This window comes from Cololabis saira, chromosome 10 (assembly GCF_033807715.1).
Source record: "Cololabis saira isolate AMF1-May2022 chromosome 10, fColSai1.1, whole genome shotgun sequence".
Classification (NCBI taxonomy): domain Eukaryota; kingdom Metazoa; phylum Chordata; class Actinopteri; order Beloniformes; family Belonidae; genus Cololabis; species Cololabis saira.
Window position 1 is genome coordinate 45,586,179 of NC_084596.1, and position 57,770 is coordinate 45,643,948.

Below are 57,770 nucleotides of genomic sequence, written 5' to 3' on the forward strand. Positions count from 1 at the left end.
AAACCCTCCGGTTTAGGATCCAAAAACATGTCATATTTTTGCTCATGTTTCTCAAATTTAGCTAATAATCTCTCCTCATATTCTGATATGAGGGCTTTCACCCTCCGTTGCTTAGATGCAGGCTTCGTCCATCTTGGAATTTGAGATTTTTTCTGCACAGACACAGCACAGTCATCAGTTTTAGTCTCCAAAAGCATGTAATATCTGTGCTCATCATGCTCAACTCCACAAGAACTGGAGTCTTTGGAAATAGCACATGCTTCCGACAGTTTCAATTCATCCAGCTCTGCGCTCAAATGGCTATTCTCATCTCGAAGAGATTTGCTATTGGAATTTACCACCGACACTGTATTTTCCAGATTATTAAGTGATTCCTCTAGTTGGTTTTTTACTTCATTCCCATCTAAATGTGCTTGCATGAAATCTCGATTTAGTTGATTGTAGGTGTTTTTGCTTTTTGCTCTCAAATCTAGATATCGTTTTTTGTACTTTTCGCTTTTTGCTCTTTCTTTCGCCAACTCCCTCTTAAGATCTTTGTTTTGTTCCATCTCTGAGTAGCAGAAGTGTTTTTTTTTTTTCCTGTGTTGATTTGGTCCGTTAAGAATCCGTCCTTTCTATGAAATGATTACATCGGGACAGTTAAATATTTATATAGCTGTGCCCTGCTATGACGTCATACGGTTTAAGCACGTCATAAAAAATGGAACGCGGCGCGCGCGCCTGTGTGAGGCTACAGTAGCGTGCCTGTGCTGTTGCCTAGCAACGGGGTGGAACGGTTATTACCGGCTCACATTGTAAATGTTGATGAGTGACTGAGAGATAATTGTGTGCTAGTGAGTAAACCTGGTACATTTGGATTATGGTTCAGTGTCGAACCACCTTACCAAGCGGATAGTTATTTCTGTAGTTTATTTATAGTGTAACGTCTCGTACAATCTCGCCGAGACGTTCCCCGCTTAGGGGCTATTTATTAAATAAATACACAGGTTACTGTGGGCCGTAACCAGTACTCGAGTTGTAGAAAAAATCAGGGGGGATGGTGGATTTGATCATATGGGGACAGATAATTTGTGCTGATTACAAATAATATTATATATTACAAATAATAGCAGTGACCAAAACAGCTGCAGAAATACTGCAGGAATGACATAGCAGCAGTTAAATGCAGCCTTCTGTAAGCTTTAAATATCCACTGGGCTTACATCAAATACATCAAAACACAACAATAAAAAACACTTTTCTGAACTTATCAATATGACTCTGTCCTTCACAGGATAAGTAAAATGGATCACTGCAAAAACTCAAAATCCTAACAAGAATATTTGTCTTATTTCTAGTTAAAATGTCTCATTTTAGTAAAAAAAATCTCATTACACTTAAAACAAGACTCATCCCTGGAAAAAACAACAATTTTCACCTGTTTCAAGTAGATTTTCACTTAAAATAAGTAGAAAATCTGCCAGTGGAACAAGATTTTTTTGCTTGTAATAAGAAGATAAATCTTGTTCCACTGGCAGATTTTCCTACTTATTTCAAGTGAAAATTTACTTGAAACAGGTGAAAATTGTCAAATAAGTTATTTTTCTGGTGTTATTTTTCTGATGATGACTCTAAATGTTGAAATAGCAGTAAAACCACATTCATTGATGAAATGACATAAGAGATGGAAAGGAGGGATGGCAGTTTTACAGGGGGGGATGATTTGGACCGTTTTTATGTCAGGGGGGGATGATTTGGACCGTTTTTATGTCAGGGGGGGATGATTTGGACCGTTTTTATGTCAGGGGGGGATGCCATCCCCCCTCATCCCCCCTCAACTCCAGTACTGGCCGTAAACAACGGCAAACAAAAAAAGAAAACCGTTCACTCCTCACTCCAGTTGCTCCTCCGTCCCTCACAGCCAGAGCCGGATTAAATAAATGGACTACACTAGGCAGACTGTGTTTTTTGGTCCCCCCTCCATCGATGTTAATGAATTGAAGTCTCAAACTTATCAAAGTTACTAATAAAAGTTAATTTACATTTTACATAGCATAGTCCTAGTCAAGTTGGTTCTTTGTATTCCAAAATAAGTCTTGTGTTGTATAATAAACAGTCAATCAGACTATTTTTTTTATTTTTATTATTTATACGTTATTACACCGCTCTATTAAATGCTATTAAATTATCCTCATCATCGATTGCAAGTGTCATTGTTAAGGCAGTAGTACCAGTAAATCACCAATAGGTGTCAGCATTGCTATGTAAACAGAGCAAATAAAATAAACGTGATTTTGTTTTGCTGTTATAAATCTTTTCTTTTACTGAGGAAATATTCTAATATTTTGAGATAGGATATTTGAGTTTTCTTAAGCTGTAAGCCATAATCAGCAATATCAAAATAATAAAAGGCTTGTAATATTTCAGTTGATTGTAATGAATCCAGAATGTATGACATTTTTGTTTTTTTAATTGCATTACAGAAAATAAAGAACTTTATCACAATATTCAAATTTTCTGAGACAGTCCTTTATTACTTGCATTGTCGTAGCTCTGCCCACGACAGTCCATCAAATCAATGTCCAGTTCTTTTAACTCAGATGTGAGTGTTTCCTCCATGTGTTCTGCAGTGTGACCATGTAGTGGTATGAACTCCAAAAATCTCTCCACAGGCTCCCCACTTTTCTTCAGGACATAGCGAATTATCAGAGCGAGCTGATCAACATGTGTGACGTCAGGCGTTGAGTCCACAATGATGGAGAAATACTTGCCATCTTTAACTTCTTTTACAATGGCACGCAGAACCTTCTCAGCCATCAACTGAATAAACTCATCACAAACTGTAGAGGACAAGTAACTGGTATTTCCCCTGCCCTTGTTTCCGTATCTGGTTAGATGTTCTGACAGTAGTGGATCAAAGCGACTAATTAGTTCCAAGCAGCCCAAAAAGTTCCCATTGTGGGGTGATCCTACTAATTCATCGTCCCCATGGAAGGACAGTCCTCGCGAAGAAAGAAACTGAATAGTTTCCACTATACGTTTCAAAATGTTGAGCCAGTATGCTCTCTCAGACTCCTGTTGCTGTACTATGTTTGAATCTATGCGTGCATTTTTATTTCCAAGGGATGATAGACTCAGCACAGCAGTGCGATGATCCATACTATTCTCATGTTCATGCAAGCGTTTAGCAGTATTTCCAGTCATTAAATCCAGTGACAAATTGATTGTCTCTTATACTGAACAACTTGCGGCAGTAACAGAATACAGTGCCAGTAGACGGCACTTTATATATGTATATATGTATACGATTTAAATATGAGATTTTCTTCTACAATCAATGGGCATCTCACAAAAAGTAAACAAACGGGCGGACTGTTTATTTAATCATACCCTCGATCTCGTCCTCACCTACCTACCACCTAGGTTCGCCTCTCTCTGTGTGGAGTTTGCATGTTCTCCCCGTGCTTGCGTGGGTTCCCTCCGGGTACTCCGGCTTCCTCCCACAGTCCAAAAACATGCATGCTAGGTTAATTGGTGATTCTAACTTGCCCGTAGGTGTGAGTGTGAGTGCGTCTGGTTGTTTGTATATGTGGCCCTGTGATGGACTGGTGACCTGTCCAGGGTGAACCCCTGCCCCTCGCTTGTAATGAGCTGGGATAGGCTCCAGCAGACCCCCGTGACCCTGCAGTGGATAAAGCGGTTATAGATAATGGATGGATGGACGATCCAAAATGCAGCAGCGCAAGTGCTGACAGGAATCAGTAGGAGAGACCATGTCTCTCCATTGGCTACCCGTAAAATTCAGAATCCAATTTAAAATTTTACTACTTGCGTATAAAGCCCAAAACAGCTTAGCTCCACGATATTTACAAGACCTGATAGTGCCTTATGTTCCTGTCAGAGCTCTCCGTTCCGAGTGCAGGTTTACTCGTAGTTCCTAGAGTATCTAAATGTAGATTTGGAGGGCGGGCGTTCTGCTACCAGGCACCATTACTATGGAACCAACTTCCAATCTGGGTTAAGGAGGCTGACACCACCTCCACCTTTAAAACTAAACTTAAAACCTTTCTGTTTAGTAAAGCCTATAGTTAGTGTTTAGTAAACCTCTAGTTAGTGTAAGTAAACCTCTAGTTAGTGTTAGTAAACCTCTAGTTAGTGTTTAGTAAACCTCTAGTTAGTGTAAGTAAACCTCTAGTTAGTGTTTAGTAAACCTCTAGTTAGTGTAAGTAAACCTCTAGTTAGTGTTAGTAACCCTCTAGTTAGTGTTAGTAAACCTCTAGTTAGTGTTAGTAAACCTCTAGTTAGTGTTAGTAACCCTCTAGTTAGTGTTTAGTAACCCTCTAGTTAGTGTTAGTAAACCTGTAGTTAGTGTTAGTAAACCTCTAGTTAGTGTTAGTAAACCTCTAGTTAAACCTGTAGTTAGTGTTAGTAAACCTGTAGTTAGTGTTTAGTAAACCTGTAGTTAGTGTTAGTAAACCTCTAGTTAGTGTTTAGTAAACCTGTAGTTAGTGTTTAGTAAACCTGTAGTTAGTGTTTAGTAAACCTGTAGTTAATGTTAGTAAACCTCTAGTTAGTGTTAGTAAACCTCTAGTTAGTGTTAGTAAACCTCTAGTTAGTGTTAGTAACCCTCTAGTTAGTGTTAGTAACCCTCTAGTTAGTGTTTAGTAACCCTCTAGTTAGTGTTAGTAAACCTGTAGTTAGTGTTAGTAAACCTCTAGTTAGTGTTAGTAAACCTCTAGTTAAACCTGTAGTTAGTGTTAGTAAACCTGTAGTTAGTGTTTAGTAAACCTGTAGTTAGTGTTAGTAAACCTGTAGTTAGTGTTAGTAAACCTCTAGTTAGTGTTTAGTAAACCTGTAGTTAGTGTTTAGTAAACCTGTAGTTAGTGTTTAGTAAACCTGTAGTTAATGTTAGTAAACCTCTAGTTAGTGTAAAGGCCAGAGCTTCAGGAGCTGCATCATGACCTGCAGTCCCCCCTCTGATCATCCCACTGCTGCTTCCACCTGTCTGTGTTGATGTCTGCTATATGCTATATGAGTTTTTCCTTGCCACTGTTTGGTTTGGTTTTTCTCCCACTAAGGGAGTTTTTACCTGCAATTTGATGTAATAATTGCTCAGGGGTTTATGTTCTGGGTCTCTGGAAAGATTCTAGAGACAACTTCTGTTATAATAGACGCTATATAAATAAAATTGCATTGAAAAAATTAGATACAAACAACCTGAGAGGAATAACGACACACAACGCATTACAATATTTCATTATTTATTTAACCAAAATTGAGCCACAACACAGAAGCAGTGTATGAAAACCTAGCGTTACAGCGCAGCAGCCCGGTACAACTACTTAAGAGGACTTTACTAATCAAATATACGCCCGTGAGCACCTGTAAACGAGGGGAGGCGCTGGTGTGCTGACTCCTGCCTTACCAGGGACAGCAAAACATGGGATTTATGATACGCCAACTCAAAGGAGGCGTACACCTTAGAATCCCCCTCCCCCCCTGGAAAATCGGATAACAACCTGGTTCATGTCCTACCTGTGTACGAACATGCAGGCAGCCAGAACAGGGAGGACCTGGTCTGATGAGACCGAAGAGGCTCTAGACCAGGGGTCGGCAACCCAAAATGTTGAAAGAGCCAGATTGGACCAAAAACACAAAAAACAAATGTCTGGAGCCACAAAAAATGAAAAGTCTTGTATCAGAATGAAGGCAAATGGCGAAAGGCGAAATGTCGAGAAAAAAGTCGAAATGTTGAGAAAAAAGTCGAAATGTTGAGAAAAAAAGTTGAAATGTCGAGAAAAAAGTCAATATTTTGAGAAAAAAGTCGAAATATTGAGAAAAAAGTCAAAATGTGGAGGAAATAGTCAAACTTTTGTGAAAAAAGTCAAAATGTTGAGAAAAGTCAAAATGTCGAGAAAAAAGTCAAAATCTTGAGAAAAAAGTCGAAATGTTGAGAAAAAAGTTGAAATGTTGAGAAAAAAAGTTGAAATGTCGAGAAAAAAGTCAATATTTTGAGAAAAAAGTCGAAATATTGAGAAAAAAGTCAAAATGTGGAGGAAATAGTCAAACTTTTGTGAAAAAAGTCAAAATGTTGAGAAAAGTCAAAATGTCGAGAAAAAAGTCAAAATCTTGAGAAAAAAGTCGAAATGTTGAGAAAAAAGTTGAAATGTCGAGAAAAAAGTCAAGCTTTCGAAAAAAAAGTCGAAATGTCGAGATTAATGTTGAAGTACAATCTCGAGAGAAAAGCCGCAATGTCGAGATTAAAAAGCTATGGAAAAAGGAAGAAAAAAAGAAAAAAAGAAGAAAAAAAAGAGAAAGAAGGAGAAAAAAAGAAGAAAAAAAGGAAAAAAAGGGGTCAAACATTTTAGAAGACAGAAGTAGCAACCACGACTGCAGGCTGCTGGTGGGTAGGACATGCTCGGACACACGCTGGCAGAATGGAAGCGGAGCGTGGCGGAGCCTCAAAACCATCACTGGCCACAAGGAGCCCAACTCTCAGGCTCAGGGGGATCAGGGGGGTGAATGACTCAAATATATTCTTCAATACATGTGATCAGAGGTGGAGGTTGGATCATTCGGACTAGTTTTGACCTGGAGTCAGAGTCAGCAAAGACATGCTCGGGTCCAAGGTGGAGTCATCTGTCCACCAACATCAGGTCGTGCAGCAGGACGAAGATCTCAGATATACTCACACAATCTTGTAATTGGTCTTTCTTCTCCTCCGTCTTTAACTTTGCTTCCTGTTTGATTTTCATTATCATTTCGTCTAGTTTGGCTTCCTGTCTCTTCTTCCATTACCTCCGAGTATTCATGCTCCGATGTTCCCTGCATGAAGACCAAGATCCCCATCGCTGTTTAGTCGCTCAGACGTCCGTTTTTATTCGTTGCTACACTTGTTTCCTGCTTCTGCTCTTTTTGTTGTTGATTGTATCACAATGATGTGATTGTTCATCAGCTAGAGGAGACAGGAACACACGGCGGAAGCATGCGCTACATGTACTGCAAACACAAGGCACAATGTCGGAGGAGGGGTCTCAACATTAAGCTTTATTGGAACTTAATGTGTACAGATTTGGTTCCTTCATGGTTCTGACCACAGTACATGTGTGAGCCTGCAGGAGATGTCTGTGCTCGACAGGTGGAGGTGTGTCGTGTCCTCCCAGGAGGAGACGGCCTTCCATGTTTTTATGTCCTGAACAAGCTCGGAGAATTACAGCATCACAGGATGTAAAAGTCACTTTTCACTGCTGCTCAGACGGCTTTTTATCTATTTTAGCACCGTAATGTACGAATGACTGTGTGTGTGTGTGTGTGTGTGTGTGTGTGTTTGTCTGTGTGTGTGTGTGAGAGAGAAACAGAAAAAAGAGGAAGAAATTTGTTTCTGGAAACTGAAAACAATTATGAAAAAAATAAGAAAGACAAAACAAAGACAAATAAAAAACCTATATTTTGTTACGTACACATTCAGTATTCATAAAATCTCTCTATCTGAGTGTCTTTGATTAGAAGTGCTGACGATATGTTTGGAGTGTCTTTGTGTGCATGTGTGTGTGTGTGTGTGTGTGTGTGTGTGTGTGTCTGTGTGTGTTGGGGGGTGGGGAGTGTCCTGCATGGTTATTTTGTTTTTTGTAAACACATTCTCATCCACAACAACAGGAAATGCAGCATCTCAGTGCCTTCCATCCAGGAATGATAATGATCCCGGAGGTGTGTGTGGTGCCCCCGTGTGTGTGCGTGCATGTGTGTGTATGTGTACGTGGAAGTAGCTGGCCCTTCTGTCGTTCTACAGCTTCTAACTCTAGAGCGTTTTAGTTCCTCACTAGCATATCCAGCGGACGAAGCGCTCGAAGAAGGACGGCTTGTTGAGCATGGCGTAGTCCTCCCCCCTGAAGACGGCCGACGCGTCCCCCAGGGTCACCCTGTGCAGGACCTCGTCGTCCGTGTCGCCGCCGATGGCGATCACCGTGGGGATGCCGCCCACCCTCTTCATGGCGCTCACGCCCTCCTCCAGCTGCTCGCTGGACGTGATGCCGTCGGTGATGAACACGAAGGACACCTCGGCGTTACGGCGGGACAAGCGCTCGCCGCTCTGCACAGAGGAGAGGAGCATTTCAGCCTCAGGAAACATCAGGAGTGGAACAATATATCGTGCCACGAAATTTCGCGATACAAAAACGTCACGATACGTGTCGTGGAGGTGACAAACTGTATCTGATATTGGGTTACTAATATTAATCTATTGTGTTTACTAGTAAATAGGGGTGCAACGATACACTAATCTCACGATACGGTACAATACACGATACTGAGGTCACAATAACGATACGATATTATAGCAGTATTCTTTAAACAACCTTGAATGAGGAACATATGACTGGAAAAAATGGTCTTTTATTTGAAAGACACTAAATACAAAACAATACTGTGCGTTTGCTCTATTGTTCCAGTTTGTAATGCTTTATAACTGTTTAAGTTTTAAAGAGAAAGCCAGGCCAAACATTTTCCACAAACTGAACTAAAAGTAAATGTCAGGTTTGCATTATGATCTTCACTTTCATACAAGTACAAATATTTAGACACAAACTGAATAGTTTCTCTCATGTATGATTTAACTTTTTTCTTTTCCAGAAATTTAACAACTAAAATTAAATAAATAAATAAATAAATAAATAAATAAATAAAAGTAAATAAATACATACAATTTTACATCATAAAAAAGATTGATTCATGCTCACCTTATAAGTGTAAGAGGAGATTTATTTTTGTTAAGGTTATTTTGGTAATTCAGGGTTCATTATTTTATAAATCTATTCTTTATATTCTGATGTAAATCAGGGACTATAATGACACTAGTCAGTTTATCTGTAGTGATTAGTCTGTTTTAGATTGGGCGGAGTGATACGCCACAGTACGGCACTAGGTGCTGTGTTGATGTTCTAAAATCCTACACTGTTGAGGGACATTAAAGTACACTGGAACTCAGCAGAAGTTGTCCCCGTGTTTATCCTACTCACCACCCCAAAAAGGTTTAATTTAATAAGGTAAGGCTTAACTCTACACCAGCCTTACATCAGTAAAAGTTCAGAGCTCAAAACCCCCAAGAGTCCCGTGATCGGGACCAAAACGGTACTAGTTTCTTCTGAGCGGAGGAAGATTTTGGTCCGCGGGTCGAGTCTTTCAAATAAAAGACAATTTTTTCCAGTCATATGTTCCTCATTAAAGGTTGTTAAAAAAATACTGCTATAATATCGTATCGTTATCGTGACCTCAATATCGTGTATCGTTACACCCCTAGGAAACATGCACATGTAAACACTTAGCAGCACCAGGCCAACGGGGGACATCTTTACTTGGGTTTTGTGTTGATTGTATAATTAGATATGAAGTTATCAGACATCTTGTTCGAGCTTAGAAACTTCCGACATCACCTCTGGGCGCAGGCTGGTTATTTCCTGGGAAAGGACCTTATTTGCATGTTTGGTGAGAGCTGACCAGCAGAATGAGCTGCGGGACTCTAGTGTCCCAGGATCACACCACAAAAGCACTTTTCTTTAGGTACGCCTTGGGTTACAGTTTTCTCAGACCAATTATCTGACAAGCCCAGCAAAAACATGTGGAAGCACTGCATCACAGGATGTTTGTGCAGCTGTTTTATTTTAGATAAAAAAGGAAAAATTATGAATCAATGAACCAAAAAAATAAATAAAATCAGCTTGAGAATTCTTTTAAACTTGAAACCACTAATGAAGAACAATATGCTTCATGGAGCAGATTCCAGCGCACATACGGCGGTGGACAGATGTTTTCCAGGAGGGTTGGGAGCATACAATCATCATAAATAGAACTGAATTCTGTTTCCTGGACACGGCCCTGAGCGGATTTACCACTCTTGTGAAAGTGAAACGTTTCCAAAATGACAACTTACACCAAAGGAATAACTGCCGTCTACGCTGGTCGTTCAACTGGAACGCAATCCACTTTCACTCCACTAGGGGGGGTTTTTACCTGCCGTTGTTCATGTAATAATTGCTCGGGGGTTTATGTTCTGGGTCTCTGGAAAGATCCTAGAGACAACTTCTGTTGTACGACAGAGTATTAGGGCTAAATTAAGAAAAAAAAATGGAAATTACGAAAATAAAGTCATAATAATATGAGAATAAAGTCGTAAAATTACGAGAATAAAGTCATAATGTTAGGAGAATAAAGTCGTAATATTACGAGAATAAAGTCGTAATATTCTGAGAATAAAGTCGTAATATTACGGGGATAAAGTCGTTATATTAAATATATTATAAATATATAAATATAACTTCACAAGATGCTCAATATTCCTCATTTTAACACAGGGAGAAGATGCTCTTCCTGTTATCTCATAAATTACCACTTTATTCTCGTAATATTACGACTTTATTCTCATAACGTTACGACTTTATTCTCGTAACGTTACGACTTTATTCTCGTAACATTACGACTTTATTCTCGTAACATTACGACTTTATTCTCATAATATTACGCTTTTATTCTCATAACGTTACGACTTTATTCTCGTAACGTTACGACTTTATTCTCGTAACGTTACGACTTTATTCTCGTAACATTACGACTTTATTCTCATAATATTATGACTTTATTCTCATAATATTACGACTTTATTCTCATAATATTACGACTTTATTCTCGCAACATTATGACTTTATTCTTGTAATTTTATGTAGGAACCCTGCCACACTACTGGTAAAGCACTACCGCTTTTGTCCAAAGGAGCCGCCAAACTCAACAAAAGCTGAAAGTTACATTGTGCTGCTTTAAATAAATAAATAAAAGGGTTATTGACTGCATGTAAACGTAGTGACAGATGCTCTGCGGTGCTTCGCCGCAGCAGAATGAAAGGCTTGAGTTAGGACTGTGCATTACCGATGGTGTCCGGCCGATCACCACATTGTTGACAGCATAGATGATGGCGCTGCCCAAAGCAGAAGAGGAATCCATGTAGTTGACTTTTGCCATCATATCGGAGATGACAGAGAGCTCGTGCGTGAGCGGGAACTCCACCCGTTGCTCCGCGGGGCTACCGTACTGCACCACGGCCAAGCGGGCGTTCTTCTCGTCCGCCGGGCCGTTGGCCAGGACCAGGCGACGGGCCACGTTCTCCATGAACTCTTTGGCCCTGCGGTGGTTCTCCAGGCCCATCCTCTCAGAACCATCCAGCATGAAAACCACGTCCACCGGCCGCTGGACACAGCTAGCCACGGCAGGCTCTGGAACAGATACATATACATACAGAGCAGGGTGTTCATGAGCTGCAGCTGGACGGCAGATGTTCACAAGGTCCGAGCCAAGGCAATAAACCCCAAGCAAAACATTCTGTAAGAGGGCATAACTCCATACATGCTCGCAGTGGTCAAGCCCAGGAGAGGAAATCACACAGATTATCATTGGCCACATCAAAACAGAGCTGTTTGGGTTTGCTCTACCATTTTATTATCGTGAATAAAAACTTGAATATGTTCCATTTTATACAAATAAATGAGATTGTTCACATCAGATATTTCCAGTAACAGAGCTGATAACATGACAGCGGGTTAAACCCACAAAGTGGTCATTTTCTCACCAGTCACCCAACTTTACAAGCCAAGCCGCATGCAGAAAAACATGCACCAGCCAAGGGTAAACACACATTTCCATGATCGTAACTGCCAAGTGAGTCAGCCATAGATCCATCTGGCTCAAGTGCTGAATGCTGTGATCTGCGTTTAACTAGTTATTTTCCACATGTAATAGCCTCTAACCAACATGATTTGTTCACAAGGCAAAGAAGTAAAAGGTCGTAACCATGGCTATGTGCAAAACAGCAAAAAAAAATAATCCCAGAATTATTCAGCAATCTCATGACTCACAGTGGAAATGGGGCTTCATCACAGAGCTACTGTACGAGAGCAACATAAATGGCTCTATAGTTGAATCCGGCTCAAATAAGTGTCGTCCACTTTCCATTTCAACGGAAAGTCGTCTTCCACTGAGGTGGAAGAAGTGATATGTATTTGTCATTCACATGTTTCTAAGAGACAGGACTCTATGTTGACTCAAAACAATTCCACATAGCATGAATCAGCATTCTGGCTTTTTGTCCATCATAAATGCTCCACACTTACTGCTGCTCTCAAAGCTAATGACAGAACCAGCTTCGTGTCATGCAACTCTTTTGCATTAGCCCAAATGTGTATTGCACTTGCACAGTTAAAAAACAAATGAAAGTTAAATGCCCGCTATCATAACAAAATATATTCTATGTCCAGCAGAAAGCTTGTTTATTGGCATCCATAATGGCGAGGTAGCATGGTTAGCATAGTAGCACTAGCAAAGGCCGAGGGCCTTTTCTGGGTCTCCCAAAAGGTCTCCATAGACAAATCTGAAGGAGTCGATGAACAGCTGTGTCCACTGCTGCCTGTCCGTCCCCTGGGTGAGCTTGGCCCTCTGGGCCGTGTAGGCCATGGTGGCAATGCCAACCCCGTACTCCTGCTCGTTCAGGCCGCTCATCAGGTTGGCCACACCCTCCAAAGAGGTGGGGACCAATGAGGGGCCTTCCTCAGCCAGTGGCCTCCAGGAGGGCGGGGCTTCGCCCTCACTCATGCCCCCTCCTGCAACGAGTGGGTGGAATCAAATTGTGGGCAGGGTCCCACAGACTCATCAAAACAGCCAATCATGACGTTGGAGGCACGCCGCGTTGCTCTAAAACAGGGGTCGGCAACCCGCATGTGGCTCTTTGGCGCCGCCCTAGTGGCTCCTGGAGCTTTTTCAGAAATGTTTGACCTTTTTTTCCCTTTTTTCTTCTTTTTTTTCCTTTTTTTCTTCTTTTTCTTTTTTTCCTTTTTTCTTCGTTTTTTTCTTTTTTTCCTTTTCCTTTTTAATCTCGACATTTTGACTTTTTTCTCGAAATTTCGACTTTTTTCTCGACATTTCGACTTTTTTTTCGACATTTCGCCTTTTCTCTCAAAATTGTACTTCAACATTAATCTTGACATTTCGACTTTTTTCTCGACATTTCGACTTTTTTCTCGAAATTTCGACTTTTTTCTCGACATTTTGACTTGTTTCTCGAAGTGCATAATGAAAAAAAAAATCTTCCCCCAGTTCTAACTAATATAGATACATGCAGCGTGTTGTCTTCATTCTAAGGCTTATATACAAGACTTTTCATTTTTTGGGGCTCCAGACATTTGTTTTTTGTGTTTTTGGTCCAGTATGGCTCTTTCAACATTTTGGGTTGCCGACCCCTGCTCTAAAAGGTTAGTTTGATCTTAACGGCTAACAGACCCATGATTTAACAACAAGTTACAATGGATCTACATCTTAACATGGTTAAAAAGGCATCTACTTTTCATAAACTAAATATATGGGCACTGATTGAAAAAAAATTAGGTTGAAACTCTGTCCTCAAAAGCACTCAGAGCAAAAACAGGTTTCTGCCCCTAAAGTCTGAAAAGAGGAACTATAAGGATTTCAATTGAAGCTTACTGACCGCTAATAAAGCTGAAACACCAAACCTGAATAAATTACACAACCCAGCCATCAGAAGATTATCTCCAAGGTTTGAAAATCTTACCTGATTTACAAGGAAGATCTGGGCATATGATGAGAGGATCTAGCAAAGAGAGAGACCGTGTGAGACAAGGCTGCTAAGAGAAAATGCTGCACATAAAAACGGTTCCTGCCATTTGAGTTTACCAGGGCAGAGCACGGCCTCGATCTTGTCAATGAACTCCTCGGCCACGAGGTCTGCAAAGCGTCTCATTCCCATCACCCTGCCGTCTTTCTGGCAGGCGATGCTCTTCAGACTCTCGTTCTCCTCGATCTGCTCGAACATGTCTCCGATACCGATGGCGCTCACGTCGACGGTGGGATCTCTGTTCATACGCAGCAGTGCACACCGAGACAATCGTAAGAACTGAGACAAAAACTTTTCCTTTTGATACTAATTGTAGTCCCAAATCAACAAAAATACGGCGGCAGCGGCACCTGCACAGGTAAGTGAGCAGAGAGTCGTCGTCTCTGGGGTCAAAGCGCCCGTCGGTGATGACGACAACAGTAATGTTTGCCTTGGCTCGTCGGCTGTCCCTGATCAGGTTGTCGTAGGCGTATTTCAGAGCAGAGGGAGTCCACGTCCCTCCGGCGATCCACTCCAAACGCTTCACCGCTTCCTGAAAACAAGGGTTGCGTTACAGACAGAACTCGAGTTGTAAAAAGAAATCAGGGGGGATGGTGGATTTGATCATATGGGGACAGATAATTTGTGCTGATTACAAATAATATAATATATTACAAATAATAGCAGTGACCAAAACACCTGCAGAAATACTGCAGGAATGACATAGCAGCAGTTAAATGCAGCCTTCTGTAAGCTTTAAATATCCACTGGGCTTACATCAAATACATCAAAACACACCAATAAAAAACACTTTTCTGAACTTATCAATATGACTCTGTCCTTCACAGGATAAGTAAAATGGATCACTGCAAAAACTCACAATCTTAACAAGAATATTTGTCTTATTTCTAATGTCTCATTTTAGTAAAAAAAAATCTCATTACTCTTAAAACAAGACTCATCACTGGAAAAAACAACAATTTTCACCTGTTTCAAGTACATTTTCACTTGAAATAAGTAGAAAAATCTGCCATTTTTTTTGCTTGTAATAAGAAGATAAATCTTGTCCCACTGGCAGATTTTCCTACTTATTTCAAGTGAAAATTTACTTGAAACAGGTGAAAATTGTCAAATAAGTTATTGTTCTGGTGTTATTTTTCTGGTGATGACTCTAAATGTTGAAATAGCAGTAAAACCACATTCATTGATGAAATGACATAAGGGATGGAAAGGGGGGATGGCAGTTTTACTATGATTTGGATGATTTGGACCGTTTTTATTTCAGGGGGGATGATTTGGACCGTTTTTATTTCAGGGGGGGATGATTTGGACCGTTTTTATTTCAGGGGGGATGATTTGGACCGTTTTTATTTCAGGGGGGATGCCGTCCCCCCTCATACCCCCTCAACTCCAGTACTGGATACAGACTGGGAGGAAAACAGGAGGAACTTGACTCCAGAACGTCTTCAAAATACTTCTAGATTTTGAGGACTAAAAGTGGCTCTAGAAAAAGTAGACGTGGCGGTAAATTTTGCCACTAGTTTTAAATGTTGTTAAAACTAGCATGTTTGCACCAAATGGCTTTAAAGTGAAATTTTTAATTCATGGACTTCGGTGGGACTTGAAGCTTGTAATTAAATTGTACATCCAAATTATAGTTGCTCCACCCTGCGTAATGTATCATGCAGCAGGTCGCCAACAACGCATCACAAAAAGCGTATAGCTGATGGTTGCTACGCTAAATTACACAAATAGTATCAAAAGTCCTTTTCCGGATGATCTCCCTTGCGTACAGTATTTACTGTGACTGAGTGGAAGGTTTCAGGCGGTCATTGTTTTTACAGCGTGTTAAACAGAGGCGCCATAGCTAGCACACTAGCCAATAGCATTAGCAACCGCTACTGCGGTCATAGTAAAATCAGTTATGATATTAAACTGTCGGCAAAAATCAAGGTAAAAAATGACAAATAAACAGAAATATGAGAAATCTGAACCCTGCTACGAACGAGCTGATTTTACAAACCTCCATCTCGGTACATTAACTAACTATTGACCCTCGTGCTGTCTTCAGGTCAAGGAAGGAGGAAGGGAAGAAGGGAAGAAAGAAGGAAGGAAGGAAGGAAAGAAGGAAGGAAGGGAGGAAAGAAGGAAGGAAAGAAGGAAGGAAGGGAGGAAAGAAGGGAGGAAAGAAGGGAGGAAAGAAGGAAGGGAGGAAAGGAGAAAACAAGGAAAGAATTACGAGGGGAGGAAAGAAGGAAGGAAGGGAGAAGGAAGGAGAGAGCAGGAGGAAAGAAGGAACAGGAGAATTAGGTCATTTTGACCCAAATACAGTACAAGCGTTAATGAGCCCTGTTTGTTTCCAAATGGCATTGATATATCAGAACCTTCAACCCAGGGGGCATTGATGTCTCATCTATCTATGTATCATCTATCAAACTAGAGCAAAAGGTGAATTTGCAGGGGGATATCTTCAGCTGCACAACATTTGGTATTCCTGCATATTTCTGACAGGACCACTGTTTCTTAACATAAAACACCCTACAGTGTTAAAATTACCTACAATTTTGATGAATCTAAGAAAACATAAAATAGCTTTTGTCTGTACCAGGTTAGTTTAAGCCTGGTCTCCATTAAATAAAACCTAGCGAGGGAGCCCATGGATCCTCCGTTCGTATCAGATTACACTCACAAATGTCAGGTTTACTCGATGAAACGTGGAGAACGAAACATCCGTGGTTAATTTACACTTTGATGCTGTATATGTTTGTTTATTTCTGTGTGTTGGCGAGACCTTGAAAGCAGTCAGCGAGTCGATCTTGGAGTCGTTGAGGTTGATTGCCTGGAAGGTCCCACTGTGGCTGTACTGAACAACTCCAACCCTTGTGCCTGGAGAAATGAAGAGACTGTGTGTGTACTCTTAATTTGGCTGTAATTGTGACCGTTTTGGGATTCCGCAGTGCACACTTCACAAATCTACCTGTCTCTGACTTAGGATCTTTGGCAAAGGAGCCCAGTCTGTTGATGGTGTTGATGACAAAGTTCTTCTCCAGCGTGAAGTTGGTGAGACCAACGGACTCCGAGCTGTCAATGACAAACACGATGTCCAGGGCTCCGCAACGTTTCTCACAATCTGCAATACAAACGCACATTGTAAGGCAAGGCAAGGCAAGGCAAGGCAAGGCAAGGCAAGGCAAGGCAAGGCAAGGTTATTTATATCACACAACTCAACAACAAGGTGATTCTAAGTGTTCTGCAGGGAATTTAAAACCTCACATAGTAGAAATAAAGAGCTAGGCATGTGGAGCATACTGTACAGTAGAAGCTGAACGCAGCTTCTCCACATCTGGTTCTGACTCTAGGTACTGATAAAAAAACGGATCCAGATGACCTGAGGGCTCTGGAAGGTTTATACTGGGTGAAGGATTAGAGATTCCATGAGTGTATCTTTAAATGTGGTGGTACGATGATAAGTAACCTCACCACAGCAGCCACACGTCTCCCTGATGTAGTTCATTACATCACATTCCTACGGATGAAACACACCAATGCATAATGACATTAGTCAATTCCGCTGTGTGTTTTTGCTAAAACTACGAAAACGGTGATGAAGTATTCTCACCGTGAGGCCAGGATCTCCCTCTGGACCCGGATATCCCTGTGGGGGAACAGGACATTCAGATTCACTGCTCTGCGTTGCTGTTTCTGGGACTGCCATCAGATAATACCATTTGGTGTAATTTTGCACATTTACCTCTCGTCCAGGATCTCCTCTGGTTCCTCTTGGTCCAGGCTCCCCCTCCGGGCCTGGTTCACCCTGTTATGAGCAAAATACATTACTCACTTTTAACAAGAAGTGAGAGGATAGCGACATCTACAAACAAGGAATAACTTACCGGCTCTCCTGGAGTTCCTTTATTTCCTGGGTCGCCCTTTTGACCGCAGTCTCCTCTGCTGCCGCGAGACCCACGGTTGCCCTTTCCGCCCTTATCACCCTAAAGACCAGCTGGAGTCAGCTAAGCGCATCTCAATAATCTGAAGGAAGATAGTGTGGTATTTCTTACCGATTCACCTCTTCGTCCAGGATAGCTAAAGCCAGGTCTTCCAACATCTCCCTGAGGAGACAAAGCAAAGAGTCACGATGGAGAACTGCAGCTGGAGACCCCAAAACCGGGGACGCAGTGACCACTTACATGGACCAGGCACACACACTAACCTTTGGTCCACGTGTTCCAGACTCTCCTCTTGGTCCAGGATCACCAGGGTCCCCTCTGGTGCCCTGAAGTTAAAACAGTGTTGAAGCAACGTGTATCTTTGGAGAACCTTGTGACGACTCTCACGTGTCATTTTTAACCTACATTTTTCCCGCCGTCTCCTGTTGTACCTGGTGATCCCCGGGGTCCTGGCAAGCCATTGTCTCCCTGTTGACACCAAAGAATGTTGAAAAAGGTTCGTCTTATGACCACATACTGTAAGGATAACATGATCAAACTTTTCTTCACACCTTTGTCCCTTTGTTTCCTGATTCACCTGAAAGTCCTCTCAAGCCCTCTGGGCCCATCTCGCCCTGTTACACACAAACACCCTGTTACTGTCCCAATAACGGCATCAAGACTGGAGGAAAACAAGTTGAGCATGTACAGATTCATGTACGTTTCAGACTCGTGCCATTATGTACTCACTTTGTCTCCCTTGCCGCCGTCGGCCCCTTGCGCTCCCTTCGGCCCAAAGTCTCCTCTCCTCCCCTAGAAAACAGCAACCGTTGAGTCCCCCAGAAAACATAAAGACTGAACTATAAAGATGTGAAAGGAAGTTGGCTGCGAGTGACTCGGGTGTTCTTACTTGTTCGCCTCTGTTTCCTGGACGTCCAGGGATACCCTATGAAACAGCAACACACACACAGATGAGCTAGATGCAAACGAGTGACCATGTTTGTCAATGTATTGTTCTATGCTATGTGTCTCACGGGGTTTCCGTTTAGTCCAGGACGCCCAGGGGATCCAGAACTTCCATCTTCTCCCTGCAGATCAAACACACGGGTTTCTTTTTTTTTCTCCAGTAAAATTTGACAAAGACCACAAGCCTCCAGTCCAGCTGTCCTGGTCTCTTGAATACCGGTTTACCTTCGGTCCAGGCTCTCCAACTGGGCCAACGGGGCCAGATCTTCCAGGGCGTCCAGGGTCCCCCTGCAGATAATTAAGCGATTAAAATGGATCGAGAATAGATGTTGGCTTAGTTCTTACTGTAACAGCAGGTGGTGAAGAGAGTAGACCTTGTCTCCATCAGCTCCCCCAAGGCCAGGCTCTCCAACGTCTCCAGGGTGACCGTCAGGACCCTGCAAGCCATTTAATACAGCCCATAAATACCCCAAGGCACCCCAATATCAAGGCACGGTGTTCCAGTAGGTCTGAATGATTGATGACCATCCTACCCTGTCGCCGGAGTCTCCTTTGCAGCCCGGAGCACCAATCCGTCCAATTTTACCCTGAGACCAAGAAAACAATGAACATGATTACATCTTGTACTCTGACAGAATGCCTCGCGCCATTTTTAGAAGAGAGGTTCCCCATCGTGCAGGAAGAAAGCGCTTCCCTTTATTGTACCTTCTGTCCGTCTGTCCCGTTGCGCCCTGCGACGCCAGCCACACCCTAACAACAACATAAAAAAGGTCAGGAAAACCATATGTAATAATTAACGGATTAAAAAAATAATAAAATCCCCAAAAAGAATGAAAAAACACCAACCTTCTTCCCCTGAGTTCCCAGCTCTCCCTGCAGGCAGACGGATGATCAGTTAATGCTTATCGATCGAGTTTCAACCACTTTTAAATCATTCATGTATAAATGGCGAACATCTCCATCAGTACAAGAAGATACTGCAGAGGCCTCACCTTTTCGCCGTGCTGACCTGGTAATCCCTACAAGACAGGAGAAGAAGAAAATCACCAAACGTCGCCTTAAACGGTGTTAATGTTCGTCGGGTTGGACAGGAGCGCCTCTTACTTTAATGCCCGGCTGACCAATAGGACCTTCGATGCCTGGGTCTCCCGGGCGACCCTGTTGTCCTTTTGGTCCTGGATTACCCATGTCTCCTTTAGCTCCCTGCAGGCAACAAGTTGAAAGGAGAAGACGTCAGCGAGCGTGAAAAGCCTTCCCTCGTTGGGCCGGACCACCAATGTGACTCACCTTCTGTCCTCTTTGGCCTTTAGGACCTGCCTGACCTTCCGTCTCCAGACAGGAGACTTTGTAACACTGCGTCATGCAGAATATGAAGAAAGAAAGTCAGTAGTTACACAGAAGAGTAGCTGGCCGATCATTTGTTGGTGATAATATATGAAACCCAACTCTGACTCACCTCTGCAAAGGCTATATGTTTCTGCAGAGACAAAAGGAATATAGTGAGAGCAGGCGGGGGGGGCAGCAGCATGTTTGAGATCCGTGTAAGTCAGTCATTACCATGGACTTGATGATGCGGTCGATGGTCTCTGTGTGTATTCTGGGTCTGCCCTGGGTCAGATCCACGGCCATGAACTCGTCCCTGAAGACTGAGGCTGGGAAGCTGGCGATCTCCTTCAGTCCCGTCTCATCGATGTTTGCAGAGGCTGCCACCACGAACATGCGGATGCCCTTCTCGCGGACCTCGTCGGCCGACACCTTCATTCCCCCGCACGGGCTTCCGGTCACGTGGCCATCGGTGATGACCACGGCGAAGCGGAGCGCCGCGGGGTTGGAGGAGCGAAGGATCTCCTCGGACATGGCTCTGAGGGCACAGTCGGTGTAGGTGCCCTTGCCCAAATATTTGATTGCCCTGAGACCCTGCACAAAAAAAACCAGACAGATCTCACTCATGATTCCTGATAATAATAATAGTGTCTGTGTGTGTGTGTGTGTGTGTGTGTGTGTGTGTGTGTGTGTGTGTGAGACTCACACTGATGAAATCGCTCTTGGATGCAAAGGGACTGAAGATCTTTTGCGTCTGGGAGAAGTGCAGACCCCCAATCCTCCAGTTGATCTTGACGACGCCCCTGAGTTCTTCATCCTCCAATCGGCTTACAAACTGCTCTGTGAATGTCTGCAACCACCACACAAGATACGTAATTAGCGGTTGGATGTGCTGGTTGGGTCCTGAGGAGGACGGATGTCCAGTGTCTTCACCTGAAGACGGTCAGAGCAGAGCTGGACCATGCAGCAGTGTTTGGGCCAGAGATGAGCAAGTAAACAATAAAACCTGGTACATGCTGTTCAAATCCGTGACAAATGAAAGATCTTGCTAACTCCACCATACCGCTCCACCTGTCCACCTGTGTACCTGTCCACCTGTGTACCTGTCCACCTGTGTACCTGTCCACCTGTGTACTTGTGTACCTGTCCACCTGTGTACCTGTCCACCTGTGTACCTGTGTACCTGTCCACCTGTGTACCTGTCCACCTGTGTACCTGTCCACCTGTGTACCTGTCCACCTGTCCACCTGTGTACCTGTCCACCTGTCCACCTGTGTACCTGTCCACCTGTGTACCTGTCCACCTGTCCACCTGTGTACCTGTCCACCTGTCCACCTGTGTACCTGTCCACCTGTGTACCTGTCCACCTGTGTACCTGTCCACCTGTGTACCTGTCCACCTGTCCACCTGTGTACCTGTCCACCTGTCCACCTGTGTACCTGTCCACCTGTCCACCTGTGTACCTGTCCACCTGTGTACCTGTCCACCTGTGTACCTGTCCACCTGTCCACCTGTGTACCTGTCCACCTGTGTACCTGTCCACCTGTCCACCTGTGTACCTGTCCACCTGTCCACCTGTCCACCTGTGTACCTGTCCACCTGTGTACCTGTCCACCTGTGTACCTGTCCACCTGTCCACCTGTGTACCTGTCCACCTGTGTACCTGTCCACCTGTGTACCTGCCCACCTGTGTACCTGTCCACCTGTCCACCTGTGTACCTGTCCACCTGTGTACCTGTCCACCTGTGTACCTGTCCACCTGTGTACCTGCCCACCTGTGTACCTGTGTACCTGTCCACCTGTGTACCTGTCCACCTGTCCACCTGTGTACCTGTCCACCTGTGTACCTGTCCACCTGTGTACCTGCCCACCTGTGTACCTGTCCACCTGTCCACCTGTGTACCTGTCCACCTGTGTACCTGTCCACCTGTGTACCTGTTCACCTGTGTACCTGTCCACCTGTCCACCTGTGTACCTGTCCACCTGTCCACCTGTGTACCTGTCCACCTGTGTACCTGTCCACCTGTGTACCTGTGTACCTGTCCACCTGTGCACCTGTCCACCTGTGTACCTGTCCACCTGTCCACCTGTGTACCTGTGTACCTGTCCACCTGTGTACCTGTCCACCTGTGTACTGCAGGTCCTAACCATTTACATCCACTTGGCAAGAACATTTGACTCTCGTGACCACTAGGGGGCGCCCAAGAGGGAAAAAAATACAATTATTACCTTTATTACATTATCAAAGTTATGTTATTGTACAAAGACACAATAATTAATATTATTACATAAACAATATTATGTTAAGAGACTAGAGTAGACTACTGTTGGCATATTGAGCGGCGGCAGTAGCTCAGGTGGTAGAGCGGGTCGTCCAATGATTGGAAGGTCGGCGGTTCAAATCCCGCTCTGTCCCAGTTTGCTGTCGTAGTGTCCTTGGGCAAGACACCTTACCCACCTTGCCCCGTGTGATTGTGTATGAATGTGTATGAATGTTGGTGGTGGTCGGAGGGGCCGTTTGGCGCGATATGGCAGCCACGCTTTTGTCAGTCTGCCCCAGGGCAGCTGTGGCTACAGATGTAGTTTACCACCACTGGTGAGGATGTGAATGAATGAATAATGATTTCTGTAAAGCTCTGGGTGTCTTGAAGGGCGCTATATAAATCCAAGTCATTATTATTATTATTATTGACACTTTAAATATTAAGTGTAAATCAACCCCAGGCTGCTCTTGTAGCTGAATTTGCTCCATTTCAGATTAAAAACCATAGATGGTAAAAACCTGCCAGGCTGACAGTAGGATGATGAAACAACTCTGCTGCAACTGTGCAGCTCTGTGACCTTTGACCTGTTGCTTCTCTGTGTGGCCAGTAGGGGACGTTGCTGACTTTATAAATATTAATAGAAAGATTTTTCTGCAAGTTTGTTAATCTGTTGTAGTTTCCATGGTCTTAATCACTGTGGATTACAATCTAACTACAACAAAAAGTTCTTACATCTAGTTTTACAAGTGTATTTGTAATGACAGGGAAGAACATGAAATAAGTTTATAGTGAGTGTGTGAATGATCAATAATCAGTATTATTGGCAGTAATAGAATGATCAATAATCAGTATTATTGGCAGGAATAGAATGATCAATAATCAGTATTATTAGCAGTAATAGAATGATCAATAATCAGTATTATTGGCAGTAATAGAAAGATCAATAATCAGCATTATTGGCAGTAATAGAGGGCCCCATGGAGGCTTGGACCGGCCCTGATAAAGGCAACTCGCAAACAGAAAAAGTAAAGTTAGACATTAAAAAATAGATTAAGTGATTAAAAAACATAATGCGCAATATATGTCTGTCATTAATTAATGGCAATTAAGGCACTAATTTGACACCCCTAGAAAATGTATTAAAAAAATGAGGATTTCTGCGTTTTATTTCATATGCTGGGCTTTAAAGCATCAATGCCGCCACACTGTCACCCTCACAAACCGTTCAAGGGTGTCATTCACCCACGACTGAGAATTTTAAGACACATTGTTGGCCACCTGGGACAGCGGTCAGTTGTGAGTGGCTCTGAGCCCAGTTCCTCAGCTTATTGACCCATTTTAAATAGTTACTAGGAAATGAGTATTCAGAAAAAGAAATCCACATGTTACTTCAGTGGACATCTGTAACGTCTACACTTCAGAAATGAACCATCTGATTTAGATAAATTAACTTTCCTTTTATACATTTTAAGGTTCTCTTATTATGGTAGTTTTCAATTGTCTTAACGGTCTCGGGCCTTCTTATCTGTCTGATCTGCTTTTATCCTGTAAACCCTGGCGGACCCTGAGCTCCTCCGGCACCGGCCTTTTAATCATTCCCAAAGTTAGAACCATGAGGCATCATCTCACTACTACGGCCCACGTGTGTGGAACAGCCTGCCGGAGAACGTCAGGGCCTGTCCATGCTTTTAAAAGCTCAAGACTCACCTTTTTAATTCGGCTTTTAGCTGATTCCTTTTAGTCTTTCTTGTATACTCTTGTTTTAACTAGCTGTTCTTGTTGTTTTAACACAGGTCTTATGCTCTTATGGTTTTAAGTTGTTCTTACGTTTGTTTTAGCAGGTCTTGCGTTCTAGACCTACTCTTAGGATTTTATGTCATACTTTTAAACTCTTTCAGTGTGTATTTTGGTGCGCGCTCCCAGCATGACTTTGCCGGCACCCGTGTAGTAGGTGTAGTCTTGCTTCTGTCGTCGTCCCTTATCTTGAAATATGTCCACCCTGCTGACGTCCTGCTGGCACTAATTGTCACTATCTTGCCTGAAACGGAACTGCCATTCTCACTCAAGAGTATCACTCTATATAACCGGACTGTAACAATGGGATTGTTTATGTTCTTCTTCTTCTTCTTCTTCTCTATTTTATTGGCGGAGGGCAACCAACTTTAAGGTGCATACCGCCACCTACTGTACAAGAGTGTGTAACATCATTTCATTTAGCCTGTTTCTAAATTCTATTTGATTGTTTATGTTGTTTCACACGGACGCCTTCAGGTGAAGCACCGCACATGCTCAGTTGATGTACCTACGACGAGACAGCGTGGAGGAAAGCCCCGCCGGCTGAGTTATGTTTAAAATTTAATTTCTTTTGTGGTAGAAGTATTGGATCGGTACTCGGTATCGGCGAGTACACAAATTAAAATACTCGTACTCGGTGTGAAAAAAATGGTATCGGGGCATCCCTAATTACCGTATTTTCTGGACTATAAGCCGCTACTTTTTCCATAGGTTTTCAACCATGCGGATCATACAAAGGTGCAGCTATTCTGTGGATTTTTCTTCCACCACTCGGGGAGCTCTAACCGGAATTAGAATCAACACTAAGACAAAATAAATGCAAAGAAGAAAAGGCTACTTTTCTTTAGCAGATAGAAGTAGGTAGAAGCAGATTTCAAACAGATAAATAAATAGTATTTATTTTCTCTTGGTTCTGTCCCGTTTTAATCAGCAAAGTTGCTGCCGTGTTAAAAGACACTGTTAGGAAAGATCTATTTAGGTACAAACATGTACATCATTTACAGTTCTAAATCCTTCTGTACATGTAGTTAATATCTAATCTAACAAAATAAATATCTGCGGCTTGCATATGTTTTTTTTTTAAATAGAGCGGGTGCGGCTTATATGCAGGTGCAGCTTATAGTCCAGAAAATATGGTAAGTTTTATGTAAAGCGCTTTGCGTTGCATTTTTATTTGTATGAAAAGCGCTAAACAAATAAAGATTGAATTGATTTGATTTGATTTGATTTGAAATATGCCACCAATTGTATATCACGGCCACTTTCTCTGGCTGCTGTGAAAGAAGGTCCATAAAAGAGTAAGTTAGTGAACCTTGATGCTCTCCACCAGCGCTCCGGGGGGCGACTCCTGCAGGGCGATGGTCTCCGACGTGTCTATGGTGAAGTACAGGTCTATGGCACAGTCGTTCTTGGCTGCGGGGACACACAGAGACACATGTTCACAGCTGGGAGGAGAGGACAGGATGGGCAGGAGGCACGCGTCCTGGAGGTGACGCTGCGTAGCGGCTCATTGTCGGTGTCGCTCACCGCTGCACTCGGCCTTCTGACCCCGGGTCACGGCTCCCAGCAGGAGGCACAGCAGCACGGACTCCAACCGCAGCATCTTCTCCTTCTCCAGGCTGACGGACCAACGACACACACCACAAACAGCAACGGGGTGCTCAGTCATTCCTCTTAACCTTTTATTGCACAACTGAGTAACTGAGTTAGGAAAAACTAGAGGCATACAAGCAAAAGTTTCAAGCCATAATAAAGAAAGAAAGTGTAATAGATTTGTCATCTTGCATGAGGATGAAATGCTCAATATTCGTTTTTAATAGTTTTCACAGCATTTCACGTTAAATGTTCTTCATGCAAATGTCTTACTGTTGTCTTGGGAGAAAGAGGATGCTGCACATTTAAGTGAAAGGTTTGGTAAGATCACAATAGACAAAGCGATAAGTTGACGGCGGAAGTGTAGAGGTGTAGAGTAAGTGTAGAGGTGTAGAGTAAGTGTAGAGGTGTAGAGTAAGTGTAGAGGTGGGTGATATTTTACCGTTCACGATTTACCATCAAAAAATTCCCCACGGTAAAAATGTGTCATCTCGCGGTAAAAATGATACATTTCAAGCTGATTTATGGTTCTGAATTAAATCCACGCACAACGTACGGGAAGGAAGGAAGGAAGGAAGGAAGGAAGGAAGGAAGGAAGGAAGGAAAGAAAGAAAGAAGGATAAATTCCCGTTGATACGTGTGATACGTGTGTAACAAACATGGCGGATCTGAGTCATTAGTTTTGCAGTACAGGTGTAACTCATTTAATTGGTTTTTATTAATTCAATGTAATTGTTGTAGTTTAGTAGCATTTAGTATCTTTTAGAGCAGTGATTTGGGGGCTCCAAAGACTGAATGTGGTGATAGATTTATAGTTACAAAGGTGGAGTTGAATTGGTATTTTTACAAACCATGCTCACAACCACACTCACGCTCACACCTACGGGCAATTTAGAATCACCAATTAACCTAATTTTTAAAGTCAGTGATGGTAAATGTCACCCCCCTCCCAGCTGACGCAGTTTCATCCAATCAGAGCAGAGCAGCCACAGGGCAACGCTACAGCTGTTCTGTGTGTCCAGTTAAAGTTTCACCCAACGGTCCAAAGTGGACGATTATGGACCTGGTTCTTTGAAAATGACCATAAGTGTAAATATAAGTAATAAGAGCCAACAGGCTCCCCAGAAAACTGCTACAGGACGGAGGGGCGTTGGTTCAGGCCTTCCGGGTGGGCTGGGCTGAGTTCCTGTTGGAGCCCGTTACACTCGGAACGCTGCTATTGGCTGAGCGGAGACACAACACTGCAGAGCCATAGCAACACGCAGCATAACGTTGGTACGTCTGTCCCTCTGCAGGACCGTCTCAGAAAATTAGAATACTGTGATGAAGTTCTTTATTTTCTGTAATGCAATTAAATAAGATATTTGAGTTTTCTTAAGCTGTAAACCATGATCAGCAATATTAAAATAATAAAAGGCTTGCAATATTTCAGTCTATTTGTAATGAATCCAGAATGTATGACATTTTTGTTTTTGTAATTGCATTACAGAAAATCACAATATTCTAATTTTCTGAGACAGTCCTGGGCAAGTGAAATACGACTGATGTCCACCACAGGATACTGACTTTGAACAGAAAAATGAAACTATTCTTGAGAAAAGAAGAACTATATCCTTGAGAAAATTAATGTCAGGGTTTGAGATTTCCTGTTTTATTTTGAAGCCCATGTCTTTGTGTTTCAGTTCTGGTTTGACCTTCCTGTTTCCCATCTGCCCTGATCGTCTGCACCTCTGTCTCGTTAACCTTTGTGTATATCTAGTCTTGTCTTTCATCCCTCCATGTTTTCCTTGTCAGTTTTTTTCGTAGTTCTTGATTCATGTTTATATTCTGGTTTCTGGATCCTGCTCAGCAGCGTTTTCGGTTTTGTTTGAGTTCATAAATCACAGTTTTTGAGAACTCCTGCCTCCTGCTCTCCTGCATCTGGGTCCTACTACAACCTCCCTGACAGTTAAATGCAGTACCATTTTTGCTGACAGTCCCTACATTGAAAAAAAAATGTAAATGCATATAACACATGGAAACTAGTTTCTGGTCAAATCAAATCCAAGAATTGAAATCCAATCCAAGCCTGGTCCTGCTCAAGGTTTCTTCCCTCCTAGAGGGGAGTTTTTCTTGCTACTGTTTGGCTTAAGGTTTTTCTCCCACTAGGGGAGTTTTTACCTGCCATTGTTTATGTAATAATTGCTCGGGGGTTTATGTTCATGTTCTGGATCTCTGGAAAGCGTCTAGAGACAACTTCTGTTGTATTAGACGCTATATAAATAAAACTGAATTGAATCCAATTAAAGGAAATCATTAGAGCCATCACTTCCCAGTCTCCTATAATTAGCCCGCCGTGCATTTGATTGGCAGCAGGATTTTCTGTGGCTCCCTCCGGCGGACAGGCTGCGAACACGCACGGAGAGTCGCTCCTGCAGAACCCCCCACTCCCACTCCCCACTCCCACTCCACGGTCCCCGCAGGACACAGTGGGGGACCCACGGCTTTCCATCACTGCACAGGTGAATTTCATGCAACATCCACGGAGATGACAGACAGTGCATCACAAGAACATACAAGTCCATGTTCTAAAGTCTCCCCTTTTCCCTCAGAGCGCAGGAGCCAATCCGAACTTTGTGGAGACAGTAGTTTGGTTTGGGTGAGAAAAAACAACCACCGCAAGTTTAAGGGTGAATAAGAAACAGAAACAGACAGGATCAAAGAGGGAAACTGACACAAAAAGGGAGAAAAAGCAACAAGGGTGGAAATGGTGAGTGGAATTGTTGTGCGTAAAAGCGCAGCTTACCCGAACCCTTTTGCAATCTCAGACTTGGTAAACAGCTACTCCTCAGGTGATTATGCCCTCATCTCCACGAGACAGAATATTAGAGAGAAAAAGGGGCCGTGGAGGGAGAAACCGGGGAAGAAAGCCCTGGATGCGCGTTCCCGTCCCGCAGAAGATCCGTCCGGGTCCAGCCCCAGCGCCAAGCCCTGGTCCCTCCTCCCCGGCGCGCTCCCGCGCCCCAGAGCGCATCGGTGCGCGCTCCCGCGCCTCAGTGCGCCTCAGTGCGCGCGGCCGTCCGCGTGGGGGCGCCGTGGGCCCTCGGAAACCCGCGTGCGCGCGTGCGTGTGCCAGTGGTTCCATGCGCAGGGGCGGTTCCTCCAAAACGGGTTCCTAGGGGGGGAAAAGGGGGCCATTACAGGACTTTATTAGAATAGAATACAATAGAATACAATAGAATAAACTTTATTGATCCCCCAGAGGGGAAATTCACGTGTGCAGCAGCAAACACACACACACTCGACCATTTTTACAAAATATACATGAAAGTATGAAAAGGTATGAAAAAGTATATCCTAAAAAAATAACCAATAAATAGCTAAGTAATTAAAAAGAGCAATATAAAAAATTAGCAATGTACAAAAGAAGTACTTAACCCGAGAAAAACGAATAATATATACATGTGTAAAGAGACAAATGATAATTAATTAATGAATTAATTAGAATTATATTATTGTAGTATACAGGTTCAGAAATACTTCTTATTTTATTTTCTAACTTGTCTGCATATGTATTCATGGTAAATACCTAAGGCATATATATATATATATATATATATATATATATATATATATATATATATATATATATATATATATATATATATATATATATTCATTATTAGGCTCAGAAATACTTAAAGAAACACCTACTGATATGCATTTGATGCCCAAATGATTTGTGATGAAACACATAACTGACGATAGAATCTGTGACCGGCAAGTTTCCGTCCCCCTCTCCCCCCTCATGGCCCTGCATGGCCCATGCGTCAGAAAAGTAGGGCACTAAAAAGGGTAACTGGAAACCCCGTTTCCACGCGCGTGAACCTACACAGCGCCATGTCCGTCCAGCATCCTCGGATGCGACCCATCCGGGGACGGGGGCCCCGGGCGGAACACATGAGCCAGCAGCACACATGCACCCCAGATCGGGCGCTTATGGCACGTCTGCAGTTGATCTCAAACATGTGGAGGGGCAGAACGAAACAGAGACGCACGAAGGGGAACCAACCCCCCCCCATATCCACCGACACACTCACATGAACCGGCCCTTGAGTTTCTGGAGGTCTGCTTGTAATTAACAGACACGGCGCGAGGAGTTTACAACCGGTGTAAACACTTGCAGCTTGGCCGTGAGTCTGTTCTCCATGTTTATACCTTTGTAGGTGCTCCAGCCCCCCATTACTGTATTTGTATACGCTCAAGTGTTTGGTTGGTGGGAGGTCTGTTTTCACCGGGAGGTTACGTTTCTACATATACAGGCATGAATGTATTACACTGTTACACTATTACTCACCTAATTGTAGCATCGCTGATTGTGCAGAAATGTCGCTGACAGGCCATTATTACAGAACAGACGATTAGACTGAACTAACAAACAAACAAGAAGACAACGAGACCATATCAGGCAGTAGACGGCTCCTCTGGAACTCAACGCAGATGTTTGTGCAACCTCAGAAAACCAGTGCCTCTGGTTTTTTTTAACTTCATTTGAAGGTATTGTGCACTTTTGGAAGTGGGTTGACATCAGTCAGCATTTATCCAGCGAGGACATGAGAAGAAGAAGCGCGTGAGACAGAGAGGAGGACGAGCAGGACGAGCAGGAGGAGCAGGAGGAGACGGCCAGCTGCTGACCAGAGCCATTACTCTCAATCCTCTCTCCGTCTTGGCCCAGGACGACTTTTTCCTTAAAAAGAGAAGAGCCAAGCAGCAGAGTAATGAGTCTGTGTGTGTGTGTGTGTGGGAGCGGGGTGGGGGGGTGAGGGTGTTCTGGTCTCTCTTAAAACTCTGACTCATAGAATAGGAATGACCTTCCTCCCAAAAAAAAGAGTGCACCAGTCTCTGTATTTCTCTCTCCGCCTCATTTTTTCTGGTTTTCTGTCTTTCTCTCACACACATCCCCTTTATTTTATTTCTTCTTTTTTTTTCAATTTCTTCCACATGGGGTTGAAAGAGCAGTTCAGTCTGGGGGGATGTCTGCATAATCATTTCCATAATCAGAAAGAGCTTCAATCTGCAAAAATAGCCCTTACCCCCTCCCCCTCCCCTCCCCCACTGTTCCACAGAAGATGCTCAAATGGGTTCGTTTGTCCACATCGTTCACACATCGTTCACATATCGTTCACATATCCACCAACGTCCAGGCCAAGAGATGACAGATGTCCCTTAATGAAGTTCTCTCCTCTACTAATACACATCTATCTTTTCCCTGTTATGCAGATGATGTGCAGATCTATGTTCCACTGAAGCCCAGAGACAGCGGTGCACGGCGTTTCCAGAACTCCCTGCACTCAAACCAGGACCAGACAGAGAGCGTTGTGTTAGGGGACACTGTGACGACCAGCTTTGGTGCCTTGTCCTTGTCTTTTAGTGATTTTTGAATTAAATTTGACAAACAAGTTGATAACGTTGATAGGGCAAGTTTTTATCAGTTAAGCCTCCTTGCTAAAGTAAAATATTTTTCTAAATTGTCACGACCTGGAGAAAGCTGTTCACACTCTAATCAGCTCCAGATTAGACTATCTGCAATTTACGCACTATCTCTGACCTGGGCCTTTTTAAATGAAGGCTTAAACCCTATTTATGGCTTTTAATACCCAGTAGTGTGGTGACACTTTTTATTCTTTTTATTATTTTTTATACTATTTTATTTTTTGCTCTGTCTCATGATTGTACAGGACTGTCTCAGAAAATTAGTGTAATGCAATTACAAAAACAAAAATGTCATACATTCTGGATTCATTACAAATCAACTGAAATATTGCAAGCCTTTTATTATTTTAATATTGCTGATCATGGTTTACAGCTAAAGAAAACTCAAATATACTATCTCAAAAAATTAGAATATTCTGGGAATCTTAATCTTAAACTGTAAGCCATAATCAGCAATATTAAAATAATAAAAGGCTTGCAATATTTCAGTTGATTTGTGATGAATCCAGAATGTATGACCTTTTTGTTTTTTTTAATTGCATTACAGAAAATAAATAACTTTATCACAATATTCTAATTTTCTGAGACAGTCCTGTACGTTGTATTTCTGTACGTTGTATGCTGTAAAGCACTTTGGCTCACCTAGAGGTGGCTGTAAAGCACTATATAAATAAAGTACATTGACTAATTGACACAGCAGGTTGGGTGTAAATGCTCGTTGAGTGTAAATACTGGTGGTGTGTAGCCACCGGCAGACGAAGCAACGGCTGCAGCTGTCGTCTGCCGTCTGTCTGCAGCACTCGGCCCATCTGGGCACATCCTGCACGGATGTTTCCTATAGCTCCACGTCTCCACGCTACTTTGCATTTAAGAAGAAATAGCAGGATATCTCAGTAAAACATCAGATATGTTTTCTTGCTAAACTTCTTTCTTTGCTTCTTCTCTCTTCTCTCTCTCTTTCTCTCTCTCTCCAGATGTGCATTCTGTTCACGAGGCATCTGGGAGCCATTATCTTAATGTATCACACAGACGCACATGCACCAAAACTGTGGATGTTGTGTAAGTTGACGGTCAGGTCCGTGTGTCACATCTATGTCATTACCAATGAATTTCTTTGGAAATGATAAAGAAAAAAAGAAGGCTTGTTGCTGAGAGTGAGATGATAGAGAGGTCCGGTGGCTACGGCTCCACAAAACGGGGCCAAAGAGGAAATTGCAGAAAAGCTGCGGAAGAGCCAAAACAAATTTCCAAAGAACAGTCCCTCAGACACAACCGCACGGCCACATGCACGCAAATTACACAGATATACAGTGGATGTAGGCTCGCTGTAAATCATGCACAGAAACACAAAAACACCCGTGGACACGCAAACAAACAAGCGAAGGAATCATCTGAAAAGTGACATTTTGGCTTCCAGACGCTCAAGAATGACTTTGGTGCAAAAAAGCAAACGTATCCAAAAGGGAAGGCAGCGTTTGGGGCGCGCACGCGCGGGCTAGCGCGAGTGCACGCAGTCAAGAGTTAAAACGGCAGCCCAAGAGTCGGGGGAAAGGGAGAAAAGGCTGGACAACTCAGACGCAGAGGAACTTCCACAGAAATTCTGCAGCAAACGTGGTGTCAGAGTTTAATCCAAAACACATGCTGTGCTGAGGAAAAGAGCTGCTCTGGCGTAAATCCGCACAATGACTGGGAAACAGTGAAAGGAATGGATAAAATACTGCTTGTGGCACTCCTCTCATCAGCAATCCCTTCAGCGATGAGGTGAGAGGTCAACTTTGTTGCTCAAGGGCACTTGGACAGGCAGACGGTTGCTGATATAAATCACATGCAGCTGAAAGATGGCAGATAGTTTTCAGGTAAAGAAGCATCGAGGTCATGTTTAATGTGCGAATGACACGGTTTATGCATTATGAACTGTACCAAGACATCGGAACAGGAGTGTTTGGTAGCAGAAACTGAAAGTAGCAGTTGCTGGAATGTCAGATATTAACTGTCATCGCACGGAGAAAAGTGAAAACTAAGACATTCCAGCCATGCAAGATAATTTCATAAGGCTCACGTAGACGGTAGAAGAAAGCAGTGGTTATCTGTCAAAACAATTTGGAAATATCTATAAATGTAATAGTCCCAGTCACAAGGCCCTGGCTCCAAAACATACAGTCACATGAAGAGGGAGGAGGCCCTTCTCTCATTTCTAGGGTTTTACATATCAGGGGAAAGTAAAGCCCTTACTGCGTCTTAGAATGAGATAAAAACGACATGAAATGAACGACAGAATATATTGCACTGTTGTTACATTTGTCATTACTGAATAAAAACAGAGCCAACACTCCCAGGGTGATGCAGTAACCTGGAGTAGTTTCCTGCGTGATGTTTTCAGGACCACTCCATTCTGCAATGTTTTATCACTTCATTGAAGTGCAGGCACTCGTTTATCTACCACTCTCTCAAGGTTCCTCACAGCGTTTCAGTTGGGTTGAGAGCCAGACTGGACAGGAGACCTGGCAGTGACTTTTCAGTGACTTATGGCACTTTTACACTATTACCTACTCAGCCCGACTCCACTTGCCCTTGTTTCTTTTTAGACACCCAGATCAGAAGTAGGAGGTTGGAGAAGCTGCTGTGACGTATTTGATTGTGTATCTAAAGGAAGAAGACAACAACACTAAAGATGTAGAACCTGGAGGAGATGATAGATGTGCTGCTGGATCTGTGGCTTGTGTTTGATATCAAGTTCAAAAATGAGAGTGAAAAAAACTTCAAGCGATGACGCTTTCTTTAGTTTGTCTCTGTGCTGCTGAAAAGTCAGCTGGAGCCGTGAGCATCTATGAAGAGACAGAGCTCCTGGTAGATCTGGTCGTTCCTTATCTCCGTCTAGATCCCTTTTTAATTCTCTCCTCAGCACCAGGTTTATGAACATCTGCCCCTCAGAGTTGGATCATGGAACAGACTTTTGCTGCCGTTGCTGGTTGAATAAAATGAACCAGAATCCGTTAGAGTGGCTCTTTAGCTGATGTCCAGTACTCGAGTTGTAAAAAAGAATCAGGGGGGATGGTGGATTTTATCATATGGGGACAGATAATTTGTGCTGATTACAAATAATATAATATATTACAAATAATAGCAGTGACCAAAACACCTGCAGAAATACTGCAGGAATGACATAGCAGCAGTTAAATGCAGCCTTCTGTAAGCTTTAAATATCCACTGGGCTTACATCAAATACATCAAAACACAACAATAAAAAACACTTTTCTGAACTTATCAATATGACTCTGTCCTTCACAGGATAAGTAACATGGATCACTGCAAAAACTCTAAATCTTAACAAGAATATTTGTCTTATGGGCCGCTCGGTGGCGCAGTGGGTTAAGCAGCGGCTCATATACTGAGGCTACAGTCCTCCTCCTGCAGCGGTCGCAGGTTCGAATCCCAGCCTGCGCACCTTTGCTGCGTGTCTTCCCCGTTCTCTCTCTCCACCCCTTTCCAGTCTGCATCTTCAATAAAGGGCCACAAGAGCTTAAAAAAAAGAATATTTGTCTTATTTCTAGTTGGCAGATTTTTCTACTTATTTCAAGTGAAAATTTACCTGAAACAGGTGAAAATTGTCACATTTTTCTGGTGTTATTTTTCTGGTGATGACTCTAAATGTTGAAATAGCAGTAAAACCACATTCATTGATGAAATGACATAAGGGATGGAAAGGAGGGATGACAGTTTTACAGGGGGGATGATTTGGACCGTTTTTATTTCAGGGGGGGTGATTCGGACCGTTTTTATTTCAGGGGGGGTGGCATCCCCCCTTATCCCCCAAAACTATCTACTCGGCACATTAGACCCCTGGTGGAAAAGAACCAAACCGAGTGGAGTCGGGCTGAGTAGGTACTAGTGGAAAAGCGCCATAGTGGCAGGTTTGGGGCTGTTTTTAGGCTCATTGTTCCAGTCTTAGCAGATGATCTTACATTGGATGCTCATGTTGAAGGCCAACTCAGTGGGCCTCATTCATAAAATCTTGGAAAATCTGTGAGCAGGTTTGCACCTCCTCACTAAACACTTCATCCAAATTCAGGAGTGGCATCCAAAACCTGAATTTGATCGTAAGAATGTGTGTGCAGTCATGAAAGCCAAATCGTTGCAGATTGGCAGCACGCTTCTGCTCCTGCTGATTATCAAGCTCAAATCCTCACATGGGGACCACCGTAAGGAGGTGATGCATCCTCATCCTGCATGCATCCTCTTTAGCTTCTGACAAATATGGTGCTGTTTGGCGTTGTGGCCAAGCATGTCCACCTCAGTCTCATCTTTCCAAATGACATTGTTCCAAGAATTTTGTGGTCTGCTCGGATGCAGCAAAGACTGCGCTGCAGTGTTACTTTAAGGAGAGAGAGAGAAACAACCTCCAAACAAAAAATACCTTTACAGTCTTATTCTAACTGCAGTTTAGCGTTGACATGTTCACTGGGGTGTGTAGAGTCAGAGATGTGGTGAACCTGCTGGGGTTTCACCTCTGGGAAGACTGATAACTGTCTTTTAATCTTTCTCACTCCAGAATGATGGTGTACTGACTGTTTACCTAGAGCTGTCAGTTTAGCGCCTTAATTATTACACTGCTAATTAAGGCGTTATGAAAAACTCAATTAATTTTGAGTGGGAATATGCGTGAGTATTTTAAATGTGTCCCATTGAGGAACCCGTAGTTCACTTGGCAGTAACAGGTCTCTTCCCTCCTGCTGCTGGTCAAACTAACAAAGACCTGACAGACCTGGACGACTCAGGGGAGACTCAGCAAATCTTTGTTAGGACCTTTGAACGGCAAGTTTATGTATAAAAAGAAAGAAGACGGGACTATCAACAAGAATGCAGTGATTTGTGCATTTTGTTAAAAAGAATGTTCCTATCAGCGGAGCTGCTCCAGCCTGAATTATCATTTAAACACTAAACATGTCCGGACCAGTTCCACTGGAAACGTTACAGCTACTAGTACTTGAATCGCTGTATTGAATCAGCTTTAGTTTTAATTTTGAATTGAGAGTCTGCCCATTTGAGACTCAGCCTTATTTTATTTCTGAATTTTATTTATTTATTAACTGTATTTGCATTGCATTTTTGAATAATGCACCTGGTCTAATTGGTTTGCTGATGTGCTTGAGCTTTTTCTTTTGAATTTCATTTATGAAACACTTCACCAATAAAAATGTACATTTCAAATCTCTTCTTAGTGTATTACATTGATTATTCATGCACTGCAATTTTGTAATGTCCCAGAATTCAAATTCTTTATTTGGGGACCTTTAGCAGATATGAGATTAAAATGCGATTAATTAGATTAATTAATTATAAATCCTGTAATTAATTAGATTAATTTTTTTAATCGCCTGACAGCACCAGTAATAACCCTTCCTGGATTAATGGGCAGCAATGGGAGATTCTCCAAGACCATGGCTGATGGGAAGCGACCAAGATGGCCCCGATGTGTGTGGCTTGCCATCTGTCGCTGTCAATGGTGTTTGTATTCGTTGTGTTTTTTACTTTTATCTTCCAAAAAAATGGATTGCCTGATGGTATATGAGCATCAGATGTTACTGGATCTTCGATCTTCTACAAACAATCAAGTCAGGATCTTTCAGGATGGATATAAAATACTTTTAATATACAGACCACCCTGTCCTGCTGGTCTTTTTTAGAGGAATTTGCTGAGTTTTAATCCTCTATTATCAATATGGAATCAGTGTTAAGTGTTGGAGATTTCAACATACATGTTGACAACACCACCTGTACTATTGCATCCGAGCTTATAACTTTTAACTTAGTTCAGCATATACAGGCCAATACATGAAAAGGGTCACACTTTAGACCTAGTTTTCTCTGTTGGCCTGAGCGTGGAGCAGCTTTGTGTGAAGGATAGCTTTGTTAGTGATCACTGCTGTATATGTTTTATTGTAGCTTTTCCTATGTCACCTCCCTCTTGTAAAATTATGACTCAACATCGCTCCATCAACCAAAGTGTTATTTACAAGTTTGTAGATTCATTTGATCCTTACTCCCTTTCTATTGGAAATTATCCTGATTTGTCAGTCCTTCTTTTAATATTCATTGTCTGACTATTTTAAATAACATCGCACGTAGCAAGAAGCGTGCTGTTTCTCAGAATTTGCCGCAAATCAGAGCATCTATGGAAATCCACTTAACTCGAAGTTCACAGACTCCACTTGAAGGAGCTGATGTTTTCTTTTAGTGCTCTGATGAAACAATCCAGATCAGTGTATTTTAAGCAATTAGTCTCCTTAAACAAAAATAAATCCAATACTCTTTGAAACAATTAATAAAAATATCTCACTTCAAGGTTCCCAAATCCACATTCACTCTTGATCCGACTGTAATTATCTACTCCATTATTTTGTAAATAAGGTTCATGACCTGAGGGCAAACATCCATCCATGTGATGGCATCCAGCTCAAGATCACATCTCTCCCATGTCATAACTGGTCTTCCTCATTACTTTTGCAGACATTCAGACCCTGATAAAAAAGATCCAACCTTTTTCCTCTTAGATATAGTTCCTACATCTTTAATTTTAGTGTTTGATCAAATTGGTCCCTATTTGGTTGAGATAATAAAACTCTCTGCAGTCTGGCGTTGTCCCTAGCTCATTCAAACAGGTAAATGTGAACCCCATGAAAAAAAAAACCTCTCTCGATCATTCTGAGCCAAATAATTTTAGACCTACATCAACTTTCTTTTATGCCTTAAATACTAGAAAAAGTAGTCACTGAGCAGCTCAGTGCATACCTGGAGGAGAATTTGGAACTTGGAAGGCTTATAAGCCTTTTTGGAAATGTTTCTTACCACTTTTATGCTGATGATATCCAGCTATACTGCTATATTGGGGTACTAGCTGATTTATTAAATTGTGTAGATTCCATCAAAAAATGGTTAACAGACAACTATCTTCAGCTAAATGCTTCTAAAATGGAATCCCTGATCTTTGCCCCTGATGAAAAGATTGATCAAGCAACACCTTGGCCTTGGGGCCCGGGGCTCCTCTGTCCAGTTGAGCATCAGGAACCTGTGGGTGTTGTATTCTTTCGTGCCAACTTTGAGATGGTTTTACATGCTTTTATTTCTTCTAAACTGGACTTCTCTCTGTTTACCTGTTTTAACAACTGTTCTGCAGTTGTACTGCAGATTGTCCAGAATGTTGCAGCCAGGAGCGCATAGATGGAACCACATCACCCCGATTTGATTTTCGTCGCTTCTGCAGTTGCAGTTTAAGTTTGTCACAGTGCTACGAGCTGACAGAGGAAACACTGACTACTGTCTCCAACAATCAAAACTATCAAAAATCACTATCAACTTTGACATTTTGAGTGGGTTTTTAACAAAATGACCCACTCTCTTTACAGAAAATGTTGAAATGTTTAGCTTTTTTTCTTTTATTTATAATACACATTATCTTAACATGTCTTTTCTAAGTATTAGACCTTAAGGCAGGAACTTAAAAAACAAACTGTTCTGTTGCATACTGAATTAATGATGGCCAGTGGTGTTTATGTAATTGTTAGCGTGTGTACCAAATGTTCTTCAGGCTCTGAGTAAATATTTCAATGTTTACACACAACCAACTGTTGCAAACAGACATATACATACACACAAACACACACACACACACACACACACACACACACACACACACACACACACACACACACATACACTCACATAGCCACACAGACATATACACACATACACACACTCACATAGCCACACAGACATATCTACACACACACACACACACACACACACACACACACACACACACACACACACACACACACACACACACACACACACACACACACACACACACACACACACACACTCACATAGCCACACAGACATATACACACATACACACACGCACATAGCCACACAGACATATCTACACACACACACACACACACACACACACACACACACGCACACGCACACGCACACGCACACGCACACACACACACACACACACACACACACACATAGCCACACAGACATATACATACACACACACACACACACACACACACACACACACACACACACACACACACACACATACACATCGGCTTGTTCACCTGCATGGTTGCTCTGTAGTTTTTGGGGTTAGTTAGCGGTAGCTTAGCTTAGACTGTGATTGGATCTCGATGTTTGGGATGGTTGCTGCTCGTGTTTTGGTCGGTTCCGTGTCGGTTTCGTGTTTGTTCTGTTTTCTTTTCTTTTTCTTTTTTCTTCGTGGTATTTTTTGCAGATTTCCAGTGCTCGACGTGGCTCCATGTGTGCTCTTGCTTCCTGGATTAGCAGCGGATGTCACCCCCCCCCCCCCCCCCAAAAAAAAAGGGTTTGTATGTGTATATATATGTATGTGTATGCATATGTATGCGTATATATGTATATATATATGTATATATATATATTAAATATAGTAACAATGCACATATACTTTATATGCCTTAGGTTTTTACCATTAATATGTGTGCAGACAAGGTAAAAAAACCAAAAAACTGTTGTGTTGCATACTGAATTAATGATGGCCAGTGGTGTTTATGTAATTGTTAGCGTGTGTACCAAATGTTCTTCAGGCTCTGAGTAAATATTTCAATGTTTACACACAACCATACTCTGCAGTGCACAGTTCTCCTGACTGTTTAGCAGCGCTCAGCATTTTCTCTAGCTCTACTTAAAAACCTTTCAAACACTTTATCACAGTATGTTACTTGCCCTTTTGTGTCTCGTTGCTCAGATCCCATATCAAAGATAAAAACTACAAAAATAAAACCTATTCATAAAATCCTTCATGCCAGCGACAGTGCAACGTGACGTGCATAGCCGACCAATCAGGGACAGAGCAAGGCTGGTCTCGGCGTGGCCATAGTGGGATAAAAAGTGGTGGTTAGCACAGACACTGGATAACTGTCAGAGAATCTGTTTTGATATGCTGGTACTTGTACTAACATAACACAGGTTACATGATGATTTTTAATTCAGAATTAATTATTCCAAATTAAACTATTTTCCTTCGAGTTTACATGGAAATAGGAATTCCGAATTGGGGTTGGGAAGGTACTGATTGGATAGGGGGGGGACCGGAAGTTACGACTACCGGAAGAAAAACTAACTTAGCCGCTACAACTTTGAAAAGCTCACAATTTTAATGTTTCCTGTTTCCATCTGTTCTTTTAATTATTTCTATTTATTAAATAAATGGTCTCTGCTCTTGACCAGCGTTTACTGCTGCTGCATCTTGAAACTTCGTTTAAAAAAACAGCCCAGCGTGGAATATAAGCGTCATGGAGACAAACGGGCGAGGGAACGAGCAGAAAGAAAGACCGGAATTAATTTAAAGAGGAATGAGTGTTTACATGATCACGGAATTATTCTATTCAGATTTAAAATCGGAATAAACCAGAAACTTATTTTGGAATTAAGTTTAATTCGGAATGGCCATTTTTACTCATTTTAAATCGGATTTAATTTTAATTCTGAATTAAAGAGGAATTAAATTTCCCATGTAAACGCTGTGGGTTGGCCTGGAAGGGTCTGAAGACTAAACCCAGCTAAGACCAGGAAGCTAGTGCTAACCAAAGCCGCTTTTCCATTATACAGTTTTCGACTCTCCTCGGTCTACCTCGTTTTCCAGTAGGGTTTCTATCACCTCAGTATGGGTGGGGTTCTCTTTCTGGTTCTGCGTTACCCCATCGAGTGCCGTCTTGATGCAGTCATCAACCACGAGGCACAGAAACATGTGGACCTCATCGTTGCATCACGGAGTAGTTTGTTTGTTTGTTTTTGCTTAATCAAGGAATGTAACCATTGCGGTCGCTGTTGCCTGGTTTTAAATATGGCAGGTGGGAAGGAGTCGCGAGACGTTACTCTCTAGCCAATCAGTGACGTTGCATTTTCAGCCTGACTCAGCTCAGTTGGAACCCCGGCCAAGTATGTGTGAAAAAAGGAGATACTAACCGGTACCATTACCTATTGGAAAACCCTTAAAACAGAGTAGAGCCATGCCAAGCTAAGCTGAGTAGTGGAAAAGCCCCTCAAGTGTTAGCTAAAGACTGAAGCTATTTTAGATTTCACCACTGAACGCACATAACAATTGAAACTGAGAGGAACAGGAGGAGAGAGGAATAAAACTGTGTAAGGGATAAAAGCAATAAAAGAAACAATCTGCCCTAAATAAAACTACAAATGATTCTTCTTTTAGCACGAACAGTCTTTGGATGTCTTTTCAGTAGCGACATGTGAAATGAGGATGTTTGGATAGATTTTGAAAGAATCAATCTACAGTAATTTTTTTTTTTTTTTTATTACTCAAACTTTATTGATTTTTTAGCAGACAAGAATACACACAAAGAACATTGACAGTGTCAGTGGTATACACATTTACATGATACATCATCCATGCTTTTCCGGTTTCATTCAGACTCTCTAGTGGTGTCAACGTTGTGAGCCTTATATGATGTCCATTTGTCCCATCTTGTGTTAAATTGAGCTTGCTGGAGTCTCAGTATGTGTGTGAGTTTCTCCATATTGAATATTTCCTCTATAATGTCCAACCAGTTCCTCAGAGTGGGAGGTTCCTCTTTGCACCACTTCCTAGTAACTGCCTTTTTTGCTGCAGCTAACAGAATTTTAACCAGATATCTGTCCAGATATCCAGATATCTTCAAATATAACATCTTCACTCAGGAAAGCACACAGATACAAAACCTTACATGACATTGGTAGTTCATACCCCAGTATAGTTTTCATTTCCATCCATACATCATTCCAGTACTTTCTAATCCTAACACATTCCCAGAAAATATGTGTATGTCCTACATTCAGCTCCCCACACCTTCTCCAGCATGTTTGTTGTTCAGCTGTAAATTTAGTTTTTTGTCTTAGGTGTGATAAAAAACCTGGTTATATCTTTCCAGCAGAATTCTTTCCACATTCTGGAGCTGGTGGTGGTTCGCTGGTTGTCACAGATGTTAAACCATTCCTCTTCAGTTAGTTCTATTTTACTTCCTTGTATCCATCTGTAGCTCCTCAGTGGCAAGGCACGGGGGTGGATGAGATCCGCCCTGAGTACCTCAAGTCTCTGGATGTTGCGGGGCTGTCGTGGCTGACTCTGCAGCATCGCGTGGCAGTCGGGGACAGTGCCTCTGGACTGGCAGACCGGGGTGGTGGTCCCTCTCTTCAAAAAGGGGGACCGGAGGGTGTGTTCCAACTACCGGGGAATCACACTCCTCAGCCTCCCGGGGAAAGTCTATTCCAGGGTGATGGAGAGGAGAATTCGGCCGATAGTCGAACCTCGGATTCAAGAGGAACAATGCGGTTTTCGCCCTGGCCGTGGAACACTGGACCAGCTCTACACCCTCCGCAGGGTGCTCGAGGGCGCATGGGAGTTTGCCCAACCAGTCCACATGTGTTTTGTGGACTTGGAGAAGGCTTTCGACCATGTCCCACGTGGCATCCTGTGGGGGGTGCTCCGAGAGTATGGGGTCGGAGGCCCTCTGCTGAGGGCTGTACGGTCCCTGTATGACCGGAGCAGGAGCTTGGTTCGCATTGCCGGCAGTAAGTCAGACCTGTTCCCGGTGCGTGTTGGACTCCGGCAGGGCTGCCCTTTGTCCCCGGTCCTGTTCATAATTTTTATGGACAGAATTTCTAGGCGCAGCCAAGTGCCGGAGGGGGTACGGTTCGGGAGCCACTTGATTTCATCTCTGCTTTTTGCGGATGATGTGGTCTTGTTGGCTCCCTCGAGCCAGGACCTTCAGCATGCACTGGGGCGGTTTGCAGCCGAGTGTGAAGCAGCTGGGATGAGAATCAGCACCTCTAAGTCTGAGGCCATGGTTCTCGACCGGAAAAAGGTGGCTTGCACCCTCCAGGTCGGGGGAGAGTTCCTGCCTCAGGTGGAGGAGTTTAAGTATCTTGGGGTCTTGTTCACGAGTGAGGGGAGAACGGAGCGCGAGATCGACAGGCGGATCTGTGCGGCGGCCGCAGTAATGCGGTCATTGTATCGGTCCGTCGTGGTGAAGAAGGAGCTGAGCCGAAAGGCAAAGCTCTCGATTTACCGGTCGATCTACGTTCCCACCCTCACCTATGGTCATGAACTCTGGGTCATGACCGAAAGAACGGGATCCCGGATACAAGCGGCCGAAATGAGTTTCCTCCGCAGGGTGGCGGGGCGCTCCCTTAGAGATAGGGTGAGGAGCTCTGTCACCCGGGAGGAGCTCGGAGTAGAGCCGCTGCTCCTCCACATCGAGAGGAGCCAGCTGAGGTGGCTCGGGCACCTGTATAGGATGCCCCCTGGACGCCTCCCTCGTGAGGTGTTCCGGGCATGTCCCACCGGGAGGAGGCCCCGAGGAAGACCCAGGACACGCTGGAGTGACTACGTCACTCGGCTGGCCTGGGAACGCCTTGGAGTCCCCCCGGAAGAGCTGGAGGAAGAGCTGGAGGAAGAGCTGGAGGAAGTGTCCGGGGAGAGGGAAGTCTGGGGATCCCTGCTCCGACTGCTGCCCCCGTGACCCGGACTCGGATAATGCGGTGGACAATGGATGGATGGATGGATGGATGGATGGATGGATGGATGGATGGTATCCATTTGTCTCTAACATACAGTGTAGAGATTCCCCTGTTCTTTTCAAGTCCCTGGTACAATGTTGAGATCACTCTACCTGTATTGCTCTCATATGCACTACCCAGTGTCACAGTCACTTTATTCAGCTCCTTGAGGAGATCTGGTTTTATTTCCTTCTCAAAGAAGTCCCTGATTTGGAAGTATCTAAATTGATCCTTAACCTCCAAGTCACATTCTCTCTTCAATTTTGTAAAGCTCTTAATTTTGCCCCCATCAATTATTGTACACAATGCTGTAATTCCCTTATTTATCCATTGTTTAAAATTGTTATCTGACACCCCTGGTTTAAATTTAGAGTCATAGGCCATCCAAGTAAAAATTTAGATTTCCCTCCTCAAATTGTATTTCCTGATCACTGTGAACCAGGTTTCCAATGTGGATCTAGTGATTGGGTCGAGCATTACCTCACACTTCTTGAACATGTCCCTATTTGCTATCATGCTTTGTACATGACACCCCTCTGTTTTTAATTCTATATCTTTCCACCTTGAAATATACATAGAGTCACACCAGAGCACCAAGGGCCGTATCTGTGCTGCATAATAATATTCTAAGAGGTTCGGTAATGCTAATCCACCTTTATTTTTGGGGGTCTGGAGAGTTGTAAACTTTATCCTTGGCCTCTTACCCCCTCAAATGAAGCGAGAGATTTTTTTGTTCAATCTACAGTAATATTAATTAGCATCGTAGGTTAACATTGGCCATATGAGAATGTGTAAGTGAGACTGAGTGTACTTCAGCCTGCTTCCCTGACCTGTACGTTCTGCCCATTTGCAACATAGTTCTGCATAGTACGATGAAAAAGATTCAGAACCACTCTCCAGAAAACCCATGGGTGACATCATGGGGAGTGTTTCCAGTAATTATATACTCTATGAGTATACTCGGGTTTTTCAGACACCTTTTTGGGATTTTGGCTGACTTTTTGTCAAATAAATAGTGGTACAAATTATGTCATATGTTGTTCACCTTAGGTTGTATTCACATCATTTACCTTGAGCAAGTAAAAAGGAAAAAAAAGTCAGACGCAATTTGTTCTTTTTCATTAGTGTGCTACCACGCTAATAAGTTGGCTTTATTGAATATTAAAAACATTTTTAATTAATGATCTTGTATTTCATGTTTTCAACTGAAACTTGATTTGACCAAAATAAAAGTGCTGATGTGTGGATTTTAGTAATGAGTAATTATTGTTGGTGGTCTTAACATGGTGCAATTTTTTTACTTTTGTGCCCCCACCCCTGCCCTAAGCAAAAGCGCACACCCAATTCAAACACACATGCACATATAAAGAACTGCTAGAGGGAATGTGCATGACGTCACAGATGTGACAGCAGGTTACGCCCACTGAGTGTCAGAAAGACTGAGTGTCAGAAAGACTGAGTTTCAGAAAGACTGAGTGTCAGAAAGACTGAGTGTCAGAAAGACTGAGTGACAGAAAGACTGAGTGTCAGAAAGACTGAGTGGCAGCGTAAACTTTCAGTTTGAGCAACTGGAAAACATCTAAAATGGGAAAGAGCTGTTGTGGGATCGACTGTACTCATAGATTTAGCAAGAAATCAGAGTTATCGTTTTACAGACTGTCGAAAAATAAGCGACAAATAAGACATAAGAGACAAATGGATCGCTGCAATTCACAGAAACAACTGGAGACACCGAAACGTGGATTTGTGGTTCCCATTTTGTATCAGGTAATGTGGATCTCTGGAAAGCGTCTAGAGACAACATCTGTTGTATTAGACGCTATACAAATAAAATTGAATTGAATTGAATTGAATAATGTTGGATTTTTGGGTAGCTAACGTTAAACGGTCAAATCATAAAGTTCGGTGTCCTCATCACTTTAATTTCTACAACAAATCCTGTCTTGGAGTCGGACCAAGCATCAAGACTTTTGTAAGCCTCCAAGCTTTGCTTCGTGTATTTCCCCGGCGTAGAATTTAAGTACATATAAATATCAGGAAACTGGATTCGTGGCCAAATATTAATGTCCATGGACCACTGGTTCTTGGTAACTGTACCAAATATTAATGTCCATGGACCACTGGTTCTTGGTAACTGTACCAAATATTAATGTCCATGGACCACTGGTTCTAGGGGTAACTGTACCAAATATTAATGTCCATGGACCACTGGTTCTTGGTAACTGTACCAAATATTAATGTCCATGGACCACTGGTTCTTGGTAACTGTACCAAATATTAATGTCCATGGACCACTGGTTCTTGGTAACTGTACCAAATATGAATGTCCATGGACCACTGGTTCTTGGTAACTGTACCAAATATTAATGTCCATGGACCACTGGTTCTTGGTAACTGTTCCAAATATTAATGTCCATGGACCATTGGTTCTTGGTAACTGTACCAAATATTAATGTCCATAGACCACTGGTTCTTGGTAACTGTACCAAATATTAATGTCCATGGACCATTGGTTCTTGGTAACTGTACCAAATATTAATGTCCATGGACCACTGGTTCTTGGTAACTGTACCAAATATTAATGTCCATGGACCACTGGTTCTTGGGGTAACTGTACCAAATATTAATGTCCATGGACCACTGGTTCTTGGGGTAACTGTACCAAATATTAATGTCCATGGACCACTGGTTCTTGGTAACTGTACGGGTCACTGTCAAGTCCAACTGACTTTAATTTAAGCCGATAATCGGCTGTTATCCCGTCTTCTCCACTAGTTGCAGCCAGTGGGCGGGACGTTGATTGGACTATTCCATTAACAAAAACTCTTTTTTTACTCCTTCCTTCATGGGCCCCTGGTGTTGTGAGTTTCCCCAGTGCAGCTGCACCGCCGATATTTACGTCTTAGCATTTCAAAGGTTACTGCCTGATGTCTGATCACTCCTGTGTTTTATTTGAGAGTACGGTTTCAGGGCACACAAATGTCTCAACAGCAGTGATCTCCAAACGGTGTATAACTGAAAACAGTGAGATCTTGAACCCGATCTTTTCTCTAAGACCTGCCCTGTCCGGGGTTCAGTCAATCAGCTCGTCAGTAGCTTCAGTGCTAAAATGTTAAATGTTAAGGACACTATTGCTCCCACTAAGGGGAACGTTATCACTGGAAGGAAGAAGTCTCCACGGTGAAATTCCACACTGGTGAAAAATGGAAAAAGAGAGTGTCGGAAAGCTGAGTGCGGATGGAGAAAAACAAATCTTCAGGTCATTATGACATCTAAAGAGAAACTTCACTCTTATAATTTATAACTGAGGAATGCAGGACGTCCTACTTCTCTGACATCATCACTAAAAACAGTCGTAATGCTCAGGCTTTATTTACTACACAGCAAACAAACGAACCCTCCTGTATCCATGGCAACTGAACTTCACTGCAACACAGAAATGACTTTCTAAATTCTTCACAGCCAAAATCCAAAATAGTGAGACAAGCAGTGTGTACTGTGTTTAAACACCATGACACAATTTCAACCCATTAACAGCAAGGACCTGGAGGAATCTGACGTCAGCGGAACTCTTCTGTTTAGACATTCTGCCAAAAGGTTTTCTCAAAAAGGTGTCAGGGGTTTTGGAGTCAGACCTGTTACTGATCATGAACTAGTCCTTAATGTCAGGCGTGTTTCCAGACTCACTAAAAACAGCTGGAATTAAACCTCTACTACAACTACAGGCCCATCTCAAATCTCCCATTTTTAAGTAAGATCATTGTAAAAGCAGTTTTCAACAGCTATATAACTTTTTAACACAAAATAACTGCTATGATGCCTCCCAGTCAGATTCAGACAGCACCACAGCGCTGAGACGCTCTGACCAAAGTGTTTAATGGCATGTCTGCATACAGACGCTGGAAACATGTCAGTTCTACTGGATCTCAGTGCTGCATTTGATATAGTTGACCACAATATTTTACTCAAACCACTGGAGAACGGGCGGGTCTTTCCGGAACTGTACTAAACTGGTTCAAAACATAATTAGAGAACAGGAAATACTTTGTGTCAATAGGTTAACTGGGGTATCTGAGCAGACAAGAATCAGATGTGGAATTCCCCAAGGTTCCATCCTGGGACAACTGCTGTTTAACATCTGCATATGTGTGCTGTGTGGGTATCAAAGTGAGGATATGTGTGAAAATGACCAGATGTACAGGACTGTCTCAGAAAATTAGAATATTGTGATAAAGTTCTTTATTTTCTGTAATGCAATTAAAAAAACAAAAATGTCATACATTCTGGATTCATTACAAATCAACTGAAATATTCCAAGCCTTTTATTATTTTAATATTGCTGATCATGGCTTACTTTATCTGATTATTATCTATTGTTCTTTTTTGTTTAAATGTTATTTATGTTTTAATATCTATGTAAATCACTTGTGATCATCTTGTTGTTGTAGATGTGATATATTTAAAAAAAGTAAGTTTCCAGAAACTTCAAGTTGTATATAATGATGCTATGAGAATCTTACTCAAAAGGCCTAGATGGTGCAGTGCAGTGAGATGTTTGTAGCTGCAAGAGTCAATACTCTTCAAGCAGTTCTTAGGAATATAATGCACAGTTTCATGTGCCGTTTGGATGAGTCTGTGAATGGCATCATTGTCAATATAAATGACCCTGGGAAGAGCTGCGTCAGATACTCCTCTTGTCTCAGGAGACATTGGCTTAAAAGCTTGTATTTGTAACTGTCCCTGCTGGACAGGTTTTATGTTTTGTATGTATTTTGTTCTATGTAATTGGTTTGTTTTTGTATGGACCACGAGTCTGCAATAAACTTCTACTACTATAAATAAACTTGCTTTGCCTCGTCTAGCAGTCATTTTATGAAATACTGTAATTCCAGAAATAAACAGTGATTTGTCACCAAGCATACTGTACGTAACTCTTTTCCTTCCACTTGCTGCATCATAAAAAACATTCATGCCAACGGCTGAATGTAGCAATAGCTCAGCTCTCACTGTTATTCCTGTGTCCAGCGGACGCAAAGACTGAGACGTTACCTTTGTCTCTTTTTTTTCTATTGAATACTTGTTCAATTCAATTACTTGTTCAAAAAGTCCTTTTTATTGAATTCATTTTTATCAGGCAAGAAATTGGATTTCCTGTTCCTCGCAGAGACATGGCAGAGAGAAGTGGAGTTCATTCATTTAAATGAACTCTGTTCTAATGGCTGCTTGGTTTTTGGGTTAGCACGCCTCTCTCGCCGCAGAGGAGGACTTGTATTAGGGGACAGTTTCACTTGTAAATGAAGAATACTCAAACCTTCACCTCAATTGAATCACAGATGTTCAAGATTGGTTCTTCAGACTCTTTTTATTGTGTTTTGGTCTATCGCCCAACCGGCCCTGCTGCTGCATTTTTGCACTAAAATCCATTGATTTTAGTGACTTTTTACCTTCAGTAATGAAGTTGAAAAAGTGTTAATAGTTGGCATGTTTAATATTCATGTTGATGACAGCCATTCTTGTGGGGCAAGGGAACTTTTAACAGTAACTGAAACCTTTAATTTTGTGCAACATGCTTCTGGCTTCACCCACCAAAAGGGCCACACTCATGACTCGGGACTGATAATTGCTGTGTTTTATTTGACCTGTCCTTTGCTCCCAAACCTTTGCCCTCTGAGATTAGGTCAAAGAGGCGCATCATCACCAGTGTTGTGCAAGTTCATACTTTTCATGAACTAGTTCAAAGTTCAGTACACATAGTTTAAAAATGAACAGTTCACATTCATAGTTCACCATTTTCATTTTGAACTAGTTCAAATTCAGTTCATTTCAATATTTTTAGGTGAGAAGTACGACTGAAACGCCCCCCTATCCTAAAACTGTTCACCGTATAGCAGTGGTCTCCAACCCTGGTCCTCAGGACCGCCTGTCCTGCAGGTTTTAGATGTTTCCTGCTTCAGCTCCCTGATACAAATGACTGTCGTTAACGACTTGTGCAGACCTGGATGACAAGCTGTTGACGACCATTAATTAGAATCAGGTGTGATGATGCAGGAAACATGTAAAACATGCAGGACAGGGGTCCAGAGGACCAGGGTTGAAGACCCTGCTGTATACAATCATGTATTTACTAGTGGCTTTTCAACTTTACTGAGGCTGTAAATCTCCAACAATGTAGTCCATTATCAGTGTTTCTACCTGTTGCAGGTAAATCCTCCCCCTGAAGGAGCAGCAGGGACTGGGGTCGTTTGGGGCTGTTGGGTCTTCTTGGTCTTTCCTGATCACTTTGTTTGATTGTCAAGGACTTGCAGATATTTTCTCACACTGGACGGATGCTTTAACCCCACATGACGTTTCTAATGTGAAGTTGACGAGGCAGACGCTCAGACTTGTTTTCTCAGCTCAGGTGGACATAATTTACACAGAAAGGTTAGATTTTTACCGTCGGACTCTTTGGGAGACGATGTGTAAAATTCCTGCAGATAATGATAAGGATCATCATCTGACGCTGCGTCTGCATCGTCTCTGTCTTCGCTGGTCATGTAAAGACTGTACCGGGCTCGGACCACCGTTGCCATGGAGATTGTGCCCGTTGTTATGCTAGTGTGCACTGCATTGTGGGTAATGTAGTGTGAAGTCGTCGCCTTGTCGAGTATTTTAAATGTGTGCGCCGCCCGCTGGTGAAATGAGAAGGATAATTCCGTAATAATTGGACCTAAACAGTGAAGCTGAAACTCACATAATCTGAACAGTTCAAGTTGCAGTTCCTGATCTGCAGAATGAACAAGTTCACGTTCTAGTTCTTTATTTGCAAATATGTTGCGTTCAGTTCAACGTTCTCACAGAAATGAACGCGTTCAATTAACGCGTTCATGCACAACACTGATCATCACAAGGATATGGCAGCTCTGTTCTCAGCCCGGTTTGACTCTAAAGTGCTTGAGAAATGTCATGGATAGCTTAACGTATAGTTTTAACACTCATTGTAAAACTATTTTGGATTAGGTTGCTCCTGTCAAATCTTACCTGGTGACTAAGAAGCTTTCCCAGCTTTCCCAGCTTTCCCTGTTGCGGGTCCCAGTCCCCACTAGGAGGTGGATCATGGACTTTTCTCCCCAACAGGTCCCAGTGGGTGAAGCAGGGGAAGTGCATTTCCAGCCCCAGGTCCACCAGTACCGGCTCCCCGCAGGGCTGCGTTCTGTCCCCTCTCCTATTCTCCCTGTACACCAACAGCTGCGTTTCCCTCCACCCCTCTGTCCAGCTCCTAAAGTTCCCTGACGACACCACCCTGGTGGCCTCATCTCCAGGTGTGACGAGTCGGCCTACAGGAGGGAGATGGAGCGGCTGCTGAGCTGGTGCTGCCACAACAACCTGGAGCTTATGCTGCGTTCCATTTACCTCGGAAGTCAGAACTCGCAACTGGGAATGCCGTCACAGCCGAGATATCAGCGTTCCATTTAAAAAGTCGGAAAACAAGATGGACACTTCCACGAAAGCTGTTCCAGCGCCTGCCAACATAACAACATAGCCCACATAATAGTCCTGTTTTCAACCCTGAATTCCCTCTTCTCTTCATAGAGGGCAGTAATCACCAGACACAAGGCTCATATCTCACTTCACATAACATTTGCTTTATTTTTTAGCAAAATATTCATTTCAAGTTAACATCTCTGATGTTTGGGATGAAGTCGTCCTCCCTTCCTTGGCTTGCCTCTTTTATTGTTCACGTATCCCTGACATCAAACGTTGCTTCGGGACCGTGGAGTGGGATTCTCTGCACCAGAAGTGGGATGGTAGGAGTTTTTATGACCAAAACTAGACAGAAGTGCTACGAATTATTACAGGAGCTCTCTTCTACTTACTGTTTACAGCCGGGGCAGCCATGTTGGAATGTTAACTCGGGGTGATGAAGATTCTTCGACTTTCCGAGTAGGAAATCCCAATTCGAGGGGCGTTGCAGTTGAAAATTCTGACTCGGAACTCGAAAATTCCGACTTCCGAGGACAAATGGAACGCGGCATTAACACCCACAAGACAGTGGAGATGGTGACACACAGGTGGACTCTGTGGACTCTTTCTGGGAATTACCATCACCAGGGACTTGAAGTGGGAACTGAACACCACGGCCCTCCTGAAAAAGGCCCAGAAAAGGCTGTTCTTCCTCCGTCAGCTGAGAAAGTTCAGGCTGCCAAGGACCATGATGGCCCAGTTTTACACGGCCATCGTTGAATCCACTCTCACCCACTCCATCATCACCTGGTTCCCCGCTACAGCTGCAAGGGACCTCCACAAGCTGCAGCTACAGGGACCTCCACAAGCTGCAGCTACAGGGACCTCCACAAGCTGCAGCTACAGGGACCTCCGCAAGCTGCAGCTACAGGGACCTCCACAAGCTGCAGCTACAGGGACCTCCACAAGCTGCAGCTACAGGGACCTCCACAAGCTGCAGCTACAGGGACCTCCACAAGCTGCAGCTACAGGGACCTCCACAAGCTGCAGCGAGTTACATGCTCTTCAGAGAGAGTGATTGCCTGCCTCCCTGTACGACTCCAGGACATTGAGGGGGGCTAGGAAGATCATGGCCGATCCCTCTCACCCTGGCCATGGCCTCTTCACTGTCCTCCCCTCTGGTAGGAGGCTGAGACGACCCAAGGCTGTTAAAGCTACCACAGCTACTTCTTCCCGACCAGTGACCGGTGTCACTTAAACACTGCACTAGTCATTTACTGCATATGCCTGCACTTTATTTTTTGTTTATTCCCTCACTGTGGTGTTATGTGCCTGTTATTAGGGCCCGAGCACTTGCCTCAAGCCCCACAATACGGTTTGACGTACATGCACCAAAATCGGTACACACCTGTATCATGTCACAACTTAAAGAAAAGTCTCTTGGCGCCATGGCCGAAACCGAACAGGAAGTCGGCCATTTTGAACATTTTGAATTAATCGTGTAATTTTGGCGCAATTTATGCCATTTCTTCGGTCATTAATACGGCCCGAACGTAACGTGCACCCAGGTGTGTTATACATCAAAACGTGCGTCTCCATCCTCCGACACCACGCATTACTTTTCTCTTTCAAAAGCGTTACCGTGGCGATGCTAGACGGCAAAAAGCGTGCCCACCCTTCATCTGATTGGTTCAGACAGAAAAAACTTTGCGCCTCAAGCCCCATAATACGGTTTGACGTACATGAACAAAAATCGGTACACACCTGTATCATGTCGCAACTTAAAGAAAAGCCAGGCCTGTCGATACATTTGATATTTCATGGTTTGCATTAATGGGCGTGGCCTAACGGCTCAACAGCGCCCACTAGAATACTTTTCTCTGCCATAACTTTTGAAAGGTTTGACATAAAGAGTCGTGGGTGGTGTCATCGGACTCGGTATTGAGTCCTTGACCATAATTGGCGAAAATTAGCCCCGCCCCTTCTTCTGATTGGTTGTCCCGATTTTCTGCTATAACTTTTGAATGGTTTGACATAGAGAGTCGTGGGTGGTGTCATCAGATTCTGTATGGAGTCCATGACCTTCATTGGCCTGAATTAGCCCCGCCCCTTCTTCTGATTGGTTGTCCCTTTTTTATGCTATAACTTTTGAATGGTTTGACACATGGTTTGAGAGTCGTGGGTGGTGTCATTTCTGATATGCTTATGGGGGGCGGTGGCCGTGAGTGCGAGGGCCCGTTCATCGCTGCTTGCAGCTTTAATTTATTTATTTATTCTGTGAAAATATATTGAATGCGCACTCTGTTACCACCGTAACAAATTCCAATGTGTTTACACAAATAGCTAATAAAGTAATCTGAATCTGAATCTGAATCTGAAAGCCCCATGTCCATGGATTATTGTCTGTATTCAGGACATGAGGCGACTCTGTCCGTGGAGTGTCTGTGGAAGTCTACCAAACTTGAGGTAAAAAGGTTACATCATGATTAAAAATGCCAGAGCCGAACTCTTTCATTAGCCGATCATTTTGAATGAGAATAAACCCCCAATTTGTGTTTGACACCATTAGTTCTATTGTGTGTCATGTTGCTCCTTCTACACGTGTGTCTTGCAAAGCTTATAGCAATGCATTTTTAAAGTATTTTATCAGCAAAATTCAGGATATTAAGGCTAAACCTCCACTGCGCTCATCTCGTAATCCTGTTGTTGTTGTTGACCCCATAATTGGCTTTCTTTTAATCTGATAACCCAGGCTGATATCTCAGTTTTGGTAACCAGAATGAAGCCCTCTTTTTGTCTATCTAATGCTCTTCCCTGTAAACTCTTTTTAAAAGTGTTGGAAGCCCTTGGCCCATGGGTTATCAAGCTGGTAGATATAGTCTTTGTCTTCTGGTGTTCTCCCCAGCTCTTTTAAACATGCCTTTGGGGAACCACTTCTCAAAAAATCTAGTATGGATCCCACTGATCCAAATAGTTTCAGGCCCATATCAAAGCGTCCATTCCTGTCCGAAGTCTTAGAAAAGGTGGTCTCTGAACAATGAACTTCCTTTTTTGAGAAGTGCAACATCTTTGACCCTTTTCAGTCTGGTTTCCACAAGCATCACTCTAGAGAAACTTCCCTGGTCAAAGTATCTAGTGACGTTATTGTCGTATATTGATTAGGTCATTAACAGGGAAGGGATTGGGTGTATGTGTAGATCTAACAGGCAGGGGAGCTATACTGAAGGATTGTTGTTCCATAAAGCTGGTCGTTAAACACTTGAGTAGAATCATTGTTCAACCAGTGGTCCATGGACATTAATATTTGGTACAGTTACCCCAAGAACCAGTGGTCCATGGACATTAATATTTGGTACAGTTGCCAAGAACCAGTGGTCCATGGACATTAATATTTGGTACATTTACCAAGAACCAGTGGTCCATGGACATTAATATTTGGTACAGTTACCAAGAACCAGTGGTCCATGGACATTAATATTTGGTACAGTTACCAAGAACCAGTGGTCCATGGACATTAATATTTGGTACATTTAACAAGAACCAGTGGTCCATGGACATTAATATTTGGTACAGTTACCAAGAACCAGTGGTCCATGGACATTAATATTTGGTACATTTACCAAGAACCAGTGGTCCATGGACATTAATATTTGGTACAGTTACCAAGAACCAGTGGTCCATGGACATTAATATTTGGTACAGTTACCAAGAACCAGTGGTCCATGGACATTAATATTTGGCCACCAATCTAGTTTCCTGATATTTATATGTACTTAATTTCTACGCTGGGGAAATACAGGAAGCAAAGGCATACAAAAGTCTTGACGCTTGGTCCGACTTCAAGGCAGGATTTGTTGGTGAAATTAAAGTGATGAGGACACCGAACTTTATGATTTGACCGTTTAACGTTAGCTACCCAAAAATCCAACATTACCTGATACAAAATGGGAACCACAAATCCACGTTTTGGTGCCTGGAATCCAGTTGTTTCTGCGAATTGCAGCGATCCATTTGTCTCTCTTAAGCTTATTTTTTGGACGATAACTCCGATTTCTTGCTAAATCTATGAGTACAGTCGATCGCACAACAGCTCTTTCCCATTTTAGATGTTTTCAAGTTGCTCAAACTGAAAGGTTACGCTGCCACTCAGTCTTTCTGCCACTCAGTCTTTCTGCCACTCAGTCTTTCTGTCACTCAGTCTTTCTGACACTCAGTCTTTCTGACACTCAGTGGACATAACCCGCTGTGAAGTCGCATCTGTGACGTCATGCACATTCCCTCTATAATTCTACCAGACTACGCAGAAACCAGGAGAAACGGTACAGCAGTTTGTAACCAGATTACGCCAGGCTGCTAAAGACTGCTTTCGCTGCAGACACAGAGAACCAGAATCAGAGATGCAGTGCTGAGCAGACGCACATCGGATTATGTGAGGAGAAAGTTGCTGGAGGAGGTCAACCTGACGCCTGCCCGCATCCTGGAGATCGTAGAACGAGTGGAGATGCAAATGGCTGGCATGAAGGTGAGCGACAACGTCGTCGCAGAGGGCGGTGAAGCAGTACACCGTGTTTACAAGAAAGGGGTAAGTTCAATCGGAAAAGAAGACCTGGGAAATGAGAGAAGTATGCTTCTCAAAAGTCTGATTCTCAAAAAATGGGACGTAGAGGTCACTTTCCCAAGGATCCTGCATACCCAGCAAAAGGACAAGCATGCCAAAAAAGTGCAACGGAAGAGACCACTTTGCCAAAATGTGCAAGTCAAAAGGTAATAACAAACAGACAGTGAGATGTGTTAAAACAGAGACCCAGGACAGACCCGGGTGCATCAAGTGGCATAGTGGATGAAGACACATGGGAGTTGTAAAAGAATAAAATGTGTCTTCCGAGGCAACTGGTAGACCCCTTTACCCCTTCATTCCGAAATGCCTATAATAGTAAAAGGTGTGTTCAAGTGCCAAATGAGCATATGGAAAAGGTAACACTGAGGCAGAGTTCATTGTAATCCAAGGACATGGAGAGCCATTACTCAGCAAGGAAACTGCTGTCAAGCTTGGTGTATTGGGTGTTGGTGCGAACATAGCCACTGTGACTGGCATCAAAGCATAAATTCGGAGACAATATCCAAAGCTGTTCCAAGGGTTTGGAAAATTAAACACTAAGTTTGCACAGTGACGAGAGAGTGACACCTGTGGCACAGTCCCAGAGACGTGTGAAATTCCAGTTAAGAGAGGCAGTGGACAAAAAAATAAACCAACTGCTAAAAATGGACACTATTGAAAGAGTGGAGGTGCTGAAATGTTGGATGTCTGTCTTTACAGGTGATCTCCATTCAGGAAAGCTTGAGTTCCTAGCCATGAAATGGGCAATATGTGAACAGTTTAGAGACTTACCATGGCCACAGCGTGTGCTGCGTGTGCCATCTCCTATGTCAAAGACAACCAGATGAAAAAAAAAAAAAATTGGGTATGTATGTAAGTGTGTATATATATATATATATATATATATATATATATATATATATATATATATATATATATATATATATATATAGTGGCAGGGTGGAGGAGCAGCCACTCAGCCGATTGGGCACACCTGTGCCCAATCAACCTCTCCACCCTGCCTGTCTACATAAGAAGTGGCTGCACACCAGCAAGAGGTCTGCTGGGAGAAGGTTCTGCTGGTGCACGTGTGGCGGTGAGATTGAATAAAGGAGTTCCTTCACTAAACCCTGTGTCCTCTGTCCTGTCGGTCGGCCCCAGTGGCAAGGAGCTTGCAGCTTGCTACATATTGCTACATACATATATATATATATATATATATATATATATATATATATATATATATATATATATATATATATATATATATATATATTTTTTTTTTTTTATAAAATAAATATATGTGAAAAAAAATATATCATATGTATTTTATATCAAAAATGCACATATATATGCTTTAGGTTCTTACCAGCATGGTATTAACCATTAATATATGTGCAGACAAGGGGGAAAAAAAAGAAAAAAGACAGCCAGATGATATGATAGCACTAATGAGAAAAAGGAATCGACTCTTCATCAACGGGGATGGTATTCCGTTTAGAAAAACAGCCACACGATCTCAACTAGTGCTTCCCAAGAAATTTCAACCAATGATCTATTCAGAACTGCATGAGGAGTTGGGGCACCTTGGTGTGGAGAGGACCCTGCATTTGGTCCGCAGCCGCTTCTACTGACCGCACATGCAGCAAGACATCGAGCACTTAGGTGTGTAGCTTCAAACGCACACGACCAAAAAGGCCAACAAGGGCACCATGTGAAGAACATACAGTAGTGACAAGTTATCCTTTTGAACTGGTGGCAATTGACTATCTTCACCTTGAGAGCTGCAAAGGGGGGTATAAGTACATCCTGGTGGTCATGCGTTGCTCAAGCTTATTCCTGCAACAACAAATCAGCAAAGACAGCAGCTGAGAAGGTTTTCGGGGACCTTGTACTAAAATTTGGACTTTCCCACCAAATTTCAGAACAAGCTGTTTGCCAACATGGAAAGATACTGTGGTATCCGGGGCTCTTGCTCCACCCCGTACCGCCTAGAGGGGAACGGTCAGGTGCAGCGATTGGTCTCCATGTTGCAAAACCTGACTGAAGATGCCGTTGCTGAGTGGAAAAGTTATTTGGCAAAGGTCATACATGCGTACAATTGTACCCGCAGTGAAACCACTGCAGCATATTATATCTTCTTTGGCAGGAACCCAATGCTCCCT

At 42.9% G+C, this 57,770-nt stretch overlaps 1 protein-coding gene across 2 annotated transcripts; it reads right to left on the reverse strand.

The window, feature by feature from the left end:
- Positions 1-6,999: 6,999 nt before the first annotated feature.
- LOC133453136 (collagen alpha-2(VI) chain-like) lies at positions 7,000-28,460 on the reverse strand. Of its 2 annotated transcripts, XM_061733020.1 has the most exons (32): positions 28,279-28,460; positions 25,428-25,519; positions 25,213-25,313; positions 20,549-20,692; positions 20,077-20,436; positions 19,976-19,996; positions 19,807-19,872; positions 19,624-19,722; positions 19,512-19,538; positions 19,366-19,392; positions 19,225-19,269; positions 19,053-19,106; positions 18,894-18,956; positions 18,745-18,807; positions 18,588-18,641; positions 18,464-18,499; positions 18,304-18,366; positions 18,126-18,188; positions 17,980-18,042; positions 17,838-17,900; positions 17,686-17,736; positions 17,518-17,616; positions 17,376-17,438; positions 17,244-17,279; positions 17,105-17,150; positions 16,602-16,754; positions 16,416-16,510; positions 13,996-14,177; positions 13,705-13,883; positions 13,583-13,621; positions 10,894-11,237; positions 7,000-8,068 (listed from the first exon to the last, which is right to left on the reverse strand). In XM_061733020.1, exons 2-32 carry the CDS (start codon positions 25,501-25,503, stop codon positions 7,799-7,801), a joined length of 3,045 nt encoding a protein of 1,014 aa, XP_061589004.1. In that variant the 5' UTR covers positions 25,504-25,519; positions 28,279-28,460; the 3' UTR covers positions 7,000-7,798. The 2 variants fall into 2 exon arrangements, with proteins under 2 accessions (XP_061589004.1, XP_061589005.1); XM_061733021.1 differs by lacking the exons at positions 7,000-8,068; positions 10,894-11,237 and adding an exon at positions 11,327-12,617.
- Positions 28,461-57,770: the final 29,310 nt, after the last annotated feature.

What these genes read in the sequence shown, in the direction of transcription:
- LOC133453136 (XM_061733020.1), bottom strand. Translation starts at nt 25,503, where the DNA reads ATGCTGCGGTTGGAGTCCGTGCTGCTGTGCCTCCTGCTGGGAGCCGTG. An exon ending in CAGGTCAGCACGGCGAAAAG is followed by an intron (nt 19,393 to 19,511) that starts GTGAGGCCTCTG and finishes GTCTGCCTGCAG; the next exon opens with GGAGAGCTGGGAACTCAGGG. An exon ending in CAGGAGACGGCGGGAAAAAT is followed by an intron (nt 17,901 to 17,979) that starts GTAGGTTAAAAA and finishes TTTTAACTTCAG; the next exon opens with GGCACCAGAGGGGACCCTGG.